Raw genomic sequence first — 72,089 nt, 5'->3', positions numbered from 1 at the left:
GATCAGATGCATATTAATTTATTGCAAAGACCTTTATTAGAATAAAAAGTTAACTTTATCACAAAAACCCATTTTCACTTATTTGGGCCCTGGCACAAAATGATCAGCGAAAAGTGTCAGGCAAGCACCAGGACCATCTCTTCCTGAGAAGTCAGCTAAAAAAAATTGTGTTGCCATCAGTTCAGAGCTTGCTCAATATTGGCCGCAGGTGGGTGTGAGTGAGGTGAAGAGTTTGGACAATGGCCTTGTGTAAAGAACGGCATCAAAGATGCCACTTCTTTTCAACAAAAACATTAAGGACTGACTGAAGTTCTACAGGAAGTACAAGAATCAGACAGCAGAAGACTGGTACAAAGTTATTTTTTCAGATGAATCCTCCTTCCGCCTGTTTGGGACATCTGGAAACTCCATTGTCTGGAGATGGAAAAGATAAACACTACCATATATCCCGTGTCTTGCCAACATTGAAGCATCCTTAGACAATTCATATGTGGGTTTGTTTCTCATCCTAGGAGTGGGCTGACTCACAGTTCTGCAGAAGAACACTGCCATAAATAAAGAACAGTATCAAAATGTCCTCCAAGAGCAACTTCTCCCAGCAATTTGGTTATGGTTTGTGTATTTTCCAACATGATGGAGCACCATGTCACAAGGCAAAAGTGATAACGAAGTGGCTTGGACATCATAACATTGAAAGTTTGGCCCTGTGGCCAGGAAACTCCCCAGATCTTAATCCAATTGAGAACCTATGGTCAATTCTCAAAAGCAGGTGGACAAGCAGAAGCCCACAAATTGTGATCAACTCTAAGCACTAAAAAGGCAACAATGGTTCACCATCAGTCAGGATTTGGCCCAGAAGCTAATATCCAGCATGCCAGAGTGAACTGCAGAAGTTATGAAAAAGGGTCAACACTGTAAATATTAACTCTTCATATAAATTTGATGTATTTGCCAATGAAAGCCTTTGAAACTTATGAAATGTTTATAATTGTACTTTAGTATACCATAGAAACGTAAAATGAAAAATCTGAAAATGCTGAAGCTGCAAAGTTTGCAGAACACATTTGTGTCACTGCCTAAACATTTGGCCACTACTGTATAAGTATATAAACATACACATATATACATACTACATATATATATATATATATATATATATATATATATATATATATATATATATATATATATATATATTGTCACACACCTCGTGCGATTAGGAGGCAGTCAAAAAGCTCAAAGTGAAGTAAAATATTGCAAGATGACGGATTGTCACATGGTGCTTACCTGAACCTCTTCTCACAACAGGAAAACTGAAGACAGTTAATCGCCACTATTTCCGGGTTTCAAAATGGCCACCATGACATAACTTCCGGCAACTCCATATGGCATCACTTCCGGCTCTCACCATGGACATCACTTCCGGTTCCTCCCCATGAAGTCACTTCTGGCTCCTGAATTCCACCTCATTTCCTGCCAACCATTTCCTGTACCCATAATCCACTACTCTATATAAACACCATTTTTGCAATTGTACTTTGTTATCTGTTACTGAATAAGTACTTTTGATCGCATTTTGCATCTTTTTTGCTTCCTTTGTCCACAGGACAATATATGGGGATGGTCCCCAGACCTTTATTTTTGTAGATTTTTTCTTTATATGGTTATTATTCCACAATTGCCGTAGTCAGGCGGATTTTGGTTTTGAAATGACAGAAGAGCAAGACCTCAATTCAGTTCTGTCCACTATCGAAAGCGAACTACACACTTTGAAGGTGTAGATGGGAGAGACCCAAACTCAACTAGCAGAATCCCAGGCTCACGCAGTGGCAATGATACGAACAGAGAACACTCGGTCATTAATAACCCAGCTGACATACCCAACAGGCATGTGGAGAAGCCCCTGAGCCCTCCTGACAACCTCCCGAGCCGGGACAGGCAATTTAATCTTCCCCACTGTTTCAAGTGTGGAGAGATTAGCCACCTGTCGCCAAATTGCACCCACGAATCCATGGACTGTTGAAGGGGGAAAGGTATTGTGTCACTGTGACTAACCCGTTATCTCTTCCTTACACAGGTGCAGTTATTATAAATAGCCGGAAGGTAAGAGCAATGTTCAATTCCAGGAGTAACATTTCTATTGTTGCCTCCCGTTTATTTTTACCGCAACAATGGCTTAAAATAAAAACTAGCCTTAAATGTATTCATGGAGACATCAGGTATTATAAAACTGCTAGATGTGTGGTAACAGTGAATCGCGATATGATCAAAATGACCATGGCATTATTACCTGATTCTCCATTTCCCATCATATTAGGGAGAGACTGCAAAGATATTAACAGTGGTAAAATCGTAACTGCTCCTGAAAAAAATTTCGGCTTAACAATGGAGAGTTCATCTACTCCGACTGTCTCCACGCCGTGTTCTAAGGTCACTCAGGCTCATACAGGTACCCAGTACGAGGGTGTCGATATCCCATCAACCTCTGTGGGAGCTAGTACAGTTAACATAGAGGACATGGTGGCAGAAACCCCTCCCATTGAGGTCGAGAAAGACCCTACTCAAAATTTATCGTCACAGTTTCTAATTACTCCTTCTTTGTTTAAATGAGAACAATGGAGCGATGATTCCTTAAAATTTGCAAGAAATGCAATATTATCAACGAGGGTCACACCACCCTAGATCCCATGCCACTGATGCCTGTCTTTGTGATAAAAAATGAATTATTATATCGAGTGGCAGAACACGGGGATGAAGTGCGAGCATTGCTGCTAGTACCATGCACTTTTCAGCAACAGGTGTGTGAACTAGCGCATGCTCACCTTCTGGGAGCCCACTTAGAATAAAACTCCGATTTTATTGGCCGGGAATTAATGAGGAGGTCAGACGAAGTTGGCACTCAGGGCACGAGGCGCAAAATCGTCAGATTCCTAGGAGGGACGAGTCGGAGTTGACCTCGTAGGACCCTTAGAACCCTCGTTAAAAGGCTTTAAATATATTCTAGTTTTAGTAGATCATGCCACTCGCTTTCCTGAAGCTGTTCCCTTGCGCTCAGCTAACACAAAAACATCGCTCGGGAACTGGTAGGGATATTCTTACAGATCAAGTGACTCTTTTTACTTCTGAGACGTTCAGGGAGGTGGCTAAATTATTAAAAAAACATCGGTCTATCATCCCCAAACAGACGTTGTTGATAGAACTATTTAATCAGACTTTAAAACAGATGTTACGCAAGATAGATGCCACTGATGGACGAAACTGGGATCAGTTTCTTCCTCTTGTATTGTTTGCTTATCGGGAAATCCCTCAGGCCTCTACTGGGCTTTCTCTGTTTGAATTATTGTATGGAAGACAACCCCGCGGGCTATTGGATATACTAAAGGAAGGTTGGGAAGAAAAGGTCCTCCCTATCTCAAATATACTTGAATATATCACATAATTATGTGATAGATTGGATAAAATTAGACCAATACTAAAAAAAAAGCTCAAGCAGCGCAGTCACGTTATTATAACAGAAACACCACCATTCGGGAATTTGTCCCGAGTGATTGTGTAATAGTACTTGTTCCAACTTCCCATTTTAAATTATTGCCCATTGGCACAGAATTAAGGAAAGAAAAGGACTCGTTGATTATTTGGTTAAACAACCAAATCGTCGGCCGAGTGAACGAGTTTATCTTATCAATTTGCTAAAATCGTGGAAGGACAGGGAGATTGATCCCTCCTCCGGCCAGCCTCGTTCCCTTTTCATCTCATATTATGACCTTAATTTCGGTCCTGATTTGACTCCAGAACAAAGACAGGATCTATAAATGGCTATCCTGTTAGTACTGGAAGTGGTAAACGAGTTACCAGAACAGACTTCTCTGATTGAGCATGACATTATTACTGACCCAGGGTTTACTGTCAGAGAAAGACCCTATAGACTCCCAGAGGCAAAGAAGGTGGAAGTGGAGTTGGAAGTAAGGCAAATGATATATTTGGGAGTTATTGAAGAAAGTTATAGCCCTGGTCTAGTCCAATTGTCTTGGTTCCTAAACCTGATGGTTCGTGGAGGTTTTGTAACGACTTTCGATGACTTAATCAGGTTTCTAAATTTGATGCGTACCCAATGCCGCGAGTGGATGATTTACTTGATCGACTTGGGAACGCACAATTCCTAACTACTCTTGACATGACCAAAGGGTATTGGCAAATTCCCTTAACAGCCTCCACTAAAGAAAAAAATGCTTTCAGTACACCTGGTGGACATTGACAATACAAGGTTTTTCCATTTGGATTGCACGGAGCACCTGCTACCTTCCAAAGTCTGGTAGACACACTGCTTCGACCCCACAATTCCTTTAGTGCCGCCTACCTGGATGATATAATCATTTATTGTGGCGTATGGAAAGAACATGTGTTGCAGGTTAAAACCATGCTTTCCACATTGGTGTTAGCAGGACTTCATTTTAATCCAAGGAAATGTTTCTTTGGGTTTCGTGAAGCCAAGTATTTAGGCTACCTAGTGGGGGGAGGCTCTGTTAAACCACAATGTTCTAAAATTGATGCCATCATTAATTGGCCCCGTCTGATGACTAAGAGGCAAGTACAAGCATTTCTAGGTTTAGCGGGTTACTATCGCCATACCCTGTTTCTCAGAAATTGCTTCGCCCTTATCTGATTTAACAAAGAAAAGAGCACCTTTAAAAGTGGTATGGGATGATAAGGTTGATAAGGCATTTTGTGACTTGAAATTGGTCCTTTCACCTGTTCATCCTCAGGGCTCTCTCCACGTCAATGCCAATGCTCTTTCTCGGGTTCACGACCTCACGACCTTTGCAGCCAGGATACCAATATACGGGTGGCTGCCCAAAACCTTTTCATGACTCTTATGCCTGGTTTTTGCCGTGGTGAAACGTGAGAGGCTTCGCCTCTAATGCTGACGCCCGAGGTTTGATTCCCGAGGGGGAGTGCAGTGAGTGTGTACGCCTGATGAGCCCAGAATTAGGGCGAAACACGTGTCACTTACTATTTGCATTATTTGACAGTAAAAACTATTTCAACCATTCTATGATCTGCTTCTCGCAACTGAAAGAGGGCACCGTGGCGGACGTTAGCCGACTTGCTGACCAACCACAAGCGTTACCTGGTAGGTAACCACCCACACAATCAGATTGTGATTCAGACTACGAATACATTGAATGTAATTACCCCGATCTACAGATTGTCAAATAAACGAACCACACGCCGTGGTGCAACGTAGGAGGCTTCGCCTCTGACGCTGATGCCCGAGGTTTGATTCCCGAGAGGGAGTGCAGTGAGTGTGTACGCCTGATGAGCCCAGAATTAGGGCAAAACACGTGTTGTGTACTCTTTGCATTATTTGACAGTAAAACTATTTCAACCATATATATATATATATATATATATATATATATATATATATATATATATATATATATATATATAGCAAAATACCCACGCTTTGCAGTGGCAAAGTACTGCCTTAAAAATTTTATTAAGAAGAAAATTAAACCTTTTTAAACTGAGGGAAAATATACCAATAATTATTTGTTAAGGATCTCTTTGTATGCCACATTGTGAGTTCGGCCATCCAGTTGTCATATGACCATGCTGTAGCTGTGCGCTGAGCTTACTCTTTAGCATGCAACGTACAGTTGGCCATGTGAACAGTAATCTTGTTTCAAATCTCACAGCTTGGATTGCTGCTGTCATAATCGGTTTGAGTTTCATGGTTTGTTTCAATTACGACAGTATTTGTAGGACTTGTGTTGAAGAGACATTTGGCATCTGTCAAATAAGTGCGTACATTGGTTTCGGTTAGCGCAGGGAAGCCGCCTAACAAATTTCGTGAAGATGGGGCCATGAATAAGAAAGTTCAACATGACGGACGTTGTTGACTGTTATGATCGTTACGCGTAGAATTTCGAAATGAAACTTGCTTATCTTTTGTAAGTAAGCTGTAAGGAATGAGCCTGCCAAATTTCAGCCTTCTACCTACACGGGAAGTTGGAGAATTAGTGACATTGGAAACTTCAATATGGCGACCTACAGTGGCATCATACCACTGAAATAAGTACGTACATCGGTTTTGGTTAGCGCAGGGAAGCCATCTACTAAATTTCGTGAAGATGGGGCCATAAATAAGAAAGTTCAACATGGCGGACGTTGTTGACCGTTATGACCGTTACGCGTAAAATTTCAAAATTAAACCGGCTTAACTTTTGTAAGTAAGCTGTAAGGAATGAGCCTGCCAAATTTCAGCCTTCTACCTACACGGGAAGTTGGAGAATTAGTGACATTGGAAACTTCAAAATGGTGGCCAACAGTGGCATCACACCACTGAAAAAAGTACGTACATCGGTTTTGGTTAGCGCAGGGAAGCCACCTACCAAATTTCGTGAAGATGGGGCCATGAATAAGAAAATTCAACATGGCGGACATTGTTGACCGTTATGATCGTTATGCGTAGAAATCCGAAATGAAACCTGCTTAACTTTTGTAAATAAGCTGTAAGGAATAAGCCTGCCAAATTTCAGCCTTCTACCGACACGGGAAGTTGGAGAATTAGTGATGCTTGGAAAATTTAATATGGCGGCCGACAGTGGAGTCATAACACCGAAATAAGTATATACATTGGTTTCGGTTAGAGCAGGGAAGCCACCTACCAAATTTCATGAAGATGGGGCCATGAATAAGAAAGTTCAACATGGCGGACATTGTTGACCGTTATGACCGATACGCGTAGAAATTCGAAATGAAACCTGCTTAACCTTTGTAAGTAAGCTGTAAGGAATGAGCCTGCCAAATTACAGCCTTCTACAGACACGGGAAGTTGGAGAATTAGTGATAAGTGTATGAGTGAGTGAGTGAGTGAGTGAGTGAGTGAGTGAGTGAGTGAGTGAGTGAGGGCTTTGCCTTTTATTAGTATATATATATATATAAAGGCAAAGCCCTCACTCACTCACTCACTCACTCACTCACTGACTCACTCACTCACTGACTCATCACTAATTCTCCAACTTCCCGTGTGGGTGGAAGGCTGAAATTTGGCAGGTTCATTCCTTACAGCTTCCTTACAAAAGTTGGGCAGGTTTTATATCGAAATTCTACGCGTAATGGTCATAACTGGAAGCTGTTTTCTCCATTTACTGTAATGGAGATGAGCTTGAACGCCGTGGGGCGGAGTTTCGTGTGACATCATCACGCCTCCCGTAATCACGCAGTACATAGAAAACCAGGAAGACCTCAAAAGCGCTGAAGAAAACATGCATTATATAATTGAGAAGGCAGCGAAACAATAAGAAGCGGCGAGTGACATATACAACCATATTGATGAGTTCTGCTACTGAAACAAAGCACGATGTAAACCTACACTTTAAATTAAGTTCATAGACAGGCTGCGCGCTGGCGTTTGTAATTTAGTGCCTGCCCATATAAGGCCGTCCGTCAGCGGCAATCCAATAGCAAACTCCCACTAAATATTCACGGGTGAAGGACTGTGTTTATGGAGAGGAAGATGAGATGGTCAGGGTGGTGTTTGACACAAACTCAGCGAAACTGCAAGAGAAAGTTTTAAGTGCCAGGACTAAGGTAACATTAAATACAGCCATGGACATAGCACGAGATGGCACCAGCACAGCTGGGAACCTTCGATGCATGTACACCGAGCGCTCACGTGAACTGGCGCAGTGCACAGATAAAAGCAACAGTTCCAAAGAGCTGAACAAAACCGAATTACACAATTGAAAAGGCAGCAAAAATATGAAGCGCCTGATAAGCATATTCATAAATCCAGCTACTGCGGAAACAAAGCACACGGTGGAAAAAGTCAATGTCCCGATAAAGGAAGACAGTGTAAAAAAACCCGTGCATGCAGTGTGTCAGGTCTCAGATAAAGAAGAAGACGAGCTGTTTATTGATGCAGTAAGAAACGAATCGATGAATGAAACCTGTCATCTTTACAACGATTGACAAACACGGAATGTAACTTGAACACAACACATCCTACAAATACGAACCTGATTGAAAGAAATAATGATAATCAAATCCTTGATGACAGCAACACTCAGTAACACTCACAAAACAAATACTGTATATTGACAGTCATGTTACGTTATTTTTAAAATGTTCCCTTTTCTTTTCTAGCTTTTTAACACAGTACTTCTCGCTGCGATACGCGGGTATATATATATATATATATATATATATATATATATATATATATATATATATATATATATATATATATATATATGCCGATCTACATACTCGAATAATGGATACTTTATTCACCATCAATGATTGTTTTGGTAAAGCCATACTCAGTGTATTCATTAGATGAACGGTAAAAAAGTAACAGCGAGGGGAGGATGCAGGCTGTAGTGTGCGTCAACTCTATTTGAATTGCGCGATCACATTTGAAAAAATATATCTTTTCAAGTTCTATTTAGTCCATATGTGTCAAACTCAAGGGCGCGCCCACATCCGCCCGGCGTGTAATTATATCCGCCCGAGATCATTTTATATACTGTATTATTGTTATTAAAGCCGGGTATATGAAGCGCTGGTAACACAATAAACTACAGATCCCATAATGCAGCGCTTCAGCCGCCTTGCCGAACAAGTTATTGCGAAGCTAGCTCACACGATGCTGAAGAGAAAAGTTGATTCTGAAAATAGAGCCTTTAAAAACCGATGGGAGGCTGAGTATATGTTTACTGAACCCGTGTGTCTCATTTGTGGAGCTAATGTGGCTGTAATTACAGAATTTAATCTAAGACGGCACTATGAGATAAAACAGCAATGCAGAAGATACAGAAAGCAGCATAATTAAATAAGAATCTGACACTTCAGCGGACGTTTTAACCCGTGCACAATCACAAAGTGATTTCAAGTGAAGCTGCTTTTATGGGAGACACAAATGCACCAGTTCACCTTGCCCCACTTTCCCTGTTGCCAAGTAATGTTAAACCAAGTCGTCACTACGGTGTTCCCAAATACGCACTTTGCTGATAAACTGAGCGCACTGCGCACTGAGTTTGCACGGCGCTTTGGTGACTTGAAGAACAAAAAAAGTCCGTCTACATGCGGCTCGAACCTTATGCATGTTTGGTAGCACATATCTGTGTGAGAAGCTCTTCTCAGTGATAAAGACTAACAAAACAGCACACAGGAGTCGCCTCACTGATGAGCACCTGCAATCCATCCTGAGAATCTCCACAACACAGAACCTCACACCAAACAGAAACGAACTTGTGGCCAAAAAAAGATGCCAGGTGTCCAGCTCTAAAATGACATATGAGCAAAGACAACTGAATGATTTGATTTGTTATTGCTGAAAGGAACACATTTTATTTATATTTCCAGGTTTTGTTATGCAGCATGTTCATATTTGAATTTGTATAATTTTGACAGGATATATTTTTATGGAGAGCAAATCTTTTGGGATATTTAAAATCTAAGTTTATTTTTATATAAAATTACATAAGAGTAAAGAAATTTGAATGTTTGTTCTTTTAACGTTTACTTTATTTCTAACTTGTATAATTTAGACAGGATATATTTTTATGGAGAGCAAAATATTATAAGTTGTTTAAGGTTTGAGTTGATTTATTCACGAATAATATTCCTGTCTGTTTTTACCATTCCTACCAAAGATATTTCTGTCGACTAAATAAAAATTCCTTCTATTTAAAATTTAAATAGAACTTGAACAAATACGATAGTTCATAATATCCACGAGACTTGCACGTAAGAGCGGTGTTATCCGTTTTAACAAATGCAGCGTATTGCACTGATAATGAAATAGCTGTGTGTGTATGTATGTATATATATATGTATTTGTGTGTATGTATGTATGTGTGTATGGATTTATGTGTGTGTGTATATATGTAGATATATATGTATGTATATATGTGTATATGTAAAGATATGTATATATATATATGTTTATGTGTGTGTGTGTAAATATATATATATATATATATATGACAACAACACTCATCACTCACAACAGTGACAAAACAATTACATTGACAATCATGTTACGTTATTTTCAAAATGTTTCCTTTTCTTTTTCATAACTTCTTTAACACACTACTTCTCCGCTGCGAAGCGCGGGTATTTTGCTAGTATATATATATATACAGGTAAAATTCTCTTACAACGAATATCTTTACAACAAAATTTTCATTACAACTAAGTATTTTTATGGTCCCGACAGCTTCCCCATATGACACGAGTCTATAGAAATCTTGTTACAAGTACAAACAGCAGAAACTTTCATTACAACGAAGTGCCCAAAAGACAATGAAATGCCTGAATGAATCATCCACAGAGCAGTTACTTCTGTGGCCACAGCTCAGTTGTGCTTTTTTTTCTAGCTCTTAGGCCTGGAGGTGTAGCAACCAGCCAATGTATTTTTGAGTCAGTCATTACAAATTGTTTGTGGGAGAAAGCCAGAATCAAGGTATTTGAAAACACATAAAATCCACATAGGCAGTGCCCTGAGTAAGATTTGAACCCACTGCATCACCTGTTCTACTCTCATTTATTTGATTTTACACATACTGATGATTAATATTATCTTAATCTGCATCAGCCCCTGTTACATTCATCTGCAAATTTTCACCACAAATACACATTAATCTGAATTCTGCTCAGGACTGTCTGCAGGTACACAGCAGATATTACAGAATTTACTAATCTCACCTATCTGCTAAACAAGCATATCCTTGTAAGAATCAAGGCTGGAAAGATCTTTTTTTTTTGTCAAGCTCATTGCTACACTGTAATAAGCTCTGTCTGTAGCATACAAATGAGAAACAAGCAGAGCCAAGGCTCTGCCATGTACAACTGAGCGCTTATTCTCATCAATATCAGTGAAGATGGCACGAGGAAAAGGACAATAGAACCTGAGCAATTACACATCCCCAAGGAACTTCATTACTCGCATATCAGGCAGAAGGAATGTCTCTGAGAAGCTGACTGTGGTTGGGTAGAAAAGACTACTGAACAAAATGGAAACTTTCACTAAATACTTTGTGACTTCTTAACTTTATTATTTGTTATCCTTAAAATTCTGAAATGGCTATTATACTTATTTTTCGGCATCTCAAAGGAGACAAGATGGAATGAAGATGTGACTCAGACCTGATATTCAATTACATTTATTTATGTGACACTCATAAGCAAAGTGATTTACAAGTATGAGAAGTAAAACTTAAGGGAATCCCATAACTACAAAGGCACAATATGAGAATCACTTAAAAAGTAGAAATCAACTACATACATAATGAATTCAAGTATAAAAAACAAAAGGTCACAAAAAACAAAAAGCAATGCTTGTGCAAAATTTCACAATAAGATGATGAGAGTAAGTTCATTGAAAGTAATTAATACAAAGTGCAGTTTGATTTGTTTTTCAGTTTCTTTAAACTTTCAACTGGTTGGATTACACAGTGTCACTCATGTACACACTGGGAACAGCTCAGAGGCTCTGGTGGTGGAAGGTCCTTGCTAATCTGCAGGGTGATGCTGTATACAGTACTAATGCCTCTTCTCTTTCTTTTTCTGCAGTCCGGATGATTGACAGCCTTAACACCTCCAACGTCATATCCGGTGTCTGACCACCTGGATCCGCCTTTTCCTCCCTGACTTGTATTTAACTGGAAGTGTCATTATCTTGGGCAGTCTACTTTCAGACTTGTGTCTTCAGAGACACTTTTTTTTTTTTGATAAAAAGCATTTTATTATTTTGTGTCACATTATACGGGATTGCGCCATTATTCCAAAACTTTATCCGTCTTTGTCCTCTTTTACAACAGGTATAAACTGAAAAAACTGTTTTGATTATTTCATTTGATTTTTATTTATGTTTGGGTGCTGAAATCAGAAATGCAAATTTATAGTTTTTGCACTATAATTAAATATCAATATTTCATTTTAATGATAATTTGTTTAAATGTAATAATTTCTAATGTTGAAATGTATGTTTAAAGCAAAAGTTATTTTATTCAATAAGGTCAGAATACAGCTGGAATTGAATACAGTAGCAGCATGTGAAGTTGTTGGACACAGCTTTCTCTAAATATGGAAACAAAGAAGAAGATTTTTGCAGCATATTTCAAGAAAGATGAATCCATGGTCCCTTGGGCTCCCCCATCTCTGGGACTGAGGTCACCGAGGTGGTCAAAAAACTCCTTGGTGTCAGGGCCCCGGGGGTGGATGAGATACGCTCGGAGTTCCTCAAGGCTCTGGATGTTGTACGATTGTCTTGGTTGACACATCTCTACAACATCACATGGACATCGGGGACAGTGCCTCTGGATTGGCAGACCGGGGTGGTGGTCCCCCTCTTTAAGAAGGGGGACCAGAGGGTGTGTTCCAACTACAGAGGGATCACACTCCTCAGCCTCCCTGGAAAAGTCTATTTGGGGGTTCTGGAGAGGAGGGTCAGTTGGATAGTCGAACCGCGGAACCAGGAGGAACAGTGTGGTTTTTGTCCTGGTCGCGGAACAGTGGACCAGCTCTACACCCTTAGCAAAGTCCCGGAAGGTGCATGGGTGTTGGGAGTTTGCCCAACCAGTCTACATGTGTTTTGTGGACTTGGAAAAGGCATTTGACCCTGTCCCTCGGGGAATTCTGTTGGGGGTGCTCCAGGAGCATGGGGTACCGGACCCCCTGATAAGGGCTGTTCGGTCTGTGTACAACCGGTGTCAGAGCTTGGTCCGCATTGCCGACAGTAAGTCAAACCTGTTTCCAGTGACAGCTGGACTCCACCAGGGCTGCCCTTTGTCACCGATTCTGTTCATAACTTTTATGGACAGAATTTTTAGGCACAGCCAGGGTGTTGAGGGGGTCCGGTTTAGTGGACTCAGGATTGGGTCATTGCTTTTTGCAGATGATGTTGTCCTGTTTGCTTCATCAGGCCGTGATCTTCAGCTCTCTCTGAATCAGTTTGCAGCTGAGTGTGAAGTGGCAGGGATGGGAATCAGCACCTCCAAATCCAAGACCATGGTCCTCAGCCAGAAAAGGGTGGTGTGCCCATTCAGGGTTGGGAGCGAGATCCTGCCCCAACTGGAGGAGTTCAAGTATTCCAGGGTCTTGTTCATGAGTGAGGGAAGAATGGAGCGTGAGATCGACAGGCGGATCAGTGCGGCATCCGCAGTGATGCGGGCTCTGCATCGGTCTGTCGTGGTAAAAAAGGAGCTGAGCCTTAAGGCAAAGCTCTCAATTTACCAGTCGATCTATGCTCCTACCCTCACCTATGGTCATTAGCTATGGGTAGTGACTGAAAGAACAAGATCGCGAATCCAAGCGGCTGAAATGAGTTTCCTCTGCAGGGTGTCTGGGCTTTCCTTTAAAGATAGGGTGAAAAGCTCAGTCATCCGGGAGGGGCTCAGAGTAGAGGCGCTATTCCTCCGCATCGAGAGGAATCAGATGAGGTGGCTCGGGCATCTGATCAGGATGCCTCCTGGACGCCTCCCTGGTGAGGTGTTCCGGGCACGTCCAACCGGGATGAGGCCCCGGGGAAGACCCAGGACACGCTGGAGGGACTATGTCTCCCGGCTGGCCTGGGAACACCTTGGGATTCTTCCGGAACAGCTAGAAGAAGTGGCCGGGGAGAGGGAAGTCTGGGCCTCACTGCTCAAGCTGCTGCCCCCGCGACCCGATCTTGGATAAGCGGAAGAAGATGGATGGATGGATCCTTGGTTTACTGTACAAACATAAGTGGCCTAGTGCAGAAAAAATGCAGAAGAATGGAGACTATAAATTTATAGACTCATCGAAAAGAAGCCTAAAATGAGTACATCTCAGTACCTGCTGCTCATTCTGTGCATTTGAAAGAAAAATACAAGAACTTTGAAAACCTTCTCAAGAAAAATAACTATAATGAGCACTGTTAGCTCATTTGTGGAGTATTGAAAGTTTTATGTATCTTTCTAGATCACTAGTCGGGACATGCAAAATTTCCCATATCTTCTCCATGAGTTAGACAGAAGAGAACTGAATTTACATTGGGTTCAAAAGGAATTGCCAACTAGAAAAAGTGCAACATTGAGGTGTCTGAATTGCTATGGACTAACACAACAAAGCATCTTAGTTCTAAGAGTTGTTCTGCGGTGAACTGTCGGTGGTACGCTGCGTATCCATGATCTCTGGCTCAGAAAAGAGTGTTTTGCGGCATGAGTTAAATAGAGAGTTCTATCCATCAGCTGTGCCAAGCCTGTATCTGAACACTTGAGTGCACTGCCAGGTGACATCAGCTGATCTCTCTGTGTGTCTCCCCCACCTTTTTCGGCACAGCATCACTGACACAGTGCTAAGAACACCATTTCTAAACTTTAGAAAGCAGTTTGTCAAAGCTCTCTCAAAAAATAAAGCCTGTTTTATGTATTTGTGCCAAACGTTTCTGGGATTGTCTGAGACTAAATTGAAAGACGGCATTTTTGCCAGACATAATATTAGAAAACTGATTTCTGATGCAGAATTGGATGGTGTGAGGAACAACCTAGAAAAAGAGGATTGGGGTCATGCACAGATTAATACTTCAAGAGGGTTTTGTAAGTCCTGTTCATACTTGTCTTGTGACCTTGGAGTAGGACTATGACCTCACACTTTGTCATCTCTTATGGGAGATGATACAAGAGTATGGGGTTCCAGGGCCATTGCTGTATGCCATTCTGTGTCAGTATTTGTGGCATATAAGTCGGTTGTATTTTCATACTTGGCATTATGTCAAATTTGTTTAAAGTGAACACATGACTTTGTCAATCTTCTGTCTAAACTCCTACTTTTTTATTTTTCTTGAAACAAAATACCAAGGCAAAGGCAGCACAACAGTGAAGTACTTTGCTCTGCTGCCTCACAGATCCAGTGATGGGTCATTGTCCATGTAGAATTTGCACATTCTCCCAATTTCTGTGAGTGTTTTTGTCCAATATCCCCAGAGATGTGCTAATTAGGTTTACTGTAGTCTTGTGTGAGTATGATTGTACAGGAGTGGGCTCTGTGATGGGCTGATTCCTGCCTTACTTCCAGGAGTGCTGGGATAAGCTGAAGCCCTCACATGTTCCTGAGCTGTATTAGGCAGGTATGAGAATGTAATTTTATGCAAAACCCAAGCATTGTTGTAGCTCAGACAGTATTGTTTGTAGACCTGGGGACAAATCTTTGTCATTCTTAAATAACGGTGAGTTCTTAATTCTTTGAATGTTATCTTCAGTACACACTGGAGGAGTTTGCAGTTGAGTGTAACAAACATAAAAGGAAAACCATCATGTCTAACTTTTATTTTTATTGTCCTCCTTAAAATAGACTGTGTTTTCCCCTCTATATGACAAGGTAAAGAAGCTGCTAGAAGTGAGGAAATTAAGTGCCAAAGGGAATTCTTCAAAAGAGAAATCAGGAGCAGTTTTGACCTTAGCTAACAGATCAATGTTGTGGCAATATGAATGAGGATACTGCATTTCATGATAATGAACAGAAATATGTCAGCAACCTTACTGGCAAATATGCAGTATGTCCAAATCCCCACTTTGTGCAGAGACTAAAAAATGATCTCACTGATATAACTGGCTATAATTATGTGTCTGCACATGGGGTTCACTGAGTTTGACATGGTAAGCACCTTGTCAGTCCTGGATGACTATTGATTATAGCCACTGCTTCCTTGCCTTGAAAGCAGCTGGTTAGGGTGGTTTGTGCAACTACTAAGGATGCCTCCCAGGAAGTCAATGTCCGGAATAATACTAAGCTCTGGCAGAACATAAAACTGGCAGTTCATGTTTGAAAATCAATAGATATCATTGAGTTAAACTGTTTTTTAAGGATAAGTGGATCAAAATTCACTCATAGCATTCTGAGAAACCGATTAATTATAGGACATGTCAGAATGCAATAATGGTAACTAAAACTGGCGAACTGGTTATTTAGTAAAAGGGAATTATTACTTGTACATTGCATGATAGTCTAAAACAAATACGTCCATCCATCCATTTTCCAACCCGCTGAATCCGAACACAGGGTCACAGGGCACAAGGCAGGAACCAATCCTGGGCAGGGTGCCAACCTACAGCAGGACACACACAAGGGCCAGTTTAGAATCACCAGTCCACCTAACCTGCATGTCTTTAGACTGATGGAGGAAACCGGAGCGCCCGGAGGAAACCCAGGCAGACACGAGGAGAACATGCAAACTCCACGCAGGTAGGACCCGGGAAGTGAACCTGGGTCTCCTAACTGTGAGGCAGCAGTGCTACCACTGCACCACCCAAAACAAATACGTATAAAAATAATTATTTACTTGCTTCTGTTAGGTGCTATAGCAGAACAGTGGTTAACACAGCTACCTCACAACTGGGTTCAAATTCTTTTCCGGTTAGTGTCTGTATAGAGTTTGCACATTCTTCCCATGTGTGTAGTTTTCCTTTCAGCAACAAGATATGCATATTAGTCATTATTAACAAGCTGCTGTTACGTTAAAAAAACTGTTACTTTGCCAATGACTAAAAAATTAAGTAATTTACCTACAGCACAAGGCTGTCACAGTCACTTTAATAAAGATAGCTACACTAAAGCAATTATTATGCTTGATGAAGAAGTGACAAATGGGCAAGTGTTAAAATGGACACCCTAATATATTGTATATACGTATGAGTATGAAGTGAAGTTGTGTACTGTTAAGAATGAGTCCCAAACCACGCTTCACAACAGAATGCGTCTCGTTCACAGTTAATCCCTGCCTTGCGCCATCTGCTAGGAGAAGGGTCTAGGTGCAGGACATAGATCTGGTAATGCCGACATCAGTCGCAAAACGTCTTTTGATAGTCTAATACGATGGGTGTTACGTGACTGACGTCGAGGGCGTTTCGTGATGTTGGGGCATTACATGACTGATCTTATGGATACTGCGGTCTGCAATTACACTCTGTTGAGTGCTATGGCGATATTCACTGCACAGGCTCCATGCGATTCAGGACTGGGAAGAGCGACTTATTTCACACACACAAAGCCATTCAGAAATAAACTATAAGTTAACCACCGAAACACCAGTATCTCATTAACCTTTCAAAAGTTAAAAAGAAAAAAAAACTCCCACGCGGTAAACACCAACTGGCCACAAGCCGCCCTCAGCCAACCTCCGCTCAAGCTGCTGCAGTTTTGCTAATCGACGTGGAGTTTAGAACGGCGGGCTCCGCCCCCACGTGGTCCAGCACGCCTGCCAATCACAGAAGACGTTCCTGAACTGTAGTTCAAAGGTCGCATATCGGCAAGGTAACGGAGTGCAGAGAGAGCTGGAGTGGAATTAAATCGACGAAGAGTATCTTGTCAAGTAGAAACGGTACAAAGGATAATCTGTTGCTTCAGGTAAAACCGGTGGTAATTAAATCAGCAACCTGTCGTGTAACCTTTACGTTTTACTAAGACTATCCTTAGTAAGAACCCTTCCCTTGAGGAGATGAAAAGTGGCTAACAGCTGTTGGCGTGTTGTAATTGGGAGAGTACAGCTATTTACTTTGGCGCAAAACGTCTTGCCTTCCTTAACGTTAGACTTGTTTTCTTTTGTTGGAGGCTTCTGGGAGTGCTAGCGAAAGCTTGTCAAAGACTCGTGTCGCATGTTGCTTCTCTTAAGTGTGGTGTAGACCATGATAAGGTTTGTGATGCGATATAATCTGTTCTTCCATTTTCTTAGCTCGCTTTCTAAGGGCAGTGTCGCAGGGAAGTTGGAGCCCACCTCAGCCATCGTCTGCCGAAGGCAGGAACAACCCCTAGACAAGGCGTCAATCAATAACAAGGTGAAAACACACACACACACACACACACTAGGAGTCAATTTAACAACGCAATTCAACTAACCACATGTTTTATGTGGATCTTGCATTCTCAGCAAATTAAATGGGGTTTTGCAGAAATGTGTTCCTATAATGGGGGATAGAAAATGGAAACATGGGATTGGTTAAATAAAAGAAAATAATCGGTAATATACTGTTTGGACGTATCACAATATAAAAGTAGTCAAGGAAGCATCCAAAAATTATCATTGGTGAATATCAGATGCTGAAAGCTGGACATGAATGAGATTTTCAGTTTGATTCAGAATGAAAAGACGGTCAGTGTGTGTAAATCCAGTGTAGATGGAACAAAATAAATTATTTATCTGCCAACATTCAACAGTGGTGAAAAGCATCAGAATGTTATTCTTGGTGTACATAGCTATATGTATTTTTTTGCATGCAAAACATATTTTATGTTTGGATTTGTGAAGAAAACTAACTCGGATATTAAGAGAATACAGGTTTCACATGGACAACAACTGGATGCATTATTCACATTAATGTCACTGGATATATGAGACAGCAGGGCTTATCACTGTGACCCTGTCATGTTCTGTGTTATAAAGTGTGCAGTATTTTAAATCCCTTGACGTGTATATATACACAGATAGGTATTTCTATATGAGTCCAGTTAAATTAAGGCTTATTTAATTTGGACATGATTGTGTTTTATCTCCCAAACTGCACTGTGGTGCAGTGATCAGGACTTCTGCATTACTGCTCCAGGAGTCTGGCCATTGATACCCAACTGGGTCACCATTTGTGTGGAGTTTGTTTAGTTTCCCCACAATCAAGTTGCTTTTTCCGACTTTCGAGTTTCAGTGGTTTTTGGAATGGGCCCAGCACTTGAGTTGTGTTATACTGTCACTTTCTGAACTTTGCCCTCTGCAGTAAACTGCTCTCTTGTGGTGCTGATCTGACAAATCCACCTCACTGTATCAATACAATGTTTATTTCATACAGCCTAAACCCTTCACGGTGATTCACACTCTTTGGGGTACATGAACTGGTGTCCTGCCTTTTGTGGTTAAAAGTAAAATGCAGCCACTTGAACCAAAGAGACCTATTTATATATAAGTGTGAAAGTTTCAATGAGTCTATTGGAAGAGTAACATGTGTCATGTTATATTTGAGCATCATTTCTATCTCCATTGCATTCTGGACATCTTCTTGCATCTTCTAAATTGGCCCAGTATTTGGTAGTTTACACGTTTGTGTATAAATTTGCACTTTGGACTGCTGTGCTGCCAACATTTGTTTCAGCTATTGAAGGCCCTGAACTAGAAACACAAGCTATAAGAAATTGTTTGGCAATGTGGTGCTATTATGCAAGATTACACTTTTCATGTTTGGCATGTGTGACCTAAAGTGAACAATTGTGATAAACAGTACTGATCAGAAAATTTGATTAACTGTGTATCTCTGCATGCAGTAAAGAGGAAGACATTTATTGTGTTTTAAGAAAATAAGCCAAAGCTAAAATCTAGTTGTTTGTTTTTGGTGTTATACTGTAAACAATAGTTTTATTGAAAATAATAAAAAAACTTTAGCATTTTACTTACCTTAAATATTTAAAGCTTTTGAATAATCAATCATAAAAATATCCTAAATATGTTTTGTGTATCGTTTAGATTTACTAACCAAACATCTAAAGTAACTACATAGCTTATCTAGTTCAAACTTTTCCTTCTCTCGACTCATTTACCATTAAGTCAGCTGCCTGTTTTTTGTCTCTGCTGCAGGAATAGTCTAAAACTGCAGTCTTCATATGCGTGTTTGCTTTAATGTAACTAATGACAAGCTGACTGGTTTTCCTACAGAGTACTAATGATTTTTTTTTTTCTTTTTTACACCTTCAGGAATCTCGCATATTGCTACGTGTTCACAAATTCAGAAGCAGAATCATGTTTGCCCCATTGCTTTATATGTCTTGCCTTCTGTCAGTCTTGAGCAGCACCACTGCACATCCTGAGGTGGAAATTGCAGAGGGAGTCCGACCTAATATGAGACTCGACAAAAATATGGTTCAGGATAAGGAGTAAGTGTTATTTTTGTCATCAGATTTTAATTTCACTGTTTTCAGTGCAAAATGTAAAATAAATGCTAAATTAAAATTTACATAAGCATGAGTTCCCCAACCTCCTTTTTCCATACTTTTAAGATGATTCAAGGTAAGCTCATACCTTTCTGCCAGGCTCATTTTGTTTACATGCATACATCCATTATCAAACATGCCTAATTAATTTTTGAGCACACAGGTCTGACGTCAGACTGCGTAGTACAGGGCACAGGCAGTAACTAACTTTAATAGTAATGTCATCCCATCGCAAGGCGCAATCATACACACTCTCGCTGTCTGATACTGGAGCAGTCTGTGAGAAAGATCCATTCAAACGAGAGATTGCCACTTAGAATGGGACGTACTTGGCCAGGTTTTGAACCCAAGATATTAGAACTTTGGACCTCCAGCTCTATCCTTCTAATGCTCTGTTTTATGTGCTGTTTATAATACCTCATATATTTTTTTAACAGTTGATGCAATCTACCTAAAAATATTTAATTTTGGTGCAATTGTAAAAAACTTTTTGATTTTGTAACTACCTGAGGTTAGTATGTTTCTTATAACTCCTTTTAGTATGGTACATTTTAAGGGTTCATTTGTAATTAAATGGTTGACATCCACAAAAAATGCAACAATTAAGTAGTATTTTTAGAACAAGTATATTTATGGATTCTTTTCTTAAGTTGCAGTTATTTCCCTTTCAACGTATATCTGTAACAATCTTAAAAAAAAAAATAACATACATTACATTAATATAATACACTACAAAGAACTACAAGTGTATTGCTTTAAAAGTTACTTTAGATGCTTGTGGGACAATTATAATTATGCAATAACAAATAATAATGAACATCAAAATAAAGAGGTCTTTTTTTCCCTCTTTATATATGTTCAACTCTTTGGTTGCATGTGTTAAATTCTAACCATCTGTTAGGGCAGACAATAGGAATTCTTCAAAGCAGATGGCTGATGACTTTTAATTGATTAACTGTAGTTGTGACATCAGTTTCTGTCTGGATTTTATTTCATTCTCTTTACTCTAGGAATTAGGGAAAATAGATGGAAAATGTTTCATGGAATTCTTAAAGTTGCTTTTCCCATGATGCAATTGGTTCTGACATTTTGATAGCATACATTATGAAAATATCAAGAAAAGTATAAGAGAAAATATACTTGCTGTCTGGTAACTTCAGTTGTTATTTGACAATGTCTAAATATGATATAGTGAATCTCTTTTCATAAAATTTGAAATAATTTGGTGAAGTCAAGTACCTCCTTTTCGGCCTTTGGTCTATATAAGGCATGTATGAATATGGCTTATTTTTTTAATAAGCTTTTCATTGTTACTTTTAAATTTTTTTATGTCAATATAGCCATATTATGGAACATCTGGATGGTGTTATTGACAAACCAGAATCTGATATGTCTCCTCAAGAACTGCAGCTCCATTATTTCAAAATGCATGACTATGATGGAAACAACTTATTGGATGGACTTGAGCTTGCCACAGCTATTGCACATGTTCACAAAGAGGTGAGTTAACTGACTATAAGCTAAAGTATCTGTTTCACTAATCAATCTTTTAGTTTTTTATTCAATTTTTGCGTAGTTTGCACATTTAAAATTTTAAAATAGTTTTGGTTAATGCTTTTATTACTGTAGCTATTATTAAAATTGTTTAACGAATGGCTCATAATACATAAAGTAAATAAAGAAAATGTATTTATTTCTGAAAATGTTAATTTTTTTTATTGTCTACTGAGGCCAGAAAGCTACCAGGTGATGTACACAAGTGTGTATGTTAATTGATTACATAATCTCTCTGGTCCCTTAAACTCTGTGCTTATCTTTGCAAGCTACCTCACTGTAAAATATGGCTTGTCTGTTGAAGGTCAAGCATGTGCAGTATTCAAGGAAGTACAGTTTTGTTTGCTTTTGTGTGCTTTTTAGGAAATCTAATGTATGCAGCATGATTCTAACTTGAAGAATTATGATTACATACTCTTATGCCATCATATATAAAAATCTGAGAGAGGGGGAGATGTGTCCTTATTTATTTGTATAGACCTCTACATACATGTTGCATACTTCTGTAAAATGCAGCCACTGTGTTCCAGTATGCCTTTGCTGAATTGAATTAGAAATAGAATGATTTTGAGGAACAGGGCATTTTTATTTATTATGAGAGGAAAAACTATTGATACCATATCTATTCTTTTTGTTCTCTGAAGTTTCAAACTTACTGGAATAGAATGCTGTGTATTCTGTTTAACGCCCATGCCTTTCTGACTAATCATTTGTGAAGGAATAACAATTGTTTCATGGAACATCTCAATGACAATCATTAAATAATCTTAGCTAAAATAAGGTTAAGTATTTTCAAAATAAACATACTCTGTGACAGCATCACCTATGCAGACTGTTACAAAAGACAGATAAACAAAAATTAATACATTGTGTCCAATTCGGAGGAATAATGTGCAGCGCTAAACCAGCTGTCAAAACACTATGGTGGGATGTGCCAGAGATGCAGCCATTAGTGTATTGGGAATGGCAACTGTAAAACTGGCCACCATCCATGAGACTTTAAAATGAGAATTAGCCATTTAATTTTAATTATATACTTAAGGTGTTGTACATTGAAGCAGAATTGTTAACATAATTCATGAAATGACTTCAAAGTCTCCCAAATAAAGGTGGTTGAAATGCTGGAAATAAATGTAAATTTTTACAGTCTTCTGATTATTACTTGTCATCGAATTTGATAGAGCAGATTTTTAACACATGGTATGTTTCGTGTCAAGAAGACATTTAGTTTTTATAGTGTATTTTGAAATGCCTCTTTTTTTTTTTTTAATCTTTCAGGAGGGTGGAGGCCACAACCCACCAATGAAAGAGGAAGACCTAGTTAGCCTTATTGATGATGTTCTCCGAGATGATGACAAAAACAATGATGGATATATTGACTATGCAGAATTTGCAAAGTCATTGGAGTAAACTTTATCATTTCAGATTTCATGAATCTAATAAATCATTTTACTGTTCCAATATTTGAAGCAGTTGTTCACTTGATCCTTTTAACAGATATGAAATTTTTTAATATTCTGTTGGTAAAGGAATTAAAGTGACCTGCTGCTTTATTTTGCACTACAGGGTTTAGAATGTTCAATAGCTAATTTGCACACACCATCTACTTTCTCCCTTTTGTAAAAGGAGTCACCAAGGTGTGTAGTGTGGTGCATTATCTCGTGTGAAAGTATACTATACTCTCCTTTAAAAAGATAACTCAAATGAACTTGTTGGATTTAAGAGAAGTCAAAAAGAAACAAAGTTCTTGAAGTGGAGACAATGTAATTTGATAAAGAAGCTGCTTGAATGTTTACTGCAATTCAAAATGAAGTGCAGCCAGACTATCATGTAATTAAATCCATAGTTCACATTTTGACTGGGTTTTCCAACACTGTAATTACCTTTATTATTAACATCTAAAGTATGATCAGTTAGTTCGATTTAAAGTATTCCTGCTTTGCTGCCTCAATCATTTCCATCTGTTATCCAACCCGCTATATCCCAACTACAGGGTCACAGGGGTCTGCTGGAGCCAATCCCAGCCAACACAGGGTGCACACACACACTAGGGACAATTTGGAATTGCCAATGCACCTAACCTGCATATCTTTTTTAGACTGTGGGAGGAAACCGAAGCACCCAGAGGAAACCCACACAGACACGGGGAGAACATTCAAACTCCGCACAGGGAGGACCCGGGAAGCGAACCCAGGTCTCCTAACTGTGAGGCAGCAGTGCTACCCACTGCGCCACCGTGCCACCCTGCATCCATCCACCCCAGTTCATATTATAAAGAAAAATCTTCTGTTACACTCAAAGCTTCCCAACAGACTGCCCTACCCCACTTAACGCTTTAGCATTAGACCAATTTTTTTCTTGCCGCCTTAAACTTTGAAATCTCATATCATGCAATACTTACAGTATCATATGTGATTTCTGCTTACCAGGGACCCTCCTGGAAGCCTTGGAACTTTCCCGAGTTGGAATCTCTGTGGCTTTGTTCTCAAGTGTCATTCTTTTATTTCTGTTTTTTGAAATCTACCAGCTTTGGCATTTTTTATCATACAGTATTTCCTGATTCCTAAATAAGTTTTGTAGGCTATTATGTTAATCTGCTCTTGAGTTCAGTGGATAAACTGTTGCTGCCAATTCTATGTTGTTAAAATAGCTGCTTAGAAATGTTGACTTTTGGGAGATTTGGAATGTATTTAACACTTTACTTTGCCGCTTCTGTTCTTTTTTGGAAGTCTGTATCTTCTGGTAGCTGTTCACCATGTGCTAAGTGCAGTTTTTGCTTTTGTGCAGACATGTTTTCAAAAATAGATGATGATCTAAAAGAATGTATATGCTTAGTATTTTTGAAAACAATTTGTACATTTTAGTAACAGCAGTGGTGGTGCAGTGTAAAGGTTAAGTGACGTTGGGCATTCTCAAGTGAAGATATTTGAAAATCAGAATTAATTTTAGGCTTTGTGATCAGCCACTCCTCTTTGTTTTGTGCATTAAATTGACTAAAGGGGAAAGCGGTGCTGTTGATTTGCAAGGAAAGAATTAGAACTTTGCAGTTTAAAAATATGTTCTAGTTTTCAATCAAATAATGTTTTACACTTAACACTGTCTTGGAAATTGAAATCTTAAATTTTGTAATGGCTAAGCTGCCATTGTTTAGGATAAACTGATTGAAATATTTTTAAGGTTTGGCATAAGATTTGCCATTTTTTAAAGTAAAAGTATAACAGCAATGGTGCCAACACATTTGTGTTTGTCAAACCAATGATGGCGATAAAGTATGAATTGATATCCATCCATTCATTCATTGTCTGATTCACCTTTCAAATATAGAACCTCCCAGCATGGATTGCCAGTGCATCACGGAAACCCTCATGAACACACCCAGGCCAGGCTAGTTTAAAGTTACTGGTTAACTTAATCTGTCTAAATTACTGACATGGGGTCCTATAAAAACCGTGGCATCCCTAATTCGGAATGCATATTGTTTCATCATGAGAAGTTTATATCTAGGTCACATAATTCAGCTTGCTGCCTACTTTTTCCATTTGTTTTTTAATTTTAAAATGGAAAAAAAAGTTGTTGCCTGATTCAAAGCCACCTGCAATTTTTTGGGTGTAATATGGTGTGTATGACTGCTAAAGAGTTTTTTTTTACAAATTTAATCAGATGTATATTTTATAAATACATTGCATTTATAAAAATACAAAAACTAAAGAATTTTAAAATATTTTGAATAGGTACATTTTTATGTAGTAATTATATAAGTAAAACTGTGAGCCATGTACATTAAATGTGAACAATTGTGCATAATGTTCAGTGTATTAAAAATGTTTGTTCCAGCATGCAGCCTGCCTTTGTGTTTTCCTTTGCTTTCCTGTAGTGGAGACATTTTTGGAGAGCATTTCCTCAACGTAAAGATTGATATTCTTTAAATACAAACTTTTGATTAGTTTTTTTCTTTTCTTTAAATCACAAAAATTTTTGTTTAATTTGTGTTTGGAGGCATCAATGATTCAACCCTGAAAAGATTATTTAATCTCCCTGGACACCAATTTGAGAAAAAAAAAAAAAACGCTTGGGGTGGTAATCTCAATGGAACATTGCTTTATAAGATGAAGCCTCTCTGTTTGATATATTGGTTAGAATTCCGTTTATTAAACATTGTAACTTAAGTTGGCTCTGTTAATGTTTGCCACATGCTTTTTTTATATTAACTTCCAATAGAGGATACACAAATGGAAGACTACAATCAAAGTCTGAGCCTAAATTTGTGAATAAGTTGGGCGGTAGCAGCAAATAATGGAAGACAGTTGTTTTACTCGTGACCAGTGTGGCAGACGGCCGGAGCCCTTACCCAGCTGGGACGCCCCGAGTATGGAAGGACTGGGGCAGAGGGTGTTTTCAGGTCAATTTCTTCCCCGGAGGGCAGCCCCCTTGGCTTGCAGCAGGGCCAGGGTAATGAGCATGAATTCTCAACCCTGCTGTGGCCACTGCCAGGGGTCGCCTGGAATTTTGCAGGGCTCTATTTGGCAGCACTTCCGCCACACCATTAAGTGCTAACAGAAGAAGCCTATAAAAAGGGGCTATTCCCCACCATTCATGGGCCAGAGTTGGGAGGAAGAGGACAAAGCCTTCCTCCAGGAGTGGAGGCAGAAGGACTGGCAGCAAAAAAGGGACTGTGCTTACTGTGTGGGATGGATATATGTAAATAAATCGGGTGTTGTGTGCAAAACTCATCTCTCTGCCTGTCTGTGTCGGGTTGGGGCGGCTGTATGCAGCCTGGACTTTCACACCATTCACATACTTTTTTGTGACCTGTTTCATTCAATTTAGGTTTACAGGAGCTGGATAAAAGATAGGAACTAACCCTGGGCATGTTGGCAGTCTGGTGCTGATCACTCTCGTGCACACATCCACACCCCTTCAAAAATGACTGTCCAGTCTGCCTATTTTTAGGCTGTAGAAGGATACCAGCATACCAGGAGAACAATCTGCATTGACACAGGGAGAACATGCACTCTTCATATAGATGGTCACCTGGTGCCTGTTTTGACAAAATTTATTGGCACCATGAGGTTGCAGTGCTGTAATGTGCCATGCTCCAAATGTTAAAAGTGATTCCTACTAAATTTAACTGACAGAAAACCTTGCCAAACCTCATTTTATTTATTGCTCCTTATAAGCAGGTAGACATTTTAATGTAGGCTGTCACACGTTTATTACTGAGGTACATTACAGCATAAAGTAGGTTCTTTTTGTGTGCAACCATCTTACAGCTACTCCTGTTAGGGGTTGCCATAGACAATCATCTTGTTCCCTATCTTCCTGTCCTCTGCCTCTTCCTCTGTCCCACCCATCACCTTCATGTCCTCTCTTGCCACATCCATAAACCTTCTCTTAGGCCTTCCTCTTTTTCCTGCTACTTAATAATGGCATTGGGAAAAAAATGTACACAAAGTGGTTGGTTTTAAGTACACCTAAATTCTGCCAGAATTCTTCAGGGCCAGAACCCTGCCTGTGGCTAACCTATTGTAGTGATGCCCCCCCATTCACAATCTCTGGCATTCCACAGTTTCTTCAGACTGTGAGGTGAACAATGGTAACCCATATCTTGCAGATTCAAGTTGAGTCTGCATGGGCAAATGTGCTACACATTTCTTGTTAGCTATTTGCTGATTTGGTGATGGATTCACCTGGCCAATAGCAATGCTACAGCAGTCAAGTGTTTGTCATCTCATACCAAGAAGCCCTACGTAATGAGGAGGAAAGTCCAGCCCTTCACACAACCAGCAATAACCTTTAGTGTTGTCACCTTGGAAGATTATTCAACATACCATAGTCTTTACACAGGGGAAAGAAGATCAATCATGATGCAATTGTTCATTTTTATCTACCTCCTTCTTTCCACATCATTGTCTATTTGCTACTGTATGTTGTGAAAATACTTTACAGGTCGTGGATGCTGATTATTCTGTTAGTTAATGTTTGAGGCTCATCTTTCAAGCTGTACTTCTCTTCTTGCCATCTGCTGCTTGATTCTTAATGTACTATTTTCTTGTGTACTATACAGTAGATGCATCTGTATGTGAAAGCACAGGTATTGTGGGCACATCTCTAATTCTTCCACCGAAGTGTCTTGCATTGATGTGTCATCCTGTGTTCAAGCCATTCAAGTTATGCAATTTGACAATTTTCAAAATGCATGTGAATTATCTCTACAGAATGGCTACAGACTAATTTGTACCTTGTGATTTTACATGGTGGTTGTGACCTGTACCATAGTTCTAATAAACTGACCTGTTGGCACACCATAGTACTGTATGTATACAGTATGGTTCACACTGTTAGGGGTAACACGTTAAAAGTAGTAAGTATCAGATTACTTTTTAAAGTAATGAGTAACACAACACAATGCCATATTTATTTTATTGAAGTAAAAATAAATGTGTTACTTTAAAAATATACAGATATATGTTACTTCACTACTACAGAACCTTATTCCCAACACTCCAAAACAAAAAAATGACAACATTGTTTCACAGACGTATCATGTTTAGTCTTTAACAACGTGCAAAAGTGTTCTCCGGCTGTCTGGCTAGTGAGGAAGATCAGTCAAGTGACCAGAACTGAACACGAGTTATCAGTACACATTTAGTCCTGAATGTGCTTAAGTGTAAATTTAATTGGCTCATTGTAGGGTCACAGTGTGCCAATGCCCTTGGGTATAAGGCAAGAAAAAAACATGGTGGACTGTACGCTAGTCCTTTGCAGGGCAAAACTGCACAACTTATGAGAAACAGTGTGAAAACAGTTCTGCTGCTTGTAATTCAGTAACAAAAACCATAAAATATCATCCAGCAAAACAAATTGCATTTTGCTTCCAGTGAAATTTGTGTCACTGACACAAGAAGAAAATTGTTTAGTCCTGTCTGGAAGCATTTACAAGTGTTAATTCCACATGGGTCTGCCTGTTACTTACTTTTTAAATACAGACCTCTGATGAGGAAAAACAATAGTCACCTGTCCTGTAGACACTTTGTGGAACGCCCTGACATATTCTGGTTGTTCAATCCCCATTTTGTCAGTTATGACAACAATATCAACAATCACAATTCTAAAGTTGCATCAGAGACAAAAAACAAGCTTGAAGCCCCACGGTGTTTGGAGAGTGTGAACCCTAAATATCCTCCACAGGAGTGAAGACACTAGGTAATGATGGGGATGGGAAATATTGTGTTTTAATGTGTCATCTTGTGGAAAATAAAGTAGCATGTTACATTTTTACAATACACACTGTGTTCCTCTGTGGTGAAGTGAACGACAGACATGAATAGAATTGATTGTAGCAGCTTGCAGTGGATTGCATGCATTACAAAGCTGTCTTTCACACAGTCAGATTCTTCACCAGCACTTGGTGTGGCCTGCAAGGGGTGTACCAGCTGCCCAAACCTGACACAGACAGACACCAGGCACAAGTTCCAAGCACAACACACGTTTATTTTAGTGGGAAACACTTGCCTTTCATTCTCACAGGAGCACAGTACTTTCTTCTTCTTCTTCTTCTTCTTCTTCTTCTCCTCTCTCTCTCTCACACACCTCCACCTCCACCTCCACCTTCTCCGGCAAGCTTTGTCTCTTTCCTTCCTGACTCTGGTTCCCCGAGTAGTGGCAGCTGGCTTCTTTTAAGCCACACCCGGGAGCACTCCAGGTGGCCCAATAGCATGTTCCGGAAGTACTCCCAGGTGTGGCAGAAGCCTGACGTAGCAGGGCTCTGCAGTCTCTGCACCCACAGAACGCAACGGGGCTGCAGTAAACTCCAACTCCCAGCATGCCCTGCAGGAATTAATGTTACCACAGCATTTCAAGGGGCTATCCGTTAGTGTGTAATGGGAGATAATGCCCTGGGGCCTCATGTATAACGCCGTGCATAGAACTCTAACATGGCGTAAGCACAAAAGCCGAAATGTGCTTACGCACAGAAAAATCCAGATGCAGGAATCTGTGCGTACTCCAACTTCCACGTTCTTCCGTTACATAAATCCCGATCAGCGTGAAAACTAACGCTCGTGCACGCGCATTATGTAACGCCCCAAATCCTCCCAGAATTACGCCTATTTGAATATGCAAATCAATATAAATCGCCCTTAAGCGCAGCCTTCTGTGAAAAGACAATGGGAAAAGCACGGGGGGAAACATAAGAATTTCAGCGAATACCAAGTGGAGGCAAAGGAAAAACATACTATTTGTTCAAATAAGCCGTGGTATAATCAACAAAAGGAAGTTGATCGAGTGGCATAGCGTGTTGGAGAAACATGAAAGCTCACATCCACAAAATCGCACAGTGCCGGAAATAAAAAAGAAGTCACGTATCAAAGTCGCCGTGGAAAGCCGAGTTGTAAGCCCACTGTCTGAGTGTCATATGAAAGCTTATTAGGGTACAGAGAAAAAAGCCACACGGTGTGGAAAAAGCACGAAATGTCCACTTCAATCTCGACATTTCCACTTTAATCACGTAGTTTATTTTGTCATTAAAGTAGAACATCATAAAATTCATCTTAAAATTGTTTAATTAACCAGTTTCTAAAATCACATCGTAATTAAAGTAGCACGTTAAATGCTTTGTTTTGTATTTGATCTTCTATGTGCTCTATGTGTGTGAATCACTACTTGCTTCTTAAACCGGCTCTCTTCCTCCAACTGGACACAGAGTCCATTACATTCGTGATATTACAGCTCTCTGAATAACTAAAATACTGAGATGTATATGTGATGTCATTTTCATGATGATAGGAGTTAAAGCACGTTATTAAACATGTTTCACTTGATGAAATAATTTATTGCAGCAGTACTCAGGGGCGGCTCTAAGCTTGTGGTGGCACTGGGCAGAGGAAGAATCGGTGGCTCCTTCGCCGCCAATGTCATGCACAGTGGATGGCCACGTATGTTGCAGACACTGGCCGCCTCGTGCTCATGACACAAGCAATTAACTTTTGCGAAATTTGTCGCTGCGTTTTTAGCTGTGTTGTTATTTTATCTTTCTGTTTTATATTCAATATATATTGGCGTAGCCGTCCTGCAGTCAGTGCTTTTCTTTCCCCAAGTAACCGATCGGCATACAATCAGCTCTGTAATAGACGTTAAGCCATCTGTAAGCTTAGCGCCGATTCTTCAAAACGTTTAAAGAACATTGAAATATCTTCGTAGTACATGTTTAATTATTCTATCCTTAAAGACACTCCCAGTGAAGAATATAGATTATTTAAATGAAGTTAAAGTTTTATCTGTATAATTTAACAAACATATTTTGCTGCATTTCACCTTAAAAATGATATCGTCATCATATGTAAATACGCGCTTTATAAAGTGGCTCAGGTTGTGCGATATTATAACTGTAGTGCAAGTTTACAGTGGGTGATTGTACTTATAAGTACAAACAGTTCTACAAGGAGCACTTGATTGGCTGCATTTAAAGTTCTTGGGATTAAACTGTTTTGAACCGCGAGGTCCGTACAGGAAAGGATTTGAAACGTTTTGTCGTGGCAGAGACAGTGTGTGCTTAAAGCTGTATACCGATAATTCTCTTTCCGATCAGCTGCTGCTGTGATTCACACTCAGATACAGTGATATAAATACTCCGAGTGGTGCAGTGAGAGAAATATGGAAAAAGATAATCCGCTGTGGCAACTCCTAACGGGAGGAGCTGAAAGAAGAAGAAGAAGGAGAAGTGAGTGTAACAACGCTAAAGCAGTTATGGCATTTGGAATACTATGGCTGTTCCCTGGACCATTATATTGTTACGAGTTAATTACAATCAGATGCATTACACTAATAAACAATATGCGGTTAGTTTCTGTGTATTTATAAAGCCGCGTCATGAAAACAATGAGTAATCACACAAGAACAGTACCATTGCTTTGACGCTGGGTGCCGCCAGTTTGCAAAACCAAGCGGAGAACTTGCGTACGACAAGGCATGAGGTACCGTGGAAAAGTGCGTGGCTTTACGCCAAGTGTAGGTTTTATACATCGCGATTTGAACGTGGAAAAGTTCTTACGCAACATTTCTGTGCGTACGCACCGTTTATACATGAGGCCCCTGGTCCTTACATCCAGCTGGTGTCCCGGCCGGGTAGGGCTCCTGGCTGTATGTGACATTGGTTAGTTGGTGATGGGCATGTGTCTACAGGATGAGTAGGTCCTCCACTCCTGGGTTTGCACATTCTTACTTCCTGTCGTATGAAAGACTCATCAGTGTCAAGTGCCTCAGCCCCCACATTGGCACTGCAGTGTTTATGGGCTAAATAGGCCACTCTAGTAAAATAATAATTTCTAGGCCATTACAAATCTCCATAGTGTACCATTCTAGCTTTTTCACATTGTCAGTGGATTTGGCTTCACTTAACAACAGATTGACTACATACCAAACTTGGGGTAATGGAAAGTCCAACAAACTTCGGGATAATATGGTGGCACAGTGGTTTAGTGCTGCTGCCACACAGTTTTAAGAAACTAGGTTGGATTCCCCATAATTGATGTGTGAATTGATGAACTTGTCCTGTGATGGACTTTTCATCTTGGGTTATTTTCTTGTTTGTGTTTGATGCTGCTTGAATAGAATTCGTTTTCAATGAAATGGAAAAGCTCATCCAGAAAATGATGCATCTTTCATTGATGTACCTATGAGCTATCAGTGTATGCAACATAAGTAAATTAAGTGGCTTAACAGAGCCCTGCGGCCACCGGGGAACCCTCATCTACTCTGTCTGTTAGGGCAACTAGGGAAAATGGGGTAGTTAATGTTGAAAAAATGACAACTAGACTTGTCAGTTGGTGAGGGTGTCACCAACTGCTTTTCAATTTCTGTAACTACTCCCAAGGGGAATCCCCCCAAAGTTTGATTGTGCTCCTTACTCTTAAGGGGAACCCTCCACCTGCTCTTTGATCTGAGAGGGGCAAATGCTGTCTTTGGAACACTCTTGATCTTCCTCCCGATCTTCAATCACACTGATTACTCCTCCTAAATGAGTCAAACAAGCAACCGCTGTATACTGGCATCTTGAACCCCTCCTTTTTCCAACTGGCGCCCCTGCCTTTATTAGAATGTCCTCCAACCTTTATTTAACATAGGACCTCAACAAGTATAGAAGCAACACTGACTATCAGTGTTATAAACCAACATGTCCCAGTAGCCCAGTTCTGCATTTTCATTTGTAACCACTTCAGAGAGATTTGCAAAAGTTTTGTCTTGTCTGGATTTCAAAAAGAAGAATACTGGGAGAAGGAAGTTGTCTTGTTCAGGCTCATGCTGTTCAAAGAGTTTTCAAGCATTAAAACAATTGCAATGTCAGGCAGAGATGTTCACCTCTTGATTATTATAATGAGGTCATGATGGTCTGGTGTTATGGGACGTAATTCAGATGGGGATGGTGACCAGGTCTAGCTTTATATTTTATCTTTTGTTTCAAAGTTTACATTGGTGTTCATCATTATATACAGCATATTTGGCACTAGATTATAGAGTTGAAAATAATGTAAAGGAGTCCATCGGAAAGATGGGATGATGTCCGGTTGAGTCTCGGCTCCAGTCATTCAGACAGAGTGTGCTGCAGTCGTTACTAAGCTGGACCACATCAAGTCCTCTCTGTTGGCCACTCAGGCATGTAAGGCCTCTGTTCAGAAGAGGGCCGCATTGTGAAGCATTCATTGGTCACACACCTGTATCAGCATCTTTTGCTGTCTTTCCTAATTGCCCTCCTATAATGCATTTCTTCCCTGTGACACTTGTATGAACCAAAATGCTCTTTTTGGTTAAATGGCAACTGTTGCTTGTTACAAATCCCTTTTCAATAAAGTGCCTTACTGACCAGGCAGAATAGCATCATCATGCAAATGTATCTTGATCCTTTTCTAGTCAATACTCAGTTTTTGCCAAATATGGCAGGTTCATTGTGTCCACAACCCATTACCTATTAATTCCAATGAGATGAGTGATCTAGCCCTGGCATAGGAGCTAAAGGCAACATAGATGAATGGAGTCCAGGAGCCGGGCTGCTGAGGGCACGTAGTGGACCGTACCATTCGTCATGCTGCCGAGTAGCAGGCTGGGCACCAGGAAGATGGGCATGTCCACCAGGGCAGCTGAACTGGCCAACTGGGGAAGTGCTGCTGTATCCAGTACTCATTGAGGAGAAGTGTGGGATGTGGCTGATGCTGTGAGGGTACTGGTACTGGTACTGGCGGGCTGTGGTGCTGACTGGGCACATCCCAGCCATGAGACTGCTACAGGCTGAAATCACAGTGGGAGGCTTCTGCGTGGCTCTCTCATGTTTTCGATGTTTGGCCCGTCTGTTTTGAAACCAAACCTTAAACAAAAAAGAAAAAAAATATTAGAAACCCAGTTTCAAGCAAATAACAGCCCAGCTCCTCAGTGGTCTCCAATTTCCTGGCCCTTTAGACAGCCAACGTATTGCCAAGATAAGGAGAACAGTGATAAATGGAAAAGAATGAAGTGTGAACATAAAATTCAATTTCTAAATGCCAAGAACAACAGAGATTTTTTAGTCCTAGCAATTCCACCTCTTCAGTATATCTTTAAGTGAACCAGAATCAGAAAACGTTATTAATCACAAAGGAAATTACTTGGGTTACAATTGTTTCTTTTATGCGGTACCATCATGATGGTTGTTTTTAATTTCTGATGTCTTCATTTCATTCTGATTTTTTATTGTGTTCCCAGTGACTTCTCATGTCACCACTTTGTGTTTTTTCTTTGTTCTCTACCATTTTTTGTAAGTAGAATCATTGGCAATGAGATTTTGTGGCTCTGATGTGTAGATGTGGCACGTTCCCTTAAGCGCATTGTGCATGTATGCAGTGAGAGACAGAAGTAAAAACTACAATTGACCAAATAATGGAAAGACTTTTGTGAGATATTAGTGTTAGAACAACAACAAACAAGCATAAATTCAGTTAGGAAAAGGATGATCTGTTTTGACTTGTGTTTCATTTGTGATTCTTAGTTAATTTTGTCCTAATAATGTGTCAAAAGATTTCTGTTTATAGACTGTGAAGAAACATAAGAAATTTGACAAACGAGAGTAGACCATTTAGTCCATCAAGCCCATTTGTTTAGCAAATAGCTAAGCTGTCCAAATATCTCATCTAGATTCTTCCTAATGGTTGTCAATATTTAACTCCATGTCTTGGTAGTTTTTTTCCAAATTCCCACAACTCTTTGCTCAAAGAAGTGCTTCCTGGCTTCAGTTCTATATGCACTTCCCCTTTATTTCTACTGATGAAGTACATGATTCACCTTTAAGCTGAAAGAATTATGCTGGATCTAATTTATCAATGCCTTTGAGGACTTTAAATACCCACAAAATCTCCTGACAGATGCCTCTGTAACGAGGTAATCAATATTATTCACTTCACCTGTTGTAGCTGATCAGTGTATGATGTCATAATCCAGAGACTATTTAAGGATGGATTTTGATTAAGAATAGAGCATCTTCAAAATGACAGGTCTTGTTGGGTTTTCCCAGTATGCAGTACCTATCAAAAGTGGTCCAAGGAAGGACAAATGGTGAACCAGCAACAGATTCATGGACTCCCAAGACTCACTGAAGTGTGTGGGGAGCAAAGACTAGCCCATCTGGTCCATCCAACAGAAGAGCTAATGCAGACCTGTCAAAGTGCACATGCTGACCCCTGTCCACTGCCAAAAGTGCCTACAAAGGATATGTGAGGGTCAGAAATGGACCATGGAGCAATGGAAGAAGGTGGCCTGGCCTGATGAATCACATTTTCTTTTAGATCATGTGGACGACAAGGTGTGAGTGTGTTGTTTACCTGGGTAAAAGGTGGCAGCAGAATGCACTATGGGAAGAAAGCAAGCCAGTAAAAACCATGTGATGCTTTGGGCAATGTTGTGCTGGAATACCTTGTGTCCTGGCCTTAATGTGGATATTAGAGATTGTTGCAGACCATATGCACTCCTTCTTAACAATAGTATTCCCTGATAGCAGGAAAATGTGCCCTAGCACATTGCAAAATTTTTTCAGGAATGGTTTGAGGAATATAACAAAGAGTTTAAGGTGTTGACTTAGCCTCCAAATTCCCCACAACTCAGTCTTTGGGATGTGCTGGAAGAACACGTCCTATCCATGGAAGCCCTTCCTGACAACTTACAGGACTTAAAGGATCTGCTGCTAACATCTTGGTGCCAGATACAAATGTACATCTTCAGAGGTCTGAAGTCCATGCCCAAATGGTTCAGAGGCAGGAGGGGTACCTACACAATATTAGACTGGTGGGTTTAATGTTGTTGCTGACTGGAGTTATTTTACTAACCGAGACTTCACGTTACCCCATTGCCACAACAATGCTAACAGCAAAAACAACTGCTGCCATTGAATGAAACACAAAGTAGTGGTAATGACCTTGGATCTTCAAATGAGTGTCTGCTCATAATTCCAAGAGCTAAACTTAAAAGAAGTGGTGAGGTAGCCTTCTGCTGTTATACACCAAAATCTGAAATAGCTTACCAATAGAAACTCGCCAAGCTAATATGGTGGAACACTTGACAAAAAACTGCTAAAAACTAATTATTTTAACACAGCTTTCTCATAGCTTCATTTTAGTTTAACCCTGATATTCTATATATGCATTTAATTATCATTATCATTCGTGTTGCTCCGGAATCCGTACTAACCCCTATTTTCTCTGCTGTTCTTTTTCCATTTTTGTGTGGTGGCGATCTGCAAAGCACCATGATGTGCCTACATTGATGCATTGAAGGCCAGAGGTCCATATGACCTCCATGTGAACCCTGAAAACCATGAGGACTGATTGAGATCATTTATGTTAGCTAGAATGCCTAAAGAGGTCTGGGTCTTGTGGCTGCAGAACCCTTGCTGCTTTTGTTTTTTTCTCCAGCCATCTGGAGTTTTTTTTTTGTTTTGTTTTTTTTCTGTCCACCCTAGTCTTCGGAAATTACTTTTATTCTATATTAATTAGTATTGCCTAATTTTATTTTTATATTTTGTCTTTTTTTCTCTTTCTTCATCATGTAAAGAATTCTAAGCTACATCATTTGTATGAAAATGTGCTATATAAATAAATGTTATTGTAATGATGATCAAAACATGACACAAAGCATAATAACCATAATGATAAAATACTTTTATAACAACAAAACAGAAATCAAAGTAACAAAATAAGCAAAGTAACACTACTGTATTATATCCTCAATGGGATCAATAAGGTAAATTAAAATTTGTCACAAATAATATGTTTAGATTGTGGCTAATCATTTTACTCAGCAGGTGAATTCTAAAGGGATAACCTTAACAGTTATAATGAGTTAAATCCTTTGGTGGGATTAATGGGTGCATTGGTGGACCCACCTCTTGTTGGGAGGATACTGGTCTATCAGAGACAAATTCACACACATTGACATTCCTCCCTAAATCCCAGCACAAAGTGACTTGTCAATCAAACCTGCACATCTTGGGAATGTGGATGTTTTGTTTCAGCCAAAATGTGCTATCTGAATTATGTTTATTTTCATATCTTTTGCCATTATTGTTAATTCTGCTGTATTATTTTTAAATGTTTTTTGTTATTTTTATCAAAATTTTGTTTTTTTTACTTATTTATATTAATGTATTATGTGTTTTCCTGTGTTCCTTATATTTTGTGGCTGATGTCACAGCTATGGGACTGTCCTCAGCCTATATAATACAGTAGGAGGCTAGGGAATATCCTGAGGTAGTTCATTGTCATTTGGAGTGTTCTCATAGTTGGGAATGGCAATTTTATTTTTCTGTTTGATTTATTGCTCCATTTTTGGCCTACGGTTATTACATTTCACTGGGATATTACTTCTTCTAGGTTGCCTTTTTAGGCAAACCCTTTCTTGCCTTTTTATCTCTGTTTTCCTTTTTTCCTTCTTTCTGGTAAATCCAAATAAATTCCATTGATTATAAAGATTATGTGTAAGACTTGTCCTATCGAACCAGATGATCATTTGCTTTGGTAGTAGTTCATTCTCTTATTAATAAGTGCAAAAATAGAATAAACAGGTCCACAAATCTGGCCCAAGTTTTTACTCAGGTAGTCTGACACCAAACTTTACAGGTAGGCTTTGGCCTACACAGGCCCAGAAGGGACTCTGGCTTCCAAGATTCAATATGCTTCATTAAATGTCCCAAAATATGCACAATTACATATAAATGCTCTTCAAGTGAGAGGATCTGTAAAACCTCTGGCTTTATAAGACATGTCCCACACCAAATCTTTATAACTGAAGAAATGTATTTGGAAGATCAAGAAAAAAAAAAAAAAGTTAAAAAGGGTTTGCTTAAAAAGGCAACACAAAGCAAACAAGCCTTAGTGTTAAGGTGGTCCTGCCTCTTGGGGCTCCACCCACAAAATACAAAAGGACACAGGAAACTATATGATGCATAGAAACAAAATATTAATTGCAATTTAATAATTAACAATAATTAATTTAAAAAAACACATAAAAATAATAAATCAAAATTAACAAAAAAATTAAAATAAACATAAGCCATGGAGTGCACCCCGTCTGAAATAAAACAATGGGATTAAACAGTGGAGCTCAGAGAAAACTCTCACAGACATGGGAATAACATTTAAATAGACTACAGATTCTCATTGTTAAAACGTAAGTGTTTGGAGCTAGAAATCACACACATCTGCATCACTCACCTGGATGAGGTGGTAAAAATAATAAAAAAGAAAAATAATGGGTAGAAGCTGAGGTTATGCGCTATGTTTTCAGCCCCTAAAGACAAGTAATGCTGCTAACAACCACCACCGCCTTTCTGTAATGATCACCATCCTGAGGTACTATACAATTATAGGGATATAAACCTGATAAAGTGTGCCCAGAGTTGGTGCCTCCCACACAAAAGGCTGCTGTGATAATCCTGTGGGTATAAAGTCCAATGCCCTGCTGCTGCACAAACACCAAGAACCATCTGGTTGTGTTTTCAGGTTTTAGCTCTGCGTATGACCTCTTAATTAAATAACACCCAATTTGATAAGAAGCTGTTATGAGGAGACCATCTTTATCACTTAAAGTGGAGGTCAGGGAAGTATATTGGGTATGTCAACTAGTGCATTGCCTGCGCTGGTGTATGCCCAAATCCATGCTGAAGGATTTAGTAACACCTGAAATGTAGGCATCTCTACACTGAGGGAGTCAAACAAGTACTTCCAGACATTTGTAGACCTACGTGCAGCATCTTATCCATACATACCATTACTTAGAGTCAACCTGAGAGCATGGATGTACAACAAAGCTGGAGTACATAGAACAAGGAAAGAACATGGACAGGCATCAGGTTTGGAATGGTGTGTGGTGATAATGCTGTCTGCAGTGCCCTGCTGCCTTCACACAGAAAGACAAACTATTGAAAATTGAATCTTATTAATGCTTGTAGCATAAGATTTGAATAATTCTTATGCTTGCATGTATTCTTTGAAAATCATAAAGTATCAGTAAAATTATTACAAAATGAATAATGAGTAGAATTGTGACAAAATGGAAATAAGTCCTCTCCCACAGCTCTCGGATATGAACTTGAATTTAGAGTGGATGTTTTCTTGGTTTGGGACAGCCACTAAAAAGACAACCTCACCAGTGACCCACACCATCCATTACCTGTATACGGGCCTCATTTAGCTTGGTAGTCTTAGCCAGCTCCTCTCGGCAGTAGATATCAGGATAATGGTTCTTGAGGAAAGCTGCCTCCAGGTGTTCCAGCTGTTCTTGACTGAAAGTGGTGCGATGACGCCTCCGAGCCGGTGTCGGGAAATGAGTAAGTTGACCAATAGGAGGCAAGGCAGAGCTGCTCCCAGGTGGCATGGAGAACTTCTTGTAGGGACTACCAACCTCTACAACAAAGAAGATGTGGCAGGGAGAAGATATGTTCATGAACAACAATATGTCCAACGTGTGCCAGTCAAATGCAAAGCCTTCTGTCCCCATGACTATCCACCCAACACAATAAATGAGTATTGTGACGACTTTATATATTTAACTCTTATCAAAGTAGAACGTGTCTGTTGACTTTTATCCTGGGATGGTCCCATTTCAAATGTTTCCTTTTCTCCTTCTAATTATGAATATTGGAAGCTGTTCAATATGTCATTAATATTAAAAAACATGTAAGAGGGAAATTATTTTTTAAAAATACCTAATGCCAGTGTTAAGCATTTTTTGCTTGTGCATACATATATACAGTATGTGTACAATATACTGAGAGCTTCACTGGATACTGAAGATTTTGTTTCCTGAATGCATTTGGATGTATCTTATTTATTTTGGACTGCTGATCATAAAAATCTTCTTTAAATGTTCCCATCACCTACTGTTTTATTACAATCACCTATTGTAGTGATTTTCTGTCATAAGTATATAATATAACAACAAGAACATCTGTGGTGATCTACAAATAGTGGCACTGCTACCTGGTATGCAGCTTGGATATGCCAAGTCCTGCGAATTGGACGGCTGTGTCATTACATGAAAAAGACCTCCATGGCAGACAAAGATGGCACTTGCCATCCTCACAAAGGTAAGTTTGCCTCCTTATCATATAAAACTTGGACTGACTAAACATTTGGTGAAAGTGATTAACAAGGAACAAGGAATGACATCTGAGGCAGAAGTTTCCATAAATAATTATTTTGATGACAAGATTATGGAAGGCATTTTTGTTTGTCCACATGTAGTACACCCCCTGACTTCTTACCACCAGAGTTACATAGCAAACAAGCCATTATGCTTTTAAAATGAGGGATGGATAGAATCAGGCCACCACCTAAGCCCTACTGTATTTCCACCCTGTGACACGAATATTAACAACACCCAAAGAAAAATGACCATACAGATTAAACATACCCAACACACAAATATATAAATATTCCTTATTTACTAGAATAACTAGTAAAGCAAAACAATGACAAAAGTACTAAAAAAACACCACGAACAAACCCTCACACGATATAAGTTCTTACTTTAGGTGATGTAGTGGTTCTGCAACTATAAACTATGATTAAAGGATAAAAAGATGTGCAGAATTCTCCATTTAAATAAACTGCTCCCCAGAACTTGGATAGTGAAATACAGTCCTAGTACCAGAGTCAAGAAGAATAGTCTTCGGAGGTGTGCCTCTTCTCAAAGAGCATCGCTGGATGGGATTGGGAGTAAAAAGAACCCCTCGCTGTCCTCACAATACAATACAATACAATACAATTTATTTTTGTATAGCCCAAAATCACACAAGAAGTGCCACAATGGACTTTAACAGGCCCTGCCTTTTGACAGCCCCCCAGCCTTGACTCTCTAAGACGACAAGGAAAAACGCCTAAAAAAAAACTTTGCAGGGAAAATAAAATGGAAGAAACCTTGGGAAAGGCAGTTCAAAGACAGACCCCTTTCCACGTAGGTTGGTCGTGCAGTAGGTGTCAAAAAAAGGGAGCAAATTTAATACAATACACAAACAAAAACACAAGTAAACCTCAATACATTATAATAGTGCAATAGAAATATTACAAGGACAGAGCAGAATTCAACAGGAGATGACATCACATAATATGATTTGACATACATGACGTCCTAAAATCCGGTGGCTGAGTACCATCTTTCTCCACAATGAATACCCAGTTAATGAAAGGTTTAGGAGCTGCTAACAATGAAGTTGATTGGAAAATGCTACAATCTAAAGGTCCCACCACATCCTTCTCTTCCACATTTATCGGTACAGTGCATAAAAACCACAAACTACAAATCCCAAAAGCCCCTCCGAATCAGTGCAAATCTGTTTAAAGGCACCACCCCTAATTTACAAACAGGAATCGGCACAACCAGTGGCACCGAGGAATCAATGGTTCAGTTTGCATGACGATCAACATGGCACAGCATCCAGGTATGCAAACAGATAGGGTAAGCATTTTTGTTATACTAACAGCTACCACTAGAGGGCATGCTACAGGTTCATCACTACAAAGCTAATAAATAGACAGGCTGGAATCAGGACAACTTTAAGGGCTTTTTATTTTTATTTTTTTGTATGAGGCCATGTGATCGTCCTGACATATTGACATGACCGCAGTTGCAGAAGGCTCAGAAGGATCTGTGAGATACAAAGTAACAACCCCACAAACCCTACAAACTGGATAAATGGTGTTTAGATCAATGTGCACTACACTCTTCAGCAATTTGCCCCCTCCGCAGATAACTCATTTGAAGCTCTGAGTGTCCATTCACAATGTCCACTTTAATACCTTCCGCTGCACACTCTATATTGGTCAAATACTGCTGTTTATAACTGTGTAATTTTGAGCAATGCAGCCCTCACTTTTTTGAGGGTGACCCTCACCAGATTTGCACACCAATATCTTCATAAGGCTTACCTGGTGCAACTCATCCAAAGAACAGCCATCATGTTTTGAGAAGGTTAGTACTGCTCATTGGACCAGCCTTCAATGCAGCATATTGTGGAACGTTCTGGATTTCAAGCCACACTCTGCTTCTCACCATTTTTTAAAGTGTGTGTGTGTGTGTGTGTGTGTGTGTGTGTGTGTGTGCGTATACATGGAGGTGTATACTTTGGGTCAGCAGTGTCAGATTGCTGCACAAAGTCATTAGTTCTCCTGGAGGGTGTCATTTGTCTCTCTCTTGTTCACAATGAGCACATGCTTTCTTAAATTACAAATTAGCTTTTTCTTGTCACTTTGTTACATATCCCTTAAAGCTGTCCATTAGCATGGCCACAACTTTTCTCACGATATTAAATTGTGGTAGCTAAATCCACAAGCTATCCGCTTTCTCAGACCTCTGCAATTTAATGGAGCATAGCAGAACTACAATTTGTACCAATAATGAAAGCTACATGCTGTTCCCAAAAGTCTCATTAGCAGGAGAGCTCTGTCACTGTCACTTATAGCAGAGCTATTTTGTGTAAAGTCACAGTTGTATTCTTAAATGTGGTGTAAAGGTGCTACTAATACTTCATCTGGAACTATTATCTGATTTTATATTGTGATCCTAAGTTAACTTTAACAGACTTTTATTGCCAGCTAGACATATATATATGGTGGAGTGGCGGTGCGGAGGCTAAGGATATGTGCTGCTATCTGGAAGGTTGCCAGTTCAAATCCCATCTCTGCCAGAAGGGATCTTACCCTGTTGGGCCCTTGAACAAGGCTCTTAAACTGAAAATTGCTCCTGGGGCACTGTACAATGGCTGACCTAGCACTCTGACCACAAGTCAAGTGAAAACACAATTTCCCCTTGGGGATTAATGAAGTATATTAAATATATATATATATATATATATATATATATATATATATATATATATATATATATATATATATATATATATATATATATATATGTGTGTATATATTTTGTAGTGGAATGCCAGGATGGGCCCTGTTCCCTCCTCTGACCAGGAGGCAAGAGCAGTGAATATTCTAGGGTAGGGCAGGGCTTGTACTATCTCAGCCAGGAGCAGGACATGCCATTCCTACAGAGATGGTCTGGCACCCTGGAAAGATTCAGCAGAAGATCATTGCCTGGTCAAGGGACAGAGCACTAGATGGACTTTGGGAGGTGTATATCTGGTGCGCTGGGTGGCAGCATTCCTGGACCGGTATACCAGACCCACAGCCACAGGGCATACTGGGAGTAGTCCCATGGGGCAGCCCTATATTGTTCCATGGGTGAAGCCATGGGGTGCTCCCTACTTTGTGATGCTCCCGTCTGTCCCAGAAGCACTTACTAGGTGCAATGTCACAGCATGGAAATACTCCTGGATTTTGTATAACGGAGGAACCTCCACCTCACCTCAGTTGGAGTTGGAAGGTAAAGGACAAGGGTTGCCTGGTGAAAAGTGGAGGAGAATCATTTTTGTATTGTGTTTACTTGTATGCTGGAAGGAGGAACCTAGCAAAGGTATTTTTATATAATAAAATTTCACTTGAACCTTTGACTGTGTATGTGCACTTGTGTCTGGTATCCGGGGCTCTGAGGTGCCCCCTTTTGGTCACAACATATATATATACTGCTCAAAAAATCAAGGGAACACTTAATCATCAAAGTCTAACATCAAATCAACGAAGCTTCACAGATATCAATCTGTCCAGTTAGGAAGCATAAGCGATTGTGAATCAGCTTCACCTACTTTGGTGCACTGGAGAGGCAACAGCAAGACAACCAACAGACAGGGAATGGATTTGCAGGTGTTGGCCACTGACAATTGCTCTCTCCTTATCCTACCTAATTCTTTTCTAGCTTAGTTTGAGATGGTACCTTCAACGGATTCAGGTTGCTCAGATAGTCCAGCTCCTCCAGAATGGCACATCCATATATGCCACTAAAAGAAGGTTTGCTGTGTCTCCTAGCACAGTCTCAAGTGCATGGAGGAGACACAAGGAGACGGGCCATTACACGAGGAGAGCTGAGTGACTTGCGGGCCAGTCAATGACATCAATGCCTTCATCATCCAGAAACAGCCTCCACACTCTGGCCACATGAGGCCAAGCATTGTCCTGCATCTGGAAGAAACCAAGGCCAACTGCAACCCATGTAAAGTCTGACAATGGCTCTGAGGAGCCACATTTTCCTACTTCTAGTCTTTTTCTTACTTCATTTATCCAGCAGAGGCTACTTGTATTAGGGACAATTTCTGGCAAAATCACCCTTGCCTCTTGCTGGAAAGTTGTTTTCTGTCTGAAAGTCTTTCTTACTTAATCTAATACTTTTGGAGTTGTCGACAGAGAGGGTCAATGGGGCATCTGGCACTTATATTGATAAATGAATGGATACGGTAAAGTTGGTCCAAGTATAGGTGTGCATAGGTCCTGGCCATAGCCTTTATATTTAACTATTCTTCTCTTTAATGGGGTTAATGCTGTGCTATTTCCTCATTTGCTGGTCCTCATGGGCTCCTTTATTCTTATGTTGCTGCTATTAATTTTAATGTAGGAGGGTTGTGTTATGGGGTGATTTGTTGAGCATGGGGTTTATTTTAATGTAATTGCCATCAGAATAGCTTGGAGGGCTCATTCATTCATATATATATATATATAATGAAGGAGTCCAAACCAAGTAGGACTCTTATCGTGATCACACATTGATGCAACCACAATCAGATTTCAGATTGTTGTATAAAGAACATATTTTCACATATGCTGTAAAACTCTAGAAATAAAACACCTAGACTCTTAAAGATAAAGGAGCCAACATGGTTGTCCTGAGCAATGCCATAAAGCAGTGGTCCTCAGACTCAGTCCTGGAGACCCCATGTGTCTTCAGGTTTTGTTCCAGCCAGTTTCACAGTCAGTGTGGCATTTTACCTTGCATTGATCTCATGTAATTAGCTCGTCTTTCTTTTTCTCTCTCAGCAGGTTGATTTGCACATTAGTAAGACATTCAGAAAGATATGTTTCTTCATTAAAGCTTTAAACGTTTAACTTTTTGTTTTAATATTTTCCTATTTATTTGCCTTTTTCTATGTATTTTGCTTCCTTTCTATTAACGTATCAATTGCAATTAACAAGGAGCAGTCTAGACACTCAGACAAAGAATACTGAATGTTGAAAAGTCCAATCTGCTAACGTGGCCATTCACAAATAAATGATTAAATAAGTGATGTGCTTGGAAGAGCAGAATGAAAATCATTAGATCAGACCATCTAAATTTTATTAATCCTAAGGGGAAATTCACATGATAATGAGGGAATCTTAAAACTCAAGCTAAAAAACTTTAAATTATCCCCATGTGCCATACCACTACTGTACATAAATACTTGGTACGTTTCAATAGTTTAGCAAACGTAGTTTTGTCATTTCCACAACAGAAACTGGGAAATAACAACTTGCTTTATTGGACTAAGGGCCTCATTGAAAAGTTGGTTGGAACAAAAGCGTTCAGGCACATGGGGACCTCAGGATGGAGCTTGAGAACCACTGCCATAGGGGAACCATTTTTGGTGGCCAAAAGAACTGTCCACATCCAGGCTCCCAAAACAACTTTTATTTATCTAAAGCTGTGACAAGCTCCATAAATAACCATGAAAAGATGATAACAGATTAGTGAAATACCAGGTGAATTCAAATGGCTCTTGCTGCACGCAAAAACACAAGTTCAGGTTTTTATGGTCTGTCGGAATCCAACTATATGTTAAAGATTTCTGTTTTATCCACATATTAGGAACCTTTCAGAGGCCAAAGAACCAATTTAATATGCAAAGAATTATTCACCTGGTCAAGCGTTGGCTCTGCAAAGAGCCACACAGCCCAGTAAAGAGCCCGTGTTTCTAAGAGTTCAAAATATGGACCTGTCAAAGACTTAATAACCCAAGAACTGAACACGTCAAACACGGGGGCCACAATTCTGAGAAAAACATTACAATTTAAGGAGCTTTCAGTGTAGTTACTGTTATCATTATTTTGCTTTTTTCTTTTTTTAACATCTACCTACACTCTTAAAAGTTCAAGTTTTTATAATATGAAAAATAATTTAAATTACATAAGGAAAGATTACTCTTTAATTTTAAAAATTACTTACATGAGCTTATTTGGTTTACACCTTTATCAGATGTGATTCACAAAATTTGAGGTACACTCATAAACATACTTATATTTTAATGGCATTTTATGGTTCTTTACTGGGTAGTATGGCTCCTTATATGAACCGATTGATTGACAAAGTGTTCTTTGCATATGAAGTTGGTTCTTTGTGTTTAGAAAAACTTCTTAATATGTCTAAAAATAAAAAAAGAATTATTTAATGTTTGGTGTGCTACCTAGTGGGACACTAACAGATTAAGAAGACCTGAACTTAGCCTGTGTTATTGTTTGCAGTGAGAGCCCTTTTAAAATCACAAACCCGTTGGTATTTCACAAATCTGTTACCATCTATTTAGGGTTATTTACTGTATGGAGCCTGTTGTAGGTCAAAATAAATAAAGTTCCTTTCTGGGACCTCCATGTGGACAAGTGCTTAGGAAACCAATAATGGTTCCCCCTATGGCATCACTCTGAAGAAGCACTCTGGCACCTTTATGTTTAAGAGTGTATCATGATGCTGTATGAACTCGTGGTGATCTGGAAGTGATCAAGGAAGCACTGGACAAGACCCAGTCACTTCACAAATAACACACATGTTGACTAACACCTCAGACAATTCAGAGCCACCATTAAGCACATTGGAGTTATCAGGCAAAACCCACCATTATACATGGAAAACACAGAGTTACTGGGCCACAAACTGAACTGAGCACTTGAAGCTAAGAGTAAGCATTGCTGAAAAGTAATTTATATACATTGTTAGTGAATCCTTACTATGTGATATTATTATTACTATTAGTAGTAGTAGTAGTAGTAGTAGTAGTAGTGGTAGTAGTGGTAGAAGCAGTAGTAGTAATAGTAATAACAAGAAGAAGAATTAAGAAGCATGTTTATTACATTTAGTATTTTGTTTCATTACTTTCAGTATTTATTATATATTTATTTACCAATATATTTTATTATGTGCTAACCGTCCCCTGCAGCTTCGCTCGCGTGAAACCAGACAGTGAGGAAGGCCCTGCCCAGCTCCCCACTCCTGACGTCACACTTTCCCTTCCCCTCCTGCTTGCGAACTATGATTCTTAGCGCGATGAGAGAAGTCGCACAATCAACCAGAATGTTAAAGAAAATGCTAGAAAATAAAAACGATCTCGATCCGTTAAGTAGTTCTCTCGTGAAAAGCGGACACACATACATGCAGACAGACAGACGTTGGATTTTATATATACAGAGATTAAGTTTTGCCTTAGACTGTCCAGTGCATCCCTCACGACTGTATTAAGCAGGTTTGCGAACGTTACTTTTTCATTAAATTTTCACAGACTCACCCATCTATTTTTGCAGTTTAGCCAGAGGTATGACTATGACTTTGGACACAGGACAGAATCCAACTTCCTTAACAGCCCAGGACATACGATGACGCAGTGGTTCGTGCCACTGCCTCCTGCCCAGTACCTGTCTGTGGGGGATTTGAACGTTCTCCCCTATGTACGTGGGTTTTCTCCGACTTGTCTCTTGATTCTACAGTGACTGTGCCTAAACAGACCCTGCTTTTTCCCTTCGGATTTGTCCCAGGTTTGTTGCCGACTTGATCCTGATGCCGCTGTAGGTTCCAGCCCCCTGCATGCCTTGGTCGGATGAAGAAGATTTGAAAATGTCAGGTCTTATAAAAATGGACCAATAATCATGGAATTAACTTCAGAAGAATATTTAGGAGGTTCATTATCAGCAGTTTAATGACTGAGCACATGCAGAGCACATGCAGCACGAGGACAAATAGCCCAGTAAATGTAATTATTGCTTTTACAGTAGGAAAACATAGTTTTAAAACTAACCCTGCCTTTAATTGGCTTTGAAAGTGGGATTTATATATGAAAAGCTTGCTTCTGCGGAAACAGCGAGTCGTAGACATTTATTTACGGTCGCAAATGATTGAAAACAAATTGCACATAAACAACACTACAAATCTCTTTGCACTAATGCACTTAAGTAGAACTAGAGCTCATTTAATCGCCGATGATAACCCTCAGTGAGCATTCGCTGATATACTTGTGTACATCTAATCAATGGAGTGTTACAACAGAATGAATGTCTTCTAAACCCCATTGATAGCAATGAATATTCAAAAAGCACTGGTGCATTAGCTTCAGGTGATCTGGTAAACTGGTTGGGTAAATCCATATTACTGATGCCTGTTTCGTAGACCCAGCCATCTATTTTGAACCATCTTATTCAATTCAGTCTTGATGGAAGCCTGGTGCTACACTCTTGAAAATTACAGGTGCCAAAGAGATTGTTCAGAGCAATACCACAGAGGGACCATTTCTGATTCCCAAAAGAATCATCCCCATGAAGGTTTCTAAAAAGAACCTTTAGATCCATAACAGGGTCCTTACATAACCCACAGCCTCCAAAGCCTTAACCTCTACGCCTGCCTAACATGTTAGAATCCTTTTCAATGTCCAAAGAACCACAAAGCAATGCAAAGACATTTTCCCAAAATGAAATGGTGTTTGGTGAAGTGATGGTTCAACAAAGAATGACACAACCCAATGAACTGCCATTAAAGAGCCGTCACTTTTACTGGAGCAAAACAAGAAGCAACCCAGGACTGGGCACCAGTGCAGACACACACATACACTATTAGTGATCCCAGTTAACACAATCTACACGTCTATAGGATGTGGGAGGAAAATCGATATAACATACACTCAAAAATATTTAGGCTCAAAACTTAAAATGTATGTATTTCGATTACAAGTAAATTTTCCATTTGATTTATTCACTGTAAAATATATCATTTCACTCCGCTTTTCTCAGACATATTCACTGAACGCAAATTAATAAAGTAACATAATAAACATTAAAGGTAGATAGATAGATAGATAGATAGATAGATAGATAGATAGATAGATAGATAGAATAGATATTATGTATTTCAGTTGCATTATTGCTGTTATTTTCATACTAAACATTTGGTCCATATATTTTTTAAATATCACACAAACAAATAAATATTTGGATTTAATTACTTTTTATGTGACATTTTTCCACTGCTTAAAATAAATTAGTTTATTAAGGTTACATTCAAGCTATGCAAATATTTCAGGTATAATAAATATTCAAAGTATAACCACACTGTTCCGTTTAAGTATGTAGTAATTCACTCATTGATGTAAAAAGTAAATAAGTTTCATTTTGACTGATGGCATTTTCCATATAATCTTAACCTTAATTTCTTTGTTGTATTGGAAACAAGGAAAAAGATGTTTTTGAAATGTAAAGTGGGCGACATGAAAAAAAATTATATATATATATCGGCCCAGGGCATTTGGAAAATCAATTTACTAAAAGTCTTTAACTTTCTTTTTAACTGCGCAAAGGTGTGTGGATTCCTCGGAAAGAGCTGTGAACAAATGGGTGGAGCTTTATGCAAAATATTAATTATTTATGCAAATAAGGGATAGTCACGTACATGCAATTTGATTATTTTCTGCTAACTCATCTTATCTGTGTATAGGGAAAATAAGAATATTATTTTCTGAGGATTAGAAAAGTATTACTTTTTGTGAGATTAACATAAAATAAGTGCGCAATGATAACAAGTCTCTGAAGGCAGTTTACGCTTCTGATGAAAGAAAACAATCGGATTACTTTGTTTCAGTATAAATTAATTGTGCATTTGCGACATCCAACAAATTTAACTAAATGTAACTAAAAAATTTAAGTAAAACTTAAAAATTGCAAGCATGATTATTTTATGTTAAAATAAATTAAATTAGACACATAAAGTGAACATCCACAACAGTTCAGTTTTGGAGTGCTCGAGCACTTTAGCTTGATTTTATTCAAATCCATTAGATACATTTTAGATTAATTTGTTTGTCTCATGTCCAATTAATCTCGAAATATAAAGCTTATTATTTATATTTTAATAGGTTTAACTAAAAAAAGGTTAATCTTTTTGAGTGAAAATAACCAATATAATAAAAATACACCGCAGCAATGTGCCTACTTATGCTCTAAAACAACAAGTTCGCTTTTGTTAATCGAAAATAGCATTAGACATTGTTAAGTACAGTATTTAATCAGTTAAATATAATGAATCGGTAATATTGTTGCAGATTCATTTTAACACTTGAATTTATCATTGCCGGTGCTGACGTGACCTGGCTCTGCGGTTAATGCCGTTCCCTTAGAGCTTCCTAAAAGTGATTCTCGGTCGCTTGATGCACGGGCTTTTTGTTTTTTATTTTTAGAAATCCCACACAGTGTTAGGAACCTTTCGAAAATCAAAAGAGCTAATTTCAAATTCTGAACAAAATGGTTCTTTAATCAAGGAAGGGTTCTATGAGGAGGCACACAACTCAGAATGCTAACATTATAAATCCTTTATTTTTAAGAGTGCACTGTCTTTGAAAAAAAAGTCTTTAGGGACAAATTTCACTTCACTTTTATTTGAGATTATGAGATCAACTAAAAGTAAGAAAGACGAAATGATTGTATAAATAGATAGAATAAAAACCTACATCCATGGGGACTCATTAGGGACAGATTTTAAAAGCACTCCATTAATTGTCACTGTCACCCCATCTATAGCCAGATGCTGTCGGGGTGGTCTCCGGTCCTCGGCGATCTCCCATTGCTCTCTAAACACAAAACCATGCGGACCCAAACCAGAACACAGATTGCATAAATTAGATGTGATTACAGAAACGTGCAACCTTAAAGGAACACCAAATCTTACGATGCAATTTTACAAATTAACCTTTGCAATATAACACTTGAAAACATAATTGGAGCGAGTTCTCGCTTGCCTAGGTTATTATTTCGTTATCACAGAAAATTGCAAATTACTTTTAGTATCGTCATTAATTGTGTTACATGTTAGAGGCGATTACATTTTAGAAGTGGAGTGTAGAGCCACATTTAATAAATGAAGCTTCCATCTCACGTGCAACAAGAAGTCGGACTCTGGCGCGTGCTTCAATGGTAAAGAATCATTTCCATTCTCAGAACTTATTTCTTTTCTAAAGAGTTTGCAATACTTTTATAACAGGCATAGCTCCAATGAAACTGATTGGATCTTAAATCATTTCATTCTTTTGTCGATTTTTAAACTCGCTTAGTGTAAAAACGGAATGGGGATATATGAATAGTCATCGTTGTGATCTGAAAACGTAACTAATTTACTAACTTACAAATTTATTATAGAAACATTGGCGTTTGATACACGTTATTTTAGAAACAAAATGACAAGTGAGATGACGCAAAGTGCATGTGATGGTAGTTGACCCGTCTGAATGAAGGTGTTGGTGCGCGTCTGAATGTGTGTCGCGATGTAGACCTGGGCGGCTTTACGCTTGATGCCGCCGGACTTAGTGCTGGATGCCTGGATGGATGAAGGTAAAATATTACTAAATATATAAAAAATCGGCTTTAACAATAGAAAAAATATTTTGCATTTAAGAATTCAAAATATATGAATGTCACTTATACTGCGACAGAAAAATGATGATTAAGACTCAGGCTTCAGTCGTTAAAATATATGTCATGGAAGTTTAATGTCTAAACCTCTTAAAATACCGCTTTATGAATACTTTACTTAAAAAAAGAAAAGAAAGAAAGAAAGAAGCCCGTGGGTCTCTTTCTTGCTTTTTAATCCCAAATACTTTCCTAAATTTTTTTTCATTTCAAAGGAAGTCGAGAAGAGTATAGAGAGGTGGAGTTGAGGTGGTGCTCAAAAGAGCAAGCGCTGGTTCGACTAGACATATTTGAATTCAAGTCCGTATCTATACCGTTTCAAAATAAATAAATAAATAATACACTTCATTTCTTAAATGCTTCTAACTCGTCGCAATTCATATTTAAGATATGTATAATTCAGCTGTTAGAAAGAATCACAAATAATATTTTTTTTTAAGTTTGGGACGGTGCTGCGGGGTGGTTCTACGGGGGTTGAGTGCTTGAAAAACGCCCCCTATTGAAAGAATCATAAAAATGCAATTGAAACAGATAAAGCCAATTTTGATCAAATTGAGGTTAAACTTTGCCTTATGCATTAAAATGAGTTAATAAAACTGAGCATAAACACCTATTTTAGAAAAGCATGTTACAAATTAGGTAATTTTTAGAATGGATTCATCATGGGGTAAAAGGAAGGATTAAGATTAGGGTTAACATTAGAGCTCCAGGAAGAATGCTTTGGGACCCTACATAGAAATAGATTAAGAGAGTGGGGATAAGAAGGAAGGCAGGAACCGTGATATTAAGGTGAGGATAAGGGGAGGGGAAGACGGTAGTGAAAAATATTAAAAGATTAAGACGAAGTAAAACAACAATCTGTAAAAGCCAATAAAACAAGGTAAGCCGAATCCTGAGTCAAGGATATAGGATTGTGTTTGGTAAAGTAGGACTGCTAATAATTCATTAGAGTTAACTATTCATAGCCAGTAGTCATATAACCTTTTTTCCGCAGAGACATGAGTACTAACACCTTTTAAAATCCAACTATATATTTTTGAATGATTTAAAGCTGAAGTCTCGCTACCTAAACATACGGACTTGTTTACAATAGTATGTGCAGTTGCAAAATCATAATTTAAACTAATGTATTATTATTATTATTATTATTATTATTGTAGTTGTTGTTGTACTAGACTGTGCTATCCTTCCTCTGCAAAATAATAAAGAAAAAAAGGAGAGCAGACCATTCAGCCCATCAAGCTCTCTTGGTTACCTAGTCTGAGTTGTCCCAATATTTCATCACGATTCTCGATCACAACTGATTAAAGCTACATAAACGAAACGTTGTATTTAGATCCTCCATTTCTAGTTTTCTGCTCGTGAATGTAATCAACTGGCCATTATATTATATTATATTATATTATATTATATTATATTATATTATATTATATTATTAGGAGGGACGTTAAAAATCGTTTCCGCACTTTTTTTTAACTTCAAAAACAAATTACATCTCTTTTCTACATTGTCACTTTCGTTTGCGATGCAATTTTCCCAGCGTCATGCCAGCTTTTTAATGTCCGATTACTACTCCTCCGACCTTCACTGTTTCCAACGAAAATTTAAAAGTGGGGAAACATTTTGAACGTCCCTTGTATATTATATTATATTATATTATATTATATTATATTATATTATATTATATTATATTATATTATCCATTATCCAACCTACAGGGGTTCTGCTGGAGATTTCCCAGCCAACACAGGGCGCAAGGCAGGAAACAAACCCCCGGCAGGGCACCAGTCCAGCATAGCATATTATATTATATTATATTATATTATATTATATTATATTATATTATATTATATTATAGCCTGCTTGTACAGTTGAGGGTTGCGGCCTGAGGAAACTGAAAACCAAAGTATTTATTATTATTTTTCCTTCTATCATCAAGACAACTAATTTGGCTCTTTATAATTCTTTTAACACAATTATTATAATTAAACACATTCAAGTTGCATTTACTTTGAATTATTTTCGCCAATATAGTAAACATAAAATATCTTTATAACATTTATATGGTATTCGGTTAGACTGCACAAACTTGAGAATGAGATAAAAAAAAGTCGAGATAATTTTCGTAAATGAGTAGTAAGATATTCTAAAATGAATGACGAGCAGAGAAACTCATGCGTTACTAGCTTATTTATTGCCCTGCACACACTTCAGTTAAGATGTTGCTGTTATATTAAAGGTTCGAACGCAAGGTTAATGCTTTGTCATATTTAAGGCAAGCGGTTGATCAGCGGAGCACCAGGAGAAAAGTGAACGCTGTCGCCGGCCTTTTGCGCGCTGACCTGCACTCGCCGTGACTGCTGCGATGTCCGCGTATCCCGTAGAGAAGTCGCCAGTCTTCCTCTTGCTGCCCCTCGCAGACTCCACGTCCTCGGACATTTTCATGTTCCACCGATCTGACTGTGTCGATTTTCTTCTTTTTGACTCGTTCCTCTTCGTTTTTCGTGAGATGCCTGTTCCTAGATTTTAGGTGGCGGGACTGTGACATCACTTGAACCCAAAGGAATAAAAACACCAATCACGGCGACAGTGAGGTCATTCAGGTTTACTAAGAGAATGAAAGCTCGGTGATCCCGACCCTGCTGAAGGTAGTTTTGACTTACTGATGTTTGGGGCGGCACAGAGAGCACATCTACCAGAAAGAATTGTCTGAAGGAGAAAGAGGAGGAATGCACAAATATGTCATGTCTATTTTTGGAGCAAAGAGAATGTAGAAGTTAGACTAAAAATGTAAATTGGAAGAAGAATATATGAGATTGAACAGTGATCAAAGTTAGCCTGCAGATGAAATGAGTGTACATTTAAATATCTAGGATCAGTGGTAGCCTGAGACGGAAAACTAAATGCAGAGAAAACCTATAGAGTGCAGGGTGGATGGAACAATTGGAAGAAGGTATCAGGAGTATAATGTGATTGAAGAATTAAGGCGAAGGTTAAAGGTTAGATTTTTGAGGTAGCGGTAAGACCAGCAATGATGTATGGAGCTGAGGCATGGGTAGGAGAAGACGTTATAAGTGGCAGAAATGAGAATGTTGAGATAGGTGTGTGGAGTTACAAAGAAGGACAGAATAAGAGGAGAGATAATCACAAGTACAACAAAAATGGGAGAGATATCCAAAAAGGTACAGAAAAGTAGGTCGGAAAGATATGGACGTGTGTGAAGAGAGACAATAAATTATGGGCAAAACAGTGAAAGGAATGAAATACAGTAGAAGAGAAAGCAAGGGAGGCCAAAGCAGAGGCGAATGGATAAAATAAAAGAAGATTTGAAGGAAAGGGGTTTCACTGGCTAGGAGATGCAAAACCAAACTGTTTGTTGATCAAGCACATCAACCCCATTTTGAAGCTGGGAACGATGAAGAGGAAGAAGAAGCAGAAGGATGTCCGCACATTGCACAGCACATCCCCACACACATCTGTGTTCACTTCCTGAGCCAGTTTAGAGTCACATATTAACTCAAAATTCATAGCTTGGGACACTGGAGAAAATTACTATATCACCACATGGAGAAAGTCCACTGAATTACAAATGAACATGCAGGACCCACTAGACCAGATACTGAGCTGTGGTCCTTGGAACTGTTTGGGAGCAACATTAACCACCAAGCCACACAAATTACTTTCAACTCTTATCAGTCTTATGTAACCTCTAATAAAGACGGTCAACAAAAGGGCTACCAAAAAGTACCCGGAGCAACCAATGGAAACCGTTGCTTTTTGTGATCATCTGGCTTGCAAAAAAGACATTTTTGGGAGTGGCAGGTGTGGTAAATAGATATTAGTAAAGGTGCTGTAAGAATAAAATGTATAATTACGAATAGTTTAGTTCTCTATGCAATTACTTTGTTGTTTGTTTACAGAGTGAGGAAAATCAGACAGAAAACTTACAAGGTCAAAAGATACGTATGTACCTGTGTTGTGTTGTCTTATTTCATCATCAATTATCTTATTCCACAATTGACCGTACACACACTTGAGAAGAGTTCAGAGTGCAGAACCTCATATGTTTAGACTGTGGGGGTAAATCTCTTCACATACAATAAATGCATTTTGTCACCCCAGGGGACAATACTGCTTCTTTAAGTCTCCATGATTTATAAGAGTGATTTTAAATATCTGCAGTGGGCTGGCGCCCTGCCTGGGGTTTATTCCTGCTTTGTGCCCGGTGTTGGCTGGGATTGGCTCCAGCAGACCCCCATGACCCTGTATTAGGATATAGCTGGTTGGATAATGGATGGATGGATTTTAAATATGTACTTGTGCATTCCTCCATTTTATAATCTATATATTTGAGTTGGGCTGAACACAAGGCAGGAGCCAACCCTGAAAGAGATGGAAGTCTATGATTAGTAATAATAATAATAAAACACTTACCCAAACTCATTCTTATGGGACCAGTCTGAGCACAAATGCTACGTTTAACCTGAAGAAAATAAAAATCAGCACAGACACGGACTGTGCTTGGAAATACACTGTGCTCCTATAGAGCTATGGAGCAGCAGTGTTAATAATGTATCGCCAAGCTACTCTATGAAAATCAAAATGACTTTTCTGTAAAGTTTGTCTAATAAGTGATACTCCACCAAGGCTATCAAATTGTAAGTTTAGGAGATTCTTCAGGAATGGTTCTGGATTGGATAAAATACTGCCCATGTAGTAAAAGTGTAAATTAGAAGAGCTAATATAAATATAAAAGCACACATTTGTGCCTTTTTATACAATCAGGACAAAAATTTACAGAATTGACAAGTAAGCCTGGTGTGCAATGCTTTTGTGTCACAGTCCCATGGCTTTTGAGAACTGTGCTCAAATCTTAGCCCAGTCAATGTCCATGTGGACTGTGCAGATTGTCTTCATGTCTATGTTCATGTCTTTATGTGGGTTAGCTCTGCAGACTCCATATCTGCCCAAAGACACGCAGGTTAGTTGGAGTGGCCACTCTGGATTGACTTCCTGCCTTTCACTCAGTACTGCTGGAATTGGCTCCAGCACCCTGAGTCCCAGAACTGGGTTAATGTTATGTTTTGTTATACATTGGTGAGCACTGTATGAAAGTAACAATTACAAGTAGTTGAAATAACATTAAAAATGTGTAAACTAAGATTACTCTATGGGGGTTATGAACATTTACAAATGGCAGATGTAATATGATAGGCTCGGTCATGAACAGAATTCTCGTATAACGCACTGACTAGTAGCATTCCTGAGTACAGGTAATTTCCACGCTCCCATCTTGTATTCTTTGTGTCCTAACTTCTCAGTAAAGCATAAAATACTCTATGAAATTCTTGTATAGTGCACTTTACTCCATCACTCATCACCAAATCATTATTTTACAGTTACTTAAGTGGCTTATTTCCAATAAAATATTGGACATGCATAGGGTGAAACAATGGAGTATGGCGATAGCTGCAGCTCTCTGCTGCCTTCGTCACAGAAAGTGAACCGCATGTAACGAGAGTTCGTTCTTTTCTTAATTTTTATTGCCTTTCTCACCATTCTTAGTAAATAATACATGGGATTGGAAAGCTTCTACTTCACAGATACATCCTTTCTCTCTTCCTCTTTCCAATTCTCATGTAATTCATCCAGCCAACCTTTACCGGACCCCCTCAGTCCATTTTACAGTCGCAGATGCCTGAGGCAATCCCAGCAACCTCATAAGAAAAGCAGGCAATTTAAAAAATAACGTGAAGTAGCAATTTTGTGAATAACATTTGGCAGCTCTAGCAAGTCTCCATCTACTGCCCCAAACCAGATGCACTGGTTCATCCAAGGAAAGGAAATACCTCAGGCTTAAATGTTCTTAACTGCCTTCATTTTGAAAAGGAAAGTATTTGGTGGGGAAATGAACTACAGGCACCATGGGTGGTTTTTAGAAAGCAGTGGCCTGACAGGTCTTTTGTGAAGCTGAATCCCACTTGGAAGCCTCACCTTAATTCAGCAGAGGCGCTGGTGAGGACAGGTCAATGCAAACGCCATTGGACTGGAAGGAATGAATGAGGCAGTGGGTCTCCCTGAATTCTCGGTGTTATCCACCCGTGAGAAGCCGAGGCCCCTAAAAGTACTCACTTCTTTCACATACCTGTAATTAACACATACAGTGGGGCAGACAACATCCAGGCCGGGCTGGCTGCTGCTCCGAGATTGAGCACGGACTTGCCAGGTTCTAATTACTTTGTATGCTTTTCGTTCATTTTCTTTAATTTTCTGGTCAGGGTTATTTTAATCAAAGACATACTGAAATGTTGTTTTGACAACCTGAATCTGCCAAAAGTAATGGAAAGTAAATTAAAAAAAAGATTAAAACTTGCAAAGGGAATGTAATAGGATTGGCATTTAATGACCTGGTTAAACAACATAAGAAGAGAAAGCAAAACAAAGATGTGTGTCAGCTTTTTGGCTTTAATTTGACCCCCTTGCAGGCTGTTCATGGTAGTCTTCATATACAGTAGATGTATTTATTGTCCCATTTATTCCCAATTATGTAACATATAAATGTTTTGTGTGTTCAATGGAATTCAGATATTCTGCAAATTTTAACAAGACAATTCCAGCATTCTCTGAGTATGCCATTTAATCACTGGACAGAGCACAAATAAATGAAGATGAAATAATATAGTTGTTAAAGAAATGAATATGAAGATGTTTCACACGTTTACCTTATACTGATGCATAAAGATATGCTTAGACTATCAGTCTGTATTTTTTAAATGATCAGCGCATTAAGCAGCACACCCTTTTGAATGCTGCCATTCTTCTGAGTTGTGTGCTTTCCTTCTAGAGCCACTGCAACACAAAGGGACCATTTAATTCAGGGTTTGCTTCTTTGCTTAAGAAATTGGTTCTTTGGGCGTTGACTGGGTTCCTAATATGTGGAAACGACAGATATCTTTAATTTTTAGGCTGCCTAGCAGGATGCTAACAGATCCCGAAAACCTGAACTTAGAGTGTGTGATAGTTTGTAGCAAGAGTCACTTTAAGATCAGGAAATCATTGCGATTTTATAAATCTGTTACCATCAAGTCAAAGCTTTTTTTGTTTTTTTATTTATGGAGCATGTTTAAAGGTCTTTTCAGGAACATTTACTTATTTTGGCTGATGCCTTTATCCAAGGTGACGTACAACATTTAGGACACAACTGGTTCCATTTTTTCTTGTTTTTCCAATTGGAGTACATGCAGTTCCAGTCTCAGTAGCAGAATTTGAACCCACAACCTCAGGGCCTGAAGTCCAAAGCCTTAACCACTAAACCCCACCGCCTCCCTGGAACATTCATAAGGACAATTCGTTTGAGAACCAAAGATGGTTCTCTAGTGCAGGGGTCACCAACTCCGGTCCTGGAGGACCACCATGGCTGCAGGTTTTCATTCTAACCCTTTTCTTAATGAGTGACCTGTTTTTGCTTTTGAACTAATTCAAATTGACTTGCTCTTGAAGACTCAGATCCCTTAACTGTTTCTTTCTCCTTAATTAGCAGCCAAACAATAACGAGGTACAAAATGAGCCAAAACAACTGGTGTCCATCATACAGTACCTGAAAATAAAGAAAGATGAAAGATCTCAGGAATGTTGATCTGTTCAGGTCCCCAAAACATTTTAACAGGGGTCTCTTAGAAAGAGAAAATCAACAATTTCAGAAATGTCTCCTAATGCACCACAAGAGCAGCAACAAACCACAGAATTAAAGAACGGGTTTTATTAACGACAAGAATCGTTACCTCGTTGAAGTGAAATTGGTTGGAGTTTGAGGCCCTGACTTAGTTGGTCTTCTGTTGGCTCACTCACCTTTTATTTCTGTTTGGGTGCCATTTAAGGAAAGAAATGAAGCAATTCAGAGGAACGATGAAGTAATTCAGGGGAACAAATCTTAAAAAAGCAATTTGATTAAAATGAATTCAAAAGAAGTTAATTAGCAGCACAAACAGGGCACTCATTAAAAAAAAGGGTTAGAATGAAAACCTGCAGCCATGGTGGATCCTCCAGAACTGGGGCTGGCAACCCCTGCTCTAGTGGCATCGCCTTAAAGGACCACTATGGCACCTTTAGTTTTAAGAGTGTAGACTGACAGTTATTGGTGAATGGGCTGTGAATCTTTAAAGGAGATGGACCTTCTACCAAGGACTCCTTCTTGCACTGTGTTTTTTGCCTAATTAACTTCTCACTAGACCCGATTGAATTTAATTATGGAAAGAAGTAATGGAATAAATGGGTGGATTACTTATATTTAAAACAGTAAAATGCTATTAGTCATTTGATTTGAACTTCTATAAACCTTTTTTTAATCATCTGCAAGAATTTTTAGTTCCTGATTGACTTTAAAGGAGAAAGAAATGTCAAATCTGCCTACACTCTTAGAAATGCTGGTTCTTTAATGGCACTTTATGGTACTTCACTGGGTTGTGTGGTTCGTAGTAATCCCATTACTTGATGAAGCACCGTGTCATTCAGGGAAGGGTTCTTTGCATATGAAGTTGGTTCTTTGTGCTTTGAAAAACTACCTAATATGTCAAAAAAGAAAACCCTGAAACCTTGAATGTATGGTAGGCTTCTTACAGCAGGACATTAACAAATTAAGAAAACCTGAACTGTGTTACTGTATGCTGCAAGAGTCCGTTTAAAATCAGAACCCACTGGTATTACACAAATATGTCATCATCTGTTCATGGATAATTAATGTATTGGAGTCTTTTACAGATCTAACTAAATAAAAGTTTTTTCCTCTGGAACCTTCATGTTGGATTGGTCTTTTGTGAACCATTATGGTATCACTCAAAAGAAGCACAATGGCACCTTTATGTTTAAGAGTGTACACTGTGTAGTTTAATATAAGACACTCAAATGTCAGTTTTAGCAGTGTTAGTTGGCTTAAAACCTTTAATAATTCTGTATTTTCAAAAGTTATTTTTTACAGATAAACTTCTGTTTTATTTAATCAGTTAATCTATGATGATGTTGGCTAGATCAGCCGTTTTCAGCCTTTTCGACTTGTTCACCATCTGAAGACTGAAATGGACCAGGAAGATGAAAAATAAAATACAGTTATTTACTCTGTATTATGATTTGTCTAACCAGAGCCTTAAGCAGACACACATACTGTAAGTGCCAATACTCTCTTACAGAGCAGAGATCTTACAGTCCAGACTTAACGGAGAGCCGGGTTCCCTCAGGGAGTTCCAAGAATCATGGTTTCCTAACATTAGATTAGTGGTACTGGTCCTCCTTCAAGGTTCAAGCATCCAGATTTACTAATATGAAATCGGAGCCCAGGGTATGGGGGTTTTGTGAATGTTTATGATTTGGTTGGAGTGCATGGGTGGTGGTGGTCTCCCTTGGAGTTTTGAGCATCAACACACAATATGATGTACATTTTCATTGGAAATGTTACCCAAAAAGTGTTCACATTGGATAAAAAAATATGACCTGGCAATCCAATGTTCCAACTGGAAAAACAAAACAAGGTAAACAATTGAACACTCAAACATAAAGGTGCTAGAATGGTTCTTCAGAGCAGTGCCACAGAGGAACCATTTTTGGTTTGCATAAGTTCCTTTCATATAAGGTTCCAAAAAGAGCCTTAATTGATTTAAATCTGCAACAGGGTCCATACAGTAAATAACCCTAAATAGATAGTAACAGACTTGTGAAATACCAAAGGCTTGTGATTTTAGAAAGACTCCCATTGCATATAATCATCCAGGCCCTAAATTCAGGTGTTCTTAATCTGTTTGTGTCCTGCTAGGTAGCCCACCAAAGTAAAGATTTGTGTTTCTACATATTAGGAAGATTTTTTAGAGCACAAAGAACCAACTTCATATGCAAAGAACCCTTCCTAAAATAACACGGTGCTTTCTCAAGCAATGGCTCCATATAAGGAACCACACATCCCAGCAAAGAACCAAAAAGTGCCATTAAAGAACCAGGATTTTTAAAAGTGTACCTCAAATGTTCTGAGTCAACTCTGATAAATGTGTCAGCCAAATAAGTTAATATACCTTAGTTTTATAATTAAAGTATTTTTTTCCATTATGTAATATAAATAATTTTCCTATTACAAAATATTGAACTTCAAAATTAATTATGGAAAATTTCTTACTCAAACAAAAGACAAATTCTGTTCTAAAGTAATTAACGTGTTGCTTTGAAAATTAAAGACAGTATTATTCTTAAAGCACAAGATATATTAAAATATTTTGCCAAATGTTTAGTTATTGATGAAATTCTAGATTAGAGTATACTGAAGAAATTCTACTGATGGTCCATGGTTTTATTGTTTTTTGATTGTGCTATCTATCTATCTATCTATCTATCTATCTATCTATCTATCTATCTATCTATCTATCTTATAGTGCCTTTCTTTATCTATCTATCTATCTATCTATCTATCTATCTATCTATCTATCTATCTATTTTATAGTGCCTTTCTTATCTATCTATCAATTTATATATCTATTATATAGTGTTTTATCTATCTATCTATCATATAGTGTCTTTCCTATCTATCTATTGTTACTGGACCATGAGTTTAAGTTTTACACGGGTTTTCCTGTCCTTAGTGTGTGTGTGTGTGTGTGTGTGTGTGTGTGTGTGTGCGCCCTGCGGTGGGCTGGTCCCCTGCCCGGGGTTTGGTTCCTGCCTTGCGCCCTGTGTTGGCTGGGATTGGCTCCAGCAGACCCCCGTTACCCTGTAGTTAGAATATAGCGGGTTGGATAATGGATGAATGGATAATCTCAACTAAAATGAAGCGATTAAGTATGTAACGTCCATTTTCATACGTTTGAGTAAGTGCTTAAAGTGTTTAAAAACAAAAATTGCTCAGAAGGTTAAACAAAATATATATTATGTCCAATTCCAGAAACAAAAGCATCCCCCCTTGGACATTCGATACAATGAAAATCTCAAAAGTGGTACCATCTGATCACCAGCCAACAGACGTTCCACAATGCAGCTAGAGGCATACCAGTCCAAAATAATTTAATTTTTGTTAAGAACGTCACCTAATCTTCTTGCCCTGTGCAGTTTCATTCTTATATTGCCAAAGAATGAGTGATAAAATAAAATATCTTACCAAAAGCATAAGTAGCAGATCTGCATTTTTTAGGTATTTAAATGTTCAGCTCCCTTATCCATCAATAGTCAGCTTTGATTCCTATTCCTTTGGGTTGCTGTTACTGTTTTTACATAGTATTAATGCATCGTTTCTTTCATTTTTCTAATATGTGTTTATCTATGCGACAATTCTTTTTCCGTTAGTTTATTATCTCACATTGCTGCACCATCGTGACAATCGTGTTTATGTTGTGTCGGTTGCTCTTTAATCTGCGCACATACACAGTTTAGTTTATTTTGGTTAGCGTACATACAGGAGCCGACAAAGAAAACAAGTTGGAAACAATTGGTGAATGAACACATGTAGAGATGAGGGCAATTAAGACAAACACGGCTAATTGGTACTTAGAGAAATCCAAATTGTGTCTGCCAGAGACTTTAGGCCAGGATCAATAAGATTAATTGAATTGCAAAAACTGGAGACCGCAGGCGTGTCGTGGAGGGCCGATGCCGGGCGTACCGACTCAGCAAACGCCTCGAGGTAAGTTAAACAAGGGCAGAAGATCAGCGGGGACCGGCCTGAATAGACAGCGTCACGTCTCGCAGTCAATTTTCCAATGGATTTACTCCTTGAAACAAGATTGTTTATGGATTGACACTTGAAGTTTGAGGTAGCCTGTCAGTAATCGCAGCAGCTGTGAGAAGGTGTGTGAATATGACAAGCTTAAGACCGCGCCGGGTCCTAGCCTGGACTCTCGCAACAAGCGTCAGGTTAATATGCATTTCTTCCCATATTTCCTTACAACTTTTCACTAAAACGGACAGCATATACATTTTAAAGTTGAACTGACATTTCTGGACAATTTTCACATACCGTTTCTTGATTCGCATATTCTAGTCTACAACCGGGTGCTACTCAGATAACGAGACGTGTGTGAAGGAAAAGTTAGTAAATAGTTTCTTAACAAATAGAGTAAACGTGTTAATAAATATTCAGTCTCCTTGGATCAGACATATAACAGAAATGTAATGCCAAGTCGCATGCAAACAGCTCTATAAATATGATATACTGTATATCAATATTAAGAAAAGGTGGTATTGAATAAAATTATTTTAAATGATTTGTTTGAAAACTAGTAAGCAAAGTGGAATTTCCATCCACAGTTACTTGCTGACCACCCCAGCTACGACTAAAAGAATCAGGTTCTGAAAGTCCACTAATTTATTGAATGAATTTTCTCCATAATACGGTCATATTCACACCAAACAGGCTCTGTGCCGAACGCAGTCTTTGGTCTTAAAAAAAGACACTTGTTCAAAGAAAAGTGAGGGATATGAGGCCTTGTAAACTAAAAATAACAGGCAATACAGAAATCGAATTCGTATCAATTTACAGATGTTGAGCCATATGTCGTAGCAGTTAGATAAAATTTTCCGGCTCCTCGTCTTCTTTATGAAGTTTGCACGAATTCTTAACAGGTTAGGCAACAGATCGGCAGATGGAGTATCTATCTATCTATCTATCTTGCAAGCCGAATTAACATTTATATATATATCTCAAAATGAATTTTAGATAAATAGATAAAAACATTAGATTAGACTAGATAAAATATTTATTATACTTCTAAACAGCTATGTCTTTAAAGACGCTAAGTGCTCGGTTGATTTATGTTTAAAAATGGACGATTCAATTAATCTACATATTTCATTTGCAATTAGACAGATAGATAGATGGCAAGCCGAATTAACATTTAGAGATAACTCAAAATGAATTTAAGATATCTGGAAATTCATTTTAGATATCTCAAAATGAATTACAAATATCTAAAAATGCATCTATTTTAAGATGTATAAAAAGCATTTTATGATATCTTAAATAGATTTCAAGATATCTTGAAATGATATGCTGTACGTTTTGAAATATCTGAAATGCATTTTAAGATATCTTTTAAATGCAATTCGAGATATCTCGAAATAGGTTCCTGTGCGTTTTGACATCTTAAAATAGACAGGAAGTCCCATTGAAAGAATAGGAAATTTTACAGGAAGTGATTTCGAGATATCTCAAAATGAATTTGAGATATCTTAAAATGAGTGGGAAGTTATTTTAGGATATCTCGAAATATAATTAAGATATCTCAAAAAGCATTTGAGATATCTAAAATATATTTTTAGATATCTAAAATTAATTTCATGATATCTTAAAATGGGTCTCTGCTATGGCAGGCCGAATTAGCCGAATTAACATTTAGAGATATCTCAAAATAAATTTATTTCGAGATATCTCTAGCCGAATTAACATGCCGAATTAACATTTAGAGATATCTCAAAATAAATTTATAATAATAATAATAATAATAATAATAATAATACATTTTATTTATATAGCGCCTTTCCCATGCTCAAGGCACTTACAGAATATAAGAAAGATCGGCAGGGTATACAGTATATAGCATTGTACAAAACAAATAAATAAATAAGAAGATTAAGTCAGTAAATTCAGAGAAAGCCTAACAGACAACAGAATTGATGGTCTGCACACACACACACACAGGTTACATGAGCATCTTGACAGAGAGGTAAACTGAGAGAAGGGAATGAAGTCAAGTAGAGCTAAAAGCCTTCCTGAACAGATGAGTTTTAGTTGTTTTTAAAAGAATTCATGGAGTCAGCTGACCTGATTAATTTCGGTAGGTCATTCCAGAGTCTGGGCTATACAGCTGAAGGCCCTGTCACCCATGGAGTGTAGATTAGTGTGGGGCACAACAAGATTGCCAGAATCAGAGGACCTTAGTGGGCGGGCAGGCACATAGTGATGGAGAAGGTCACTGATAGTAGTTTGGCGAGGTTATTTAAGGCTTTGTAGGTTATTAGTAGGATTTTATATTCGATTCTGTAAGACACAGGGAGCCAGTGAAGACGGAGCAGGATGGGTGTGATGTGCTCGCTGCTGCTGGTTCGAGTAAGGACTCTTGCAGCTGAGTTTTGAATAAGCTGGAGCTGTGATATAAGATTAGAAGGGCACCTGCCAGCAGCGAGTTACAATAATCTATGCGGGATGTGATAAAAGCATGGACAAGTTTCTCAGCATTAGAAAAGGAAGGAAGGAGCGAACACGGATATGTTACGGAGGTGAAAGTAAGAAAGTTTCTTAATGTGATTTATGTGGTGGAGTAAGAAAGGGAGGAATCAAAATGACACCAAGATTCTTTGCAGTAGAGGCAGGTCTGATGAGATCACCACCAAGATGGACTGGGAAGGAGCTCATTTTATTAAGTTGCATTTTAGTCCCAATTTGCAGGAGTTCAGTTTTGTTGCAGTTTAATTTTAAAGAGTTCTGCTCCATCCAGGTTTTAATTTCACTAAGGCAGGTTGTGAGCTGAGAAAGCTCTGATGAAGTTCCACTTTTAACATTGAAGTAGAGTTGAGTATCATCTGCATTAAAATGATAGCCCAGTCCATGGCTACGAATAATATGGCCAAGGGGAAGCATATAAATACAGAAGAGAAGAGGGCCAGGACAGAGCCCTGAGGAACTCCTTGTGTGACTGGCGCGAGCTGGATCTGTTGCCAAGACTAACAAACTCTTGCCTATCAGTCAGATAGGACTTGAACCACTGGAGGGCAGTGCCAGAGATACCCAGCATGTTCTCCATTCTGACAGTAGAATGTCATGTCTGACAGTGTCAAATGCTGCACTGAGGTCTAACAGAATTAATATGCTGGTTTGTCCAGAGTCTGCTGCCATAAGCAATCATTGGTTACCCGTAGCAGAGCAGTTTCACAGCTGTGCTGCACCCTGAAACCAGACTGAAAGGGTTCCATCAAATTATTAGAGTTAAGTAATTGGTGAGCTGGGAAGCTACAACACGCTCAAGAGCTTTTGACAGGAAAGGTAAGTGGGAAATAGGCGGAAATTGTTAAGATTGTCAGCATCAAGACCAGACTTTTTAACATTGGGGTTACAGAAGCGATTTTAAAAGTGAGCGCACAGAGCCAGTGTCAAGGGATGAGTTTATTATTGTTGTAACAGTCGGGATTATGGCATGAAGGCAGGATTTAAGTAGTGTGCTGGGGATGGGGTCCAGTATACAAGTAGTTGGCCTCATCTTACAAAGCAGGTCATTAACAAAGCAGATGTGACTGGTGAGAACTTAGAGAAGGAGCTGGATGGAGTGGGAAAACAGGGAGAGATATAAACAGATGATGTATTTATGTTAGTTGAATTATTTAGATCTTTAATTTTGTTACGGAAAAGTGGAGGAAATCCTCACAGACTTCAGTAGAAGAGGTAGTTGGGCCAGATGCAGGTTGAGTAGTTTATTAACTACAGAAAACAAAACCCTTGGGTTATCGTGGCCACTTTCTATTATTCTGCCATAGTGGGTGTTCTTAGCAGCAGTTAGTGCTTCTCTGTAAGCTCTTTGGTGGTCAGAGAAAGCCTGGATGTGCACAGTGAGGCCAGTCTTACGTGACATTCTCTCAAGGCGTCGCCAGCTGCTTTCATAGATCGCAATTCTGAGTTATACCAAGGAGCTGAACGCTTAAAGGAAACCTCCTTATGTTTTAAAGGAGCTGTTTTATCTAATGCTGAATGAAGGGCTGAGTTATAGTGGTCAACAAGACTATCTAGTGTTGACGGAATAGGTGCAGACAGTAAAAGATCAGAAATGGATCCAGAAAGGATAGAGGGACAGATATTTTTAAGGTTTCTGTAAGAAATTTGTCGTTTACAGGTAAGAGGAGGTAAAGGCAGTGAGACAGTAAAAATACTGCTTTATGGTCAGAGAGTCCCAAATCAGTGCTGTAAATATTGGCAACAGATAGTCCAGAAGTGCAGATCAGATCCAATATATGACCACCAGAGTGGGTGGGAAAATCAACATGTTGTGTCAAGTCAAAACAGTCCAGTAAGGATAGGAATTCATTTCTCAGTTTAGATGTAGTAATGTCAATATGGATGTTGAAATCACCAAGAAGGATAATTCTCTGAGAGTAAGAGCTTAGGTGGGTTAAAAGTTCAATCAGATCAGATAAGAAGGATGCATTGTATTTTGGGGGACGATAAAGAACAATGAGTGAGACAGGACCTGTTTCCGTTATTAGTTTAAGAGCCAGGCACTCAAAAGACAGTGGACAGTCAATTGGGATTCGTTTGATATTTAAGTCTGCTCTGATAATTACCGCTAGCCCACCTCCTTGTCTAGAGCTGCGAGGTTCTGTATGGAAAGTGAAACCAGGTGGATTTCAGCTGGTTAGTGCATCATCTACTGGCCAGTGATATTATAATGTTTTTACGATTGAACTTTTCTTGTGTTACAGTAAATGTCATGTTGAGTTCTATACTATGGAAAGCGAATTAACATTTAGAGATATCTCAAAATAAATTTATTTCGAGATATCTCTAGCCGAATTAACATTTAGAGATATCTCAAAATAAATTTATTTCGAGATATCTCTAGCCGAATTAACATTTAGAGATATCTCAAAATAAATTTATTTCGAGATATCTCTAAATGTTAATTCGGCTTGCCATAGTATAGAACTCAACATGACATTTACTGTAACACAAGAAAAAGTTCAATCGTAAAAACATTATAATATCACTGGCCAGTAGATGGCGCACTAACCAGCGGAAGTCGGATCGCTATGTAATAAAAAGATAACCTATTCTGCTTGCAATGTGCAGTTCGTGCAATGTAAAAAAAAAATAAAATAAAGATGGTGAAAACCAAAATGAAAGTAGTGTTAAGGCTTATCTTATCTAGCAGTTTTGAAAGTTCACGCTTGACGCTGCGTTGCACCGCTCATCCCTGACGCTGTAGCTATTGATGAAAGCGCAGGCGCGGAATCCTGCGCTAGTAAACCCTGCTCTAGCATTTACTTGCTTGGATTAATTTTTGAAAGGAGTTAAATGCGGAATGATTGTTAGCATAGAATGTACATCATAATGAAGAAAAAATGATCTGAATGTGTAATTAAACTGTAATATGATATTGTAAGGAGAACCGAAATTGAATGACCGAGACATACACCGGATGAAAGATAAGCCCAATAAACGAGTGCTTTCATTCCTAAACAAATCGTTCACAGCAGCCTTCCCGCAGAATCAGACTCGCATAGGCCCTGTAAAAGTAACAGTCACTTCACTAGGCAGGCTATTCCACTCTCGCCGTGCTTCCGATGGCCGTGCAGCGTCTCGTGCCGTGTCTCTTTTCCCTGTTGCTCCGTTGTCATCTAAAAGTCTAGATTTATGTCACCGGGAGTCCCCACCTACCTTCACGAGCCTTCTCAGACTTCAAAAGTATAACGGGAAAGTTCCAGGTGTGAATACCGTGCTGGCAATCACCTGTCCAGAATCAGTCCATCTCTAGAGTGACCATGCCGGTCATTATGATACGTAATTTATTAGTTGCTTTTTTGGTGAGCTGTATTAATCGTCGAGGGGAGATTCTTTTCACATGAGCTCTGGAGATCAGAGCGCAGGGTTTTCTTACGTTGGAACCATTTCTTTTTTCTTTTCTAAGCAAAGACAAACTTTCAAATAAAAATCAATAGTATATTGTCTGCTATTTTTAAAATAAAATGTAAAGTGTTCTGTGTTAAAAAATGCATTTTATTACTCTGCAATATAAAATAGTTAAGGTAGCACAGCAACAATACTTTAATCGAGACTTGTTTCAATGTCATTAAATGGTGTCTGCTCAGACACCTTAAAGTGGGTTGTGAATGTTCAATGACTCCATGTTTGTACTTTTAGGCCTAATCCGAAATTGTCCCTTGTGTGTGCTTGGTGTGTGGGTGTGTGTGTGAATGAATTTACAGCCCTGACGCCAAGTATTGGCTCATTACTGAACATAACAGTAAACAATACATTAACATATGTAAAAAATAAAGAACATTCTATGCGGCTGTTACAGCTGAAAAATAATTTTTCATGATGGCATTCAGTCTGTCTCCATCCTCTTTTCCACAACAGCTTCTATCTTGTCCAGAGTTAAAGAGAGCGGGGTTTCTTGATAAGTTTGTTCATTGTCTATCTTTAGACTTCAAGTTGCTTCCCCAGTAGACTGTGGAGTTGAACACCAACCTGGCTACTACCGCCTAGGTGGTAGAACATGTCCAGCAGCTTGCCACACACATCAAAAGACCTGAGTCTCCTTTACAAGTTCAGTCTGCTCTGGCCCTTCTGGTTCAGTGCCACTTTGTTGTCATACCAGTCCAGTTTGTTGTTTATATGGACCCCTAGGTACTTGTAGCTCTGCACCACTTCTGTGCCTTTCCCCTGAATAGTGACTGGTCTCAGAGCCCCTTTGGCATGCCTGAAGTCCACCACCAGCTTTTTTGTCTTGCTGATGCTGGGTTGCAGGTGGTTGTTCCTGTGCTTGACTCGTCTCCATTTTTAATGCAGCCAATGATAGATAGATACATAGATACTTTATTAATCCCAAGGGGAAATTCATTGAGGATTCATCTGAAAATATCTGTTGATGGGCAAGTTGTTGTACTGGAGGTCTGTTATGTAGTGGGGTAAACAGGGAGGGAAACAGGACAGTTCCCTGAGGTGCTCCAGTATTACACAGCACCGTTTCTGGCACACAAGGCCCTCTGAGTCATAATGGCTGTCTGTTGGTCAGCTAGTCCATGATCCAGCAGATTGTGAGGACAATATGAAAAATCTTTCTAATTTCAAAACAGGCACAAGTGCTGCTTTATAAAATGAAGTTCATCAATCTCCAAGTTACCCCCAATTGTGATTAACCTTTGAAAATATTAATTCAGCTTACATGCCTTTTTATGCAGGATAATCATTTAAAGGATCAAGAAGCATTTTGCAGTATATATACACTTTTACTTGATTACATTTTGTCATCAATTTTATGTTTTTGTTCAGTCGAACGTTGTATTATTTGTATTTAACCCTGAACTGAAGTTATCATCACCCCTATGATGTACCATTTACTTCCATTGCTATGGCATCACAAGTGACCTCCTTTCGTAGAAAGGCATGATCTGGCCAAGAGTGGGCAAAGTGAATTTGGTTTCTGTGCTCCTGGGAGCAATACAAAACCGCACAGATAATCTGGGGAAAGCCAAATGGTCCACAAGCTTATTTTAGAATTCTACTAACGGTTTATTGCAATGTCCTTTAGAAGAATCATGTTAATCTGATCTTTTGATATTTAAGATACTACAGAATGTTGATTTTTCACTGAGTTATAGAAGGTGGATGAGAATTTCCCCGTTTCTCTTTGTGCAAGTAGTGTGGTGTAGGATATTGCAGAAGTTGTTTGAATATATATATAAATACATATAATTACTTATTTGTGCTGGATACATCTTGGAATACGTACAAATCGGTTTATGACCAAAAAGTTCGCCAAACTTTTGCATCTGTTCTCGACCACAGACTCGGTATACAAACAAGCCAGTTTCCCTTTCAGTTTGTGCGCACTGATGATTTCCACACGTGTTTAGTCTCTCCCTGTGCAGCGAACAAAAGAGATATATAGAGAGAGAGAGAGAGACACACACACACGAGAGAGAGAAACACAGACACACACACACATACGAGAGAGAGAAACACAGACACACACACACATGCGCGCGTGCGAGAGAGAGAGACACACACACAAGAGAGAGAAACACAGACACACACACAACGAGAGAGAGAAACACAGACACACACACATGCGGGCAGCAGAGAGAGAGAGAGACACACACACACATGCGCGCGCGCGCGAGAGAGAGAGAGACACACACACAGAAACCTGCACGAGAGAGAGAGACACACACACACACGAGAGAGAGAGAAACACAGACACACACACACACGAGAGAGAAACACACAGACACACACACACACACACACATGCGGAGAGAGAGAGACACACACACACATGCTGGAGAGAGAGAGAGACAGCTGGCCGCCTAAGGCTGAGAAGGCAGTTAAAGAAGGCTCCAGTCTTGTTTTTAAAGAGACAGATCCGAGCATTGTTTTAACCTTGTTGTATTTAATAAAGACTTTTTTTCTATTGGATTTTAACCTCCACTTCACTTCTGTTTACAGCGATGGTTCATAGCATTCATTGTTGCAATGTTACTTTTCTTGGTGGTTTATTAAATTATGTATGTGCTTAAAACTCATTTAAAAAAAGTGTTTTTAGCGAGCGGTTCGTAGCGCTACAGCGCAAACTCTTGCAGTGTTAGTTTTCTCTGTTGTTCAAGGTTTTCTCAGCGTTATTCAAGCTAATAGTCAGCACTATTACACTGTGCATTCTATGGTATAATCTATATTTGTGCTTAAAAATCTTTAAAAAAAATATATTTACATACAGTTCATACGATCTGGAATGGATTAATTGTATTTACATACAGTCCTATGGGGGAAATTACTTTGGT

At 38.9% G+C, this 72,089-nt stretch overlaps 2 protein-coding genes across 3 annotated transcripts; one reads left to right on the top strand and one right to left on the bottom strand.

The window, feature by feature from the left end:
- Positions 1-17,260: 17,260 nt before the first annotated feature.
- On the top strand, positions 17,261-22,961 carry mcfd2 (multiple coagulation factor deficiency 2, ER cargo receptor complex subunit). 2 transcript variants are annotated; one of them, XM_039738676.1, is made up of 5 exons: positions 17,261-17,376; positions 17,702-17,804; positions 19,703-19,881; positions 21,279-21,438; positions 22,771-22,961. In XM_039738676.1, exons 3-5 carry the CDS (start codon positions 19,748-19,750, stop codon positions 22,900-22,902), a joined length of 426 nt encoding a protein of 141 aa, XP_039594610.1. In that variant the 5' UTR covers positions 17,261-17,376; positions 17,702-17,804; positions 19,703-19,747; the 3' UTR covers positions 22,903-22,961. The 2 variants fall into 2 exon arrangements, with proteins under 2 accessions (XP_039594610.1, XP_039594611.1); XM_039738677.1 differs by lacking the exon at positions 17,702-17,804 and having other exon boundaries at positions 17,263-17,376.
- Positions 22,962-33,193: 10,232 nt separating this feature from the next.
- prop1 (PROP paired-like homeobox 1) lies at positions 33,194-69,010 on the bottom strand. The gene is made up of 3 exons (XM_039738671.1): positions 68,965-69,010; positions 39,175-39,407; positions 33,194-33,847 (listed from the first exon to the last, which is right to left on the bottom strand). The coding sequence occupies exons 2-3, from the start codon at positions 39,376-39,378 to the stop codon at positions 33,455-33,457; spliced, it is 597 nt and encodes a 198-aa protein (XP_039594605.1). The 5' UTR covers positions 39,379-39,407; positions 68,965-69,010; the 3' UTR covers positions 33,194-33,454.
- Positions 69,011-72,089: the final 3,079 nt, after the last annotated feature.

This window comes from Polypterus senegalus, chromosome 16 (assembly GCF_016835505.1).
Source record: "Polypterus senegalus isolate Bchr_013 chromosome 16, ASM1683550v1, whole genome shotgun sequence".
Lineage (NCBI taxonomy): Eukaryota > Metazoa > Chordata > Cladistia > Polypteriformes > Polypteridae > Polypterus > Polypterus senegalus.
Note: the sequence above shows the minus strand (reverse complement) of the source record. Positions and strands in the feature narration are given on the sequence as shown.

Excerpts from the sequence above, each read along its gene's own strand:
- mcfd2 (XM_039738676.1), top strand. The coding sequence starts at position 19,748 with ATGTTTGCCCCATTGCTTTATATGTCTTGCCTTCTGTCAGTCTTGAGC. Across the intron at positions 19,882-21,278 it reads AATATGGTTCAGGATAAGGA|CCATATTATGGAACATCTGG; the intron begins GTAAGTGTTATT and ends ATGTCAATATAG. Across the intron at positions 21,439-22,770 it reads TTGCACATGTTCACAAAGAG|GAGGGTGGAGGCCACAACCC; the intron begins GTGAGTTAACTG and ends TTAATCTTTCAG.
- prop1 (XM_039738671.1), bottom strand. The coding sequence starts at position 39,378 with ATGCCACCTGGGAGCAGCTCTGCCTTGCCTCCTATTGGTCAACTTACT. Across the intron at positions 33,848-39,174 it reads TAAATGAGGCCCGTATACAG|GTTTGGTTTCAAAACAGACG; the intron begins GTAATGGATGGT and ends TTTTTGTTTAAG.